The sequence below is a fragment of the Pygocentrus nattereri genome, chromosome 15 (assembly GCF_015220715.1).
Source record: "Pygocentrus nattereri isolate fPygNat1 chromosome 15, fPygNat1.pri, whole genome shotgun sequence".
In the NCBI taxonomy this organism is placed as follows: domain Eukaryota; kingdom Metazoa; phylum Chordata; class Actinopteri; order Characiformes; family Serrasalmidae; genus Pygocentrus; species Pygocentrus nattereri.
In genome coordinates, this window is record NC_051225.1 from 15,499,996 (window position 1) to 15,560,943 (window position 60,948).

Sequence of the window (60,948 nt, forward strand, 5' to 3'; positions counted from 1 at the left end):
AAGAATTGAGCGAGAAAGAATAATAAAAGGAGAAACGATAAAAGAAGTGGATAATGGAGAAGAGAGATAGAAAAGATAAAAAAGAAAGAGAAAGAAAGAGAGGATGAGAGAGATGATTAAGGAAGGATCGGAAAGAAAAAGAGTGAAAAAGGGAGAGGATAAAGGAGAACGAGAAACAAAGAGTAGATAATGGGGAGAGAGAGAGAGAGAGAGAGAGAGAGAGAGAGAGAGAGGGAGGAGGGTTCAGAGGGGCAGCTGGTGAATTCCAGCGCTGGTCTGCTGTGCAGCGGGAGAGGGGCTCGGGCTGAAGTGTTTGTGGGGCCCCTGTGGTTTTTCAACCAATAAATCCACTGCACGTCTTTAATACACACCGAGTGTGCAGGCAGAGGAGCGCTGAAGGATGTATGGCCATTACTCAGCGGCCCACATCTGAGAGAGGAGCCCTGGCCTGGCCTGTGCAGTAAAGCCTCCTGCTCCGCCCCTCCCCGCTCTGCAAGCGCACGCTGGCAGCTCTGCTGAGGTGTGAAAAGGAATGGATCTCTGGAGGCCTGATAAGCTCCATGTGGCCACAGGCCGCTGAGTTCCAGTGCCAGACGACATGCGGCCAGACAGGTAGCGTTCTCACAGTCAGGATGCTCTGATCCCAGCGATGCTGAAGACAAGGCGAGTGAAGAGCTGGGAAGACATTGTCTCATCTCTCTCCAGGTCAAGCTGACTTAGCTGGCTCCGGTGCTCTATCCCATACACAGTGTACTCTGAGGACCCGTCGGCACATCCAGACCTGACCTCCTAACTCTTATACAGTACTTTCACAGTAGTTCACTGTTGTCACATGAAAACCTCAAAAAAAAAATCTCCAAAATGGTAACTTTAAAGGAGAAGGAAAAAACATACTCTACTTTTAATGTAAGTCAATGGAACCAGACTTTTTTTCTAAGCAAATTTGGGTAATTTCTTTTGGTCCTTTCATCATGAAATTTATGCACAATATATAGCACCACAGGCATTTTCAAATGATGTCAAAAACTGAAAAATGGAGATACAAGGTTGTGTTCCGACAGCAGAGAGTTACTGGATAATACACTTCAAACACTTCATTACACTGAAAAAGGAATACATTTGACGAAACATTTACTTGTATCCTCAAAAAAATACATTAAAGCAGCATGTCAACATGACTGTAGCCAAAAGTAAGTGAACTAAAAAACAACTTGTGTTTCTGTAATATATTTTATTAACGTGTAATAGCTTCACAACAAACCTAGAGTTCAAAGGGTTAATCTGCTTGGCCTCACATACTCACAGCTAAAAACAAAAGAAGAGAGTTTGAGGTTACAGATATGTAAACATGGCTGATGGGTTGGAAACAGTGAGGAAATATCGTCATATACAGAGCACAGACATCATGACTAATGTTTACCAGAATTAGCTTGCAAAAAAAAGAATTGGCAGGAAAGAAGGCCTTGATTGTTGATCAGCATTCATTCAAGAATAATAAAGATATATATATAAAAAAAAAAAAAGAATAATAAAGATCCTGAGCTCACCTTTCAGTTCCCACATTAGTTCTATAGTAGACACTGAATCATTAAGTTATTGTACAGATTAAGAGTAAAATTATTGACTTAATAATGAGCCTGCAGGTGAACCCTTAGATGTTTGTGTCACATAAGAAAAGCAGTAACATACTGTTATTAGTATAGTATACATATATTTAAGTTATAATACATTATCTTTATGCACTGTCAACAATGGCCTTTCAGATCAAACTAAATAAATTACTTTATTTAGTAACAAGCAATGGAACTAGTTTTATTCTACTCAGAAAATATATTGATTCAAAGAATCATTCATTAAAAATATTTATGTAGGATTTTAACAGATAAGGTGTTATTTTAGGTTGATCTGATGAGCCATTTTTAGTAGTGCATGTATGATTTGTACTTAAAAAGCTATTTAATTGACCCCCATTGAGCTTGTGCAACAACGCTGTGCAAACCTCACCCTCATGAACTGACCCTTCTGCTGCTGCTGCATGAACTAAAACTATCTAATTAACTGTTGCTCCACCTGTTTTTCCCGATTTTGTACTATAATACTTACATACTAATGCTGTTTGCTGTCTAGTGTCGTCCAGTCGTCCGCTTTTGGGTCTTGGTTCCTCTCAGTGTTTCTTCCTCTTGCTCTAAGGGGAGTCTTTCCTTATCACTGTCATCACTTTTGATGCTCATGGGGGTTCAGATATGGATTTTTCTGTAAAGCTGCTTTGTGACTACGCTCTTTGAAAAAAGTGCTTAATAATAAACTTTGACCCTAACTGGGCAGTAAGCTTATATTTACTAAGAAAAACATTCATGTCAACATGTCAGTGTGGTTAATCAATGCTTCAGTAATCAATACAAAATTAGGTATGATTTTGATGGAACGTATGAAAACCATGTTATGACTGGGGTCATTCAGGAGAAATCTAGAACCAAACTAACCCACAAGATATCAACTACTTAAAAAAAAAAACATATTTTATTATTATTAAATTTTATATATATATATATATATATATATATATATATATATATAATTATAATTATAATTATTAATGTAATATATATATTACATTATTATTTTATATATATATAATGTATTGCATCCATTCTAATGATATATGGATGGATATACACACACACACACACACACACACACACACACACACACACACACACACACACACACACACACACACACTTATAGCCATGATAAATAGTTTTAAATAATGTGTTTAGGAGTTTAAGACAATTGCACAGTACTCTTTATATTTAAATGTGTTTCTCTTGGAAGAATGAATTCTAATTCTATTGGTATTCTATTTTTTACGAACATTTTTTAATGAAAAGTTTTTAATGAAAAAAACATTTTTTTCATTGTCTGCCAATCCTGAAGTGCAGGCTCAAACCTGTTAACACAGAATGTGAGTGTATTGTAAATATAATAACCACTATATAATGAATTATGCAATTATGTAACTACATTGAAATAGTAGAGCAAAATGAGAGCATCAGATTCTGGACTTCTAAGAGTTACGAGGTTGATACCCTGTTAGAGCACTGATTCCCGGCTTTTCATTCTTCAGTATCGTCTGGCCTTGTTTGCGTTTTATGGTCTGCTGCTGTTATGCATTGTCTATCTATCCTTATGGCTCTAAACCTGTCATTAAATCTCTTCTTGCCTAGTCCACTGAGCTCGGTCCGTTACTTTGTGCCCCTCAATTTCAAGAGAGATTAGCGCCATCTTCTGTTTCAGCTTAATACCATCCTTCCCGTGTCGACCTCTGGCCATAATCCTGCCCGTCAAAGTCCACTCCTGGATATGTCTAGTGTGAGCTGCTGGTCAGTGATTAATCTGTACGATAACAAACTATTATATTTTAATGGGCCTGGGACTACACTGACTCAGCCCAGCCTCTTTGATATGCTCAGCTGAGCTGAGGGATGCAAGAGGGGATTGAAACCAGGCCCCTCTCATATGGTTTATTAGGGGTTTCTGTTCTGTTTATATTCAGGTTGCTATGAGAGAAGCGGCGCTCACATGGGTTTATATATGTGGGTTGATGAACTCCAGCGATGATGGTTTCTATTCGAGCTGATCCGTGTTTGGCTCGTGCACTTGTTTCCTTGTCCAGACACAAGGCAGGTGTTTCCCAGGGCATGCTGGCCGCCCTATCTACTTTGTAAAGGAAGGCATTAAGGCAGCTATGCTAACCTGCTGTCAAAGCTTCATAGAGCTGGCTGGATTCAGACTAGCTGGAGGCTAGTTGTAATTTCTTTGTAGCTTGTGCTGAGATTGCTCCTTCTTCCTTTCTTTTGCCTGTAGAACCTTTCGGATATTCATCCAGGCCTTTCCCAACACCCACTCTTAAAAATTAAGGTGCCAAATAAGTACTTTGGAGAGGTGATACAGAACAGGGCTGCTGGGTTTTCGTCCTGGAGGGCTGGTGTCCAGCACAGTTTCCTGCTCAAAGAAACCTGGATCAACTACTCTGTTAATGGCAAGGTTTGACCAGTGATACTACCAAATTGTGCAGGACTCTGGCCCTCCAAGTAGGGTTTTCAGGTGTCCAGTTTTGGACAGGGCAGTCTATTTTGGGCACCCTTGAACAAAAAAACACCTCTATTATAATGTGAATTCCTGCTAGCATCTCTATGGGATTCTAGTAGTTTGTTAGCACTAAGTTAATACCAATTCTCATTAAAGATTTTTGTCTATTTTAGATTAAACACAGACATTTAGCTTCTAAAAGATATAGGCATGTTTTACCTCAAGCCTGAGACAAACATATTGACATATATTTTACCTTGTAGCAGTTTCACAGTGATTCTTTCAGTGGAGAAATCTGAGAGCCATATCTAGGATCGTCTAGAAGTCTAGAAGTTTTGATTTTCCCATTAGAAATCAAAACGGGATTGGGTGATTCCTCTTTCACTTCCTATTTCCTAGTTATGCTGATAGTCAATCCGATACGTTAGGGCTTCTCTTCAGCTTCTGAAGTCCTTACCAACGGTGGAGCTTGCTTAGCTTTATCTATCTAGATACCATAGAGGAAAACAATTTCTAACTAGAAGAATTGAACCCTTTTGTTTCCATCCCATACTTCACACTAAAACACAAAAATAGTGCTGTAATACTTGCAGACAGCATGTTTTTATTGACAGCCTGTGTCTAGGCACATAAAGTTAGGCTGTGTTATAGTGGGGTTTACCCAAATAATTATGTATATTACGTAAGTGTGGTTGGTTAGTGTAGTGGGTAACACCTCTGCCTTCTACGCTGTAGACTGGGGTTCAATCCCCACCTGGGTAAAACACCCTACACTACACCAATAAGAGTCCGTGGGCAAGACACCTAACACCACTTGTGTAAAATGATCAAACTGTAAGTTGCTCTGGATAAGAGTGTCTGCCAAATGCCATAAATGTAAACAAACAAAATAAAACCGATTATTTGACTATTTCAAAACACAATAAAATGTGCTGGGAAAGACAAGATAAAAGACATACTGGATGCCCCCCTTCCAAACAAGAGCTGTCTGGCTTTGAATTTGGCCACCTTATCTCACACACACACACACACACACCTTCTAAGCCTTCTCTTCTGGGTCGTGGAGGGTGCTGGAGCCCATCCTAGCAGTCATCGGGTGGAAGGCAGGATACACCCCGGACTGGTCCCCAGTCCATGAAAGGACAGATAGACACATTCACTCACAACTAGAGGCAATTTACCATGTCCAGTTAGCCTGACTGTATGTCTTTAGACTATGGGCGGAAACCGGAAAACCCACGCAGACACAGGGAGAACATGCAAACTCCACACAGAAAGGACCCGGGTCAGCCGGCCGGGGAATCGAACCCAGGCCCTTGTTGCTGTGAGGCGACAGTGCTATCTGCCACCTTATGGGGGCCAGCACATCTCAAAAGCTGTATCTCTTGCTACAGCCACATCTAAAAGCACAGTTGTTGTTTTAAAATGCTTGATGATATTACGCAATATTACAATGAAATACATGTCAATCAACGACAGTTCACCAATTTATACACAACAATTTATCTATAATGTCATAGAACAGGGCCATTTCTCTTTGCGCATGACAGCTATGTCTGGTTAAATAGACATGGGTTGCTGTGTAATGACCTGTGGTGGCAAATACTTCAAGGGGGTGGTGAAAGAGGCTGCAGTGGCACTAACACTCCACAAAGGGGATCTTAGACATAAAGGCCCAGTTCCATTTCACCACCGAACACTGAGCCCTTAGCCCTCTGTTTTGCGCGTTCATGTCTAGGGGTAGGGTGTCCCAATATTTGTTGAGATAGAGGGGTAGTCGAAGTGTTGGGGCTACATGACACTCCAAACAGAGGTTTACAGAGACCCTCCAAACTGAGTGATATGAGAAAAGAATAAAAACTTGCAGGATGGAGCTCAAGAGACCAAAGAAACCCACAAACGTTTTCTCTGTTAAAAATTACAATAATCACTGTTTTATCTTAGTTTATCTTATGTTGTTTTAGTGTCGTTTGGTCATTTTTCTTCATAACAAACATTAAAAAATTGCTAATAGCATGCTAATGTATCGGTACCTAGCCAACTTTGCCGTTCCAATTTAAATAGTCCAGCAGTTCTGACGCCTGAAGGAGCTGAACTTTACCCTCCTCTGCTGTCACTGCAGATGGGCAGGGTCGCCTACAGAACAGCGCTAGTAGCTGTTAATGAAGTGATGCTTTTTTAATTTGAGGGGCCTATTTCAGAGGGAAGATTCCAACCAGTACCCCTTATAAATCAGGTCTAGTTGGTTAGGGTGACGCTCAAAAACTAGGGGTAGGGGTAAAACAAAGAAATGGGACTGGGCCAAAGAAGTTTGAGGATCTGCTGCCCTAAAGAATCTTTCAAAGGATGGTCCTTAAAAGACAGACCTTTGTGAATATGAAGGACCTTTCAAATTTAAATAATACCACATAATCTAAAGGTACACCAATTTCTAGAGCTCTATTTTTAAGCTGTTAGGGTGTCAATAACTTCTCTACTTGATAATCTTCAACAATAATCTTCTCTACTAGTTTGATGACATATAATATTGTCACTGAGTCTCTCTCCCAGCTCAAGTGTTGGGAATGAAGCAAACTTTTTTGGACACAGTGTCGACTGGCCTCATAACTCTCTCTGTCTGGGATGCTGCTCCTGGCCCGGGCTCAGAGAGGGCCCGTTTGTGTGGTGCTCCATATGTCCTCCCCTGTCTTCTGCAGATTTGTGAGCCATCATCGAGTCTTAGGAGCAAGACTTGGAGTGACTTTGCCAGCTTTGTGTTTCTTTCTCGCTCTCGCATTCACTTTCTTTCTTTCTTTCTTTCTCTCTCTCTCTCTCTCTCTCTCTCTTTTTTTATTTGTTTTTGGTCCCCTCCACTGTGCATGGAGACAAACAATATTCCTCTCTTATGTGGTTGGGATCCTTTCTCGATCCAAACGCTAACCATTTGTTTGTGTCTGTTAGCGCCATCTCTCCCACTCTGGATTACGACAGATTTAAGCGTTTTCTGGGACCTCACACGCAAACCAAAAACGCAGCAGCCATGGATGCAATTATCTTTCTCAGCAGCCTTCCAGTATGGATGGGAAGGGCTCTTCTTCGTGCTGGCACGAAGAGAATGAGAGAAAAATGGAGGGAAGGGAACGGAGAGGCGTTTGGAAAACTGATGCACATATAAAGGAGCCCATATGGCTGGTGGTGTGGTAACCTTACTGAGTGTGATGCTGACTAAAAGCCATGTAAATTCCTAATATCCCATCTATAATGCGCCTCCCTATGCTAGTGCTCCGCCTTCGCCGCAGCCTTTTAAAGTCTAATAGCTAATTTCAGTGCTTATGCAACTACTTGTCTGGGTGATATCTGGCGTCATCAATCATACTGACTTTTAACTTTTTTTTTAAATTGCAGAAACTCTTGTACCCAGATGTGTCAATACATCAGGCTCGAAATCAGCAGGCCTGTAATGCACATCCACTCCGAAATGGTGTTTTTCACTCTTAATTTAACGTGTGCATTTTGCACATAAATAACAGAGAATGTCAATGAAGGCAGCGAATCCCACGCACAGTTCCTTATATCTCAGGCCATCTATCTCGGGGTCTCGCCAAAACCCAACCACACTGAAGAACAACAAACACATAAATCACTCAGGCACAGAAAAGATGTTCGATGGCTCAAATCCCTCGTGGTGGGATTATAAAGAGCTACTTGTGAGCTTGAGATGTTTTAGAGAAGTGGTCTCCAGCCTGCGAAGCTGAAACAGCGAGGATCCACTGGTGTGGCTGTCTTGTACCTAATGTCAGGAATCTGGAGACTAAAGCTCAGAAACTGCCTGTTCAACACTAAATTCAACAGCAACTGAGAAGCATCACCCAAACCACCCACTCTTCTTGGCCAAAACTGTTGAACACCATGTGGGTTGTGTAATTTGACCAGAAAAATTATCTGTATCTAATGCAGTGCACCTAGCATACACAAAGTGTGCATTAGTGTGAGGAGTTATTTCGGTGGTGGTGGTGGTGGGTGGTCAATGGAACCCCTTAAATGTCCAGCAGTTGTGTCTGTTCCTGACTTCTACAAGTTGGAAATACATTGGTTTGAACAGCATTTCATGCAGTTTCGGAATAATGAGCCTTTGCACGTAAACCAGAAAACATGAAGGGTTAAATGAGTTACTTGAACAGGTACAAATATTATATGATGCCAGTACACAAAAGTTTTGTAAATAATTTTGTGCACGATTGAGCCCTTTTCCTGTGTTAAACATGGTTTAGATATAGCCACAGTAGCGTACAACAATTAAGTGCAAGTTATTCATTGTGAAGCATAAGAAAGTAGAAAACTTTCTACTTATATATTAGGGTCATTCTACAGAAACGTCCACTTTTCTCTTTTATCTGTCCATAGGTGTCAATGATGTTACTGATTGTCATTGGTGTTACACATAATAAACGCAACACCAGAGTCTTTTTTTATGAAAAATGCCTTTTACAAAATCACTGCTACAGAGCATCAGACCACATGCAGTCAGTCATGGAACATCCACTAAAATATGTATTTAATCCATGTGTTCCATTTTTTCACAGTGATCTCAGAATAAAGTCGGTCATACCAGTGACTTCAGCTAAAAGCTTCATATGAAATCATGAGCTAAATGAGAACATTTCTGATAACTGAAATACACAGTGGACTCACTATATGCTTTTCTTCATAGATCCTCAGAAAACAGGTAAAAGGAAGTCAAGTGATGTCATCTGTGACTTATTTCAAAATAAGAGACTTTTTATTACGCAGTAACACTAGTGACACGTCTCCTGGGGACCACAACTTTCATTAGATATTTCATATTTATTTGGCGTTTGTTTTCTTTGGCATTTTGGCTGACGCTCTTATCCAGAGTGACTTGAAGTGATCATTTTACATAGGTGGTGTTAGGGATCTTGCCCAAGGACTCTTATTGGTATAGTGTAGGGTGCTTGTCCTGGTGGGGGATTGAACCCCAGTCTACAGTGTAGATGGCAGTGTTAATCACTACACTACACCAACCACAACTCTTTATGTCATTTAATTGATATATTCCATAGTCAAGTATAGATTATTAAAGTTAAAACTGCATAAAAAGAGTTTTTCCTTCAAAATATGGCCTCAGCCTTTACACATGGCTGTGGGGACTAGCTCTTCTGTGGTGCTTGGATTTCTATATGATTGATTTAAAAAACAATATTACTAAATTGAGGCTGAAGAAGGTGTAATTATTCAAATAATTTATCATTTTAAAATAAATAAATTATAACCTTAACATGTTTTTCAAATTTAATATATCTGTAAATGCTCAGAAAACAAAAATGGACATTTCTGTAGAATGACCCATTTAATGGAAATTGACCATAGCATTACTGACGCAAAAGCATCAAAACATTCAATATTCAGTGTGTCCACCATTTGCCTTTATCACAGAGACTTTTCAAGGAAATCTGCAGGGACATTATGCCATACCTCCAAAGCTCAGTCCTGGAAGCTGGCTATATTTTTTGCCTCTCACGATCCAAATAACCATAATTACATATTCAGGCTTATCCGTCCACAAAACCTCACTCCACATCTCAGATGTCCAGTTTTGGTGTCCTAGTGCAAATTTTGGTCTGGACTCTCTTCTTTCTGGTCAGTCTATTGTTCTGAGAACACCAGCACTTTCTATGTTTGATTTGCAACTGGATTTTCTTCTTTTTTGTCTCCTTTTCTCAGTGAGCTTCTTCTTGATCAGCTTCACATCCTTTCAGACCCACAGTCGTCTTCTCACAGTGGAAGGATGGACAGAAACACCTGTAGATTTTTTTCAGGTCTGAAGCAGCTTGATTTTTTCCTGATGAAAACTTTAAGCACTGTTTGTCTGATGGTGGTCCACCAAGTCTTGCATGGCTGTTGAGAGTCCCACTTTCTCCATATCTTCTAATAATGTTTTCAGCATTTCTTGATGCAAACGGATTATTTTATATCTCATTTCCACAGACATATCTCCTAAAAACTCATACTTCGGCCCAGTCCCCATTTGACCCCACACCCCTAACACTGAGCCCTTAGCCCTCTGTTTTGCACGTTCATGTCTAGGAGGAGGGTGTCCCAATTTTTGTTGAGATAGAGGGTGTGAGGAAGACTCCCCAGGCTGATTGGAATCTATAATCCCATTTAATCCAAAAACACAAAAACCAGAGTCAGAGTCAAAAACAGTACAAAGGTCAAAACACTAGAAAAATCCAAAACCAGCAGATGCACCAAAGGGAGATCCAGAAGCAGAGTCAAAGAGTACAGAGAAGGGTCAAGGCAATCCCAAAACATAAACAATAAGGAGCCAAGGCTTGATATGCAGATAGACTGACTTCACACTGAGTCAGCATACTGAATGTCCTTAAATAATCAGGTGAAATGAGCTGCAGGTGAGGTCTCAGGGTGCAACGAGGGAGAATGTGAGTATTCATGTGAGTCTGACCTCTGGTGGCACGGACAGGTATTACACCTGACAGAGGGAGAGAGTGAAGTGTTAGAGCTACATGACCCTCCAAACGGAGGTTTTTCAGAGACTCCAAACAGACTGATGTTAAGAAAAAAAGAAAATCCAGCAAGACGGCTGCATGAGCGACCAAAGAAACCCACAAATGTGAGAATTTACTCCGTTAAAGATCACAATAACCATTTTATTATCTTAGTATAATGTTATTTCAGTGTATTATGGTCATTTTATTCACAACAACCATAAAAAATCACTAATCGAACACTAATGTCTTAGTAGCTAGCTAGCTAACTTTCCCATTCCACCTTAAATAGTCTTAAATAGCACAAGTGAAGCGCCAGAATGTAACTGCTGCTCCATTTAAGGTGGAACGGGAAAATTTGAGCAAGAAGCTAGAGAATATCTAACTTCAGCTTCATAACGCTGAAGAATTGGGGGGGGGGGGGGGGTGATAATAAATAATTGCCCACTCTTTGAAGGCATATGCTGTTCTAATTGTAACTAAAGCCCAGCAGTGAGGAGCTGAACTTTACCCGCCTCTGCTGTCACTGAAGTCGGACAGGGTCGCTCACAGAGCAGCGCTGGTAGCTGGTAATGATTTTTATTTGCGGTTTCTCCCATTTCGTGGGGCAAGATTTCAACCTCCACCTCTTGTAACTCAGTTCCAAGGGGTTAGGGTGACACTCGAAAACAAAGGATTGGGGTAAAAAGAAGAAATGTGATTGGGCCTTAATGGTCATTTAGGTTTAAAATGAAATAAATAGAGGATGGTCTCCGACTTTTGCACAGTGCTGCACAAAAGCATCACCTCTGTAAAGCATCATAATCCTCACACAGCCAGACAGACGTGACAAAGCTGGGTGTAAGACGGCCCTGGGGTGGGCGAGCAAGGCTTTGTGGTGCAGTCTACTTGACAGATGAACCAGGGGTTCGAAAGACAAAACAGACGCCCACATGAAAGCCTTCTCTCGTCCCGTAGCGCCTTTTAAAAAGCTGTACATGTACCATTTGTGCCAGAGCGTGGCTTTGCGTGTGTGGGACCGCTGACGTCACTCTGCCTTGTCATTTCTCTGAAAGTGTTTAGCGGCTGAGAAAATGAAGTGATCCCCTCTCTGTCAATGCAAATAAATTCCATACTCCTCAGGCAAAGGCGCTCTCTGACTACTCCACTTTTGCGGTGAGACGGAGGCAGTTTAAATGGTGGGGCAACTTAGCTTGTGGGCAACCAACATAGAGAACTGTGAAAGAGAGTATACCATTATATCGGGCAAGTCATCATCCTGATATCTGATATTACACCCAGAGAATTACGCTAAATATAGACCTTGGTGTAAAACTGCTACTAATAATATACATTTAGCATGGTTTGTGAAGAGGGATGACTACAGGGGGATCAGAACATGGATATTTGTCTATATGCTGGTTTATAGAGACGTAGTCATATTTGATTACCATTGAAAATCATCTACTTAGCAAAACTGGAATGAACCATATATTACAGTAGCTCTATACTGAGTCAAGTGCACACTGATTAGTTTCATGGGGCGTGGTCAATTCTAAAGCCTCTTCAGAAGATGAAAACATTTTGCAGTAGCACTGACATAATCAGCCCTTTCATGGCCTCTAGTGGAGAAAGGTGGTAGCACATTTTGTTTTACACAGACCAGTTAGGGAAGAAGAGTTGTTGTCATAAATTGTGGGTTTCTATCAGTGTTTTTTTTTTTTTAACTCTGGTAAAGGAAGTACTGATGTACAGTGTAAACATATTGACTTAACTCAAGTCTGCACAACTTAAAATTGCTAGTTAAATGATTGTGTTGCTTTTCTTGAATTTGTTCAACTTGAAGCCATAAAAGTTGAGTAAAAAGTTCAGATATGGACAACTGTGGGAGGACTGGGGACAAATTGCAATTTCCTGATGTTGGGGTGAATTCTTAGACTATTGCACTACCTGTTATAACATGACTACAAACTTAGCTTACTACATTTCTACAGAGTTAAAACAGCTGTGGACGAAGTACACAAACTATGTATTTGAGTTAAAGTAGAAACACCCAAGGTAAAATATTACTCCAGTAAAAGTAGAAGTTCCTCCCTTTAGACCTTCACTTGAGTAAAAGTACTAAAGTATTTGCCTTCAAATGTACTTAAGTATCGAAAGTAAAAGTACTAAAAGAGTAATTATGGCTCTAATGTCCTGTTATTATTTTTATAATAAGACTCGCTTCATGAACTCATTTTAGGTGAAAATCCTCCAGTGTCTCTCTTGGTAAACCAGTCTTTTAATAGAATGTCATTAATTAGTGACGCTGACGTCTATTAAAATTATCATAAGTATTGATGATTGGTGTTCTTGCTTTGCGCTTCTTTCATTTCGTTACATTTTTATACATACAGAAACCAAAAGGAGCGACAGATTTCTCAAAATGTAGTGGAGGAAAAAGTCAGATATTTGACTTTAAAATGTAGTGGAGTGAAAGTAAAAAGTCACCCAGAATGGAAAAATCTTCAGTAAAGTACAGATACACAAAAAAAGTACTTTAAAAAATGACATTTACTTCGTTACTGTCTGCCACTGAATTTCAACTACGTTTATTTAAAATTTAAAACAACAATTTATTACAGTGTGTTACACATTTAAGGACATAGAAATCTGAGTCATTTTTGGAGCTCGTGAGTAGTGCAATGAACTAAGCATTTACCCCCACCTGGATGTTGTGAATTGGAACCCCAGTGAGGCCACAGCCATCCATAAACGGGAGCCCAAATGGGGAACATGCCCAGTGGGATTGCAGGATGGAATCCTCCCAGCTAGTGGGAAAACTGACTAAAAAAACGTATGTTCTGTACTGTTTCCTATACTAAGATGCAAAACTACAGAAAGAAGAGCTGAGAGAACTTTTGACCCCATTTACACCTGGTCACTTCATGTGACTAGTGTCTGGATTGTATACTAATAAGATTTTAGCCACACACATTTTCACTTGGCAGTCAGACTGGAATCTGATTGCTGTGTATATGTAAATCTGCTTGTTACGTGGCGACCAATTACCAGTTGTTTATCGAGGCAGCCTCTTCCGGTGCTATGCTGAAGCTGGTTTTGTGTCTGTCCATATTGCTTTTAAGCAGTTTTGTCCTATCCCCAGCCATGTCTGTCCTCCCTGACTGTCTTTTCCACAGACACGGATCACACACCCAGTGATGCACTGCATTAGGAGTTTCAGTTGTAGTAGGAGGGCCTTTGGTTCCTGAATGTGTCTTGGAGAGATGGATGTGTTTACACTGCTATAACATGTGGCTCAAATGTTGTTCGGATCTCCTCCTGAAGTGGTTTGAGTGATCAGATCTGTTTTGAATTGAGTGATATCTCTATTTAAATGCATCTTAGGTGTTTACAATTTATGTGGCCTCGGTTAGTCAGAATAGGTAATAACGTCTCCAGCACCACCATACTGAGCACCGGCAGACCTCAGGGGCAAAAATGATGAGTCAGCGTACACGTGCAGCGGCTAATGGACTGGTGTGGAACCAACAACCTGTCTCTGATTGTGGACAGAACTAATGGTTGTTGACTTCCGAAGAGTGTGAGGTGACCTCCCCCCATTGAACATCACTGCCTTTGCTGTGGAAATTGCTAGGAGCACCAAGTTCCTCGGTGTCCACATCACAGAGAACCTTACCTGGTCCTTCAATACCAACTTGACAGCAAAGAGAGCCCAGCAGCGCCTCTATTTCCTGCCCCCTCCCATCCTCACCATGTTCTACAGGGGGACTGTGGAGAGCATTCTGAGTTAGGGTTGCAAGACCTTACAGCGTATAATGAGGACAGCTGAGAAGATCATTGGGGTCTCTCTCCCCTCCATCATGGACATCTACACCACACATTGTATCCGTAAAGCCACCAGCTGTGTGAACGACTCCATCCATCCCTCACATGGACTTTTCATACTGCTGCCATCTGGCAGAAGGTACCAGAGCATCTGTGCCACCACTGCCAGACTCTGCAACAGCTTTGTTCCCCAAGCAGTCAGGTTTTTAAACTCAAAAGGACTGAACTAAACCCCCTTTGACTGATTTAAGAACTTTAAGTAGGGTGAACTCAAGTTGAGTTCACTCAAGAAAAGCAGTGTAATCAGATAAATCAGTTACCTTATCATTTTAGGTTCAGCTGCCTTTCATTTTCATCAGTGTATGTTTAATAATGTAGTGAAGATGATGTGTGAAACAGTGAACAGTGAAATTTGACATGAAATTTGTTTTGAACCGTGTAGCTGATCACTACAAACAAACAAACTCAAACAAACATACCATACTGTGTAAAAGTCAGACTGCGCTTTGTCTGGAAATGACATTTCCAGACAAAATGACCATTAAGTACAAGCTATTCATGACATAAGGAATGCTTGAGGAAGGAGAAATAAGTGAAAATACAGGACATTACTAAACTTGAGTTCAAAAATGTATGAAAGAAATCACTGGTGGACAGTAACTAAGTACATGTAATTAGTTTCTGTACTTAAGTAGTTTTTTTGTGGATCTGTACTGAAGTTTTTCCATTCTGGGTGACTTTTTACTTTCACTCCACTACATTTCAAAATTAAATATCTGACTTTTTCCTCCACTACATTTTGAGAAATCTGTTGTTCCTTTTGGTTTCTGTGTGTATAAAAACTTAACACGTCAAAACAAAAGAAGAGCAAAGCAAGAACACCAATCAGGGCACAGTGGTCACTTTGTTTTGCGCTTGTTTTGACCTGTTGGTCATACCGACCCACTGCAGCACACGGTTCAACATCAGTGCAGCAGCATAAATTTTGGGAGAGTCTATTCAACATCAATGATGAACTAACCTAACTTTGTGTAAATAGAGTAGAATATAGAAATATGTCCACATATGCAGTTGTGACTGATGCGTCTTTTGTCTGAATTTATACAAATATCATTTCATTTTATAGTAAATTATTTTTTTGCTGGTTTATGTTTATGAACAGAGACCTACAGATCAACATAGTAAAGGAAACTCATTTGTGATCCTGAGTTTAAAGCTTTAAAACTTTAACTTGTCACTACGTTGTAAGTAAATCTTAAACTGAAACTTTGCTTGTTTGTAAAAGTGATTTCAGAGCCATTCAGATCTACCTGATGGAAACTGTTTACCTTCAGTGTTTTGTGCTTATGATCATTTTAATAAACATCAGCAACACTAATTAATGACATTCTATTAAAAGACTGGTTTTCCAAGAGAGACACTGGAGGATTTTCACCTAAAATGAGTTCATGAAGTGAGTCTTGTTTAAAAAATGATAACAGGACATTAGAGCCATAATTGTTTTAGTACTTTTACTTTTGATACTTAAGTACATTTGAAAGTAAATACTTTAGTACTTTTACTCAAGTGGAGGTCTAAAGGGAGGAACTTCTACTTTTACTGGAGTAATATTGTACATGGTTTGTGTAACGTTACTTCATCCACTACTGAAAATACCTGCACAGTACCTTACGCTACCTTTCTAACAGTGTAAGCCAGTTTTAGAGGATGTCTATAAAATGTGTGCCTTTCCACGTTTTAAAGAAACTACGTTCGACTGTTTCACCATCATTTCGACAGAAACATCATTAAAAAACGCTGTCATCTTTCTAGAAACGTCTTCGCGTGTTTAACGTTAAATACTGTATAATTTACCAAGTCGATTAAAAAAAACAGACCGGCGCATATCGTTTAAGCATTGCCAGACGGACACAGAAAAAAATGAAATATTACAACACAGTTTGTGTATCGAAGACTGGATTTTATATAAGGACTGTCTCTCCTGAAATGAACTCAGGCGAAGCCAGGCCAGCCCGGCGGGACCATTCAGCCCATATAAATCCTCAACTCGCAATCCGCGATTGTTTAGTCGCCGGTGAGGCCGACGGGGCTGGAGCGTGTCGAGCTGATACACGGACAGTACTTGAGAAAGACAAAGTCGAAGTAAATAGAGAGGTCTGACATCTCTTTTACCACTGAGAGTAAAGGTAAGACGGTACTCTTAGTGGGACAACGATGCCTTGTCTGGCTGTGGCGGCGAGTTGAGCTCACGCTGTGCTACTAGCTTAGCTTAGCTTATTTTAGCTTAGCTTTGTTTAGCCTAGCCTGAGTGGTGCTGGGGTTCCGCTGTAGCTCAGCTCGCCATGAACCGGGCTGGATAACCCGCTGCGGGGACTGCTGAATTCTCCAGCTCTTCCGTCTATTTTGATGCTGGCTAACGTTACTCATCATACAGTTTTACCGATAAACTAGACTGTCCGCAAATAGTAAATCCTTTAAATCGATCATTTGGGCTCGATAAGAGGACAAAAGTAGCGAGGAGGCTGGTTAGCCGTGCAACGTTAGCTCGGTTAGCTTAGCTTATCTAGTCGTCGAACAGAAAAGGGTTGAGCGTGAACCAGAACGATTTTCCTAAATTTAAAAGAACCTGAAGTTGCGTTTAATGTCCGCTTAAAATGTAGTTTGAAATATGTATGGTGAAGTTGCTCTTTGGATCTAGATGCCATCTGCGAGCGTTGGCGACTATGCTGTTCAGTCCTCCAGTCCCGAGCTGGGCTCTGCCCAGACAGCAGGAGCTCCATCCGAGGCCTTGAAGCAAGTCCTGAGCATCATCGAGAAGAAGGTTCGCAACATGGAGAAGAGAAAGGTAGGGTGGTTTTTAGAGATTTTTCTGGTCTTGCAAACATATGCTCATTTGATCACTGGGTTAAGTTTATTGATGGATGGGTGTGTGTGTGTGAGGGAGAGAGAGAGAGGGCAACTAGACTGTCCCCTTTCATTTAAGGGCTTAATTTCTAAAGAGCCTTAGTCTGTGTGCTTGCTGTCCCTTTCATGAGAGCCTCTGTTGGATAGATGGGGATACTAGCTTGTCTTAAATTTCACCACAAACATAATGAAGCTTAATGTCAACATTTTCTGTGGTTCATTAATTGTAATGTTTAATATTTAATCAGCTCTTGAATGTCCTTTACCTGACCATTAATGTAATCATTCATTATTTTCAGTCCAAGCTGGAAGACTACAAAGCAAGGAAGAGCAATGGCGAGCGGCTAAATCAGGATCAGCTGGTTTGTATTAAACTGTTTTAGACAGACCTTTAGTGCTGGCTGTTATTCTGCCGTAGATCAATTCCACATTGAAGAGAAGGGCCGCACAGTGTATTTTTGAGTGTCTAATTGTTGCAGTGTCATTGTAAAGGTGGTGGTCATCATTCTAAGTACAGACCTGAACAGCACATCAGCATCTGCAGTTAGAACAGTGGTTCTGAAAAAATGAGAACTCTCTCAAATCCAAATCATTGAGGTGCTGAAAGATCAGAGGGGTCAGAGGCTAAAAGTTGTTCTTGTTTTGACTTTGTACCGTAGCACTGTGGATTTTACATAAAAAAAAAATCATGGATATAATGTGAATTTCCCTCCTATGGGACTAATAAAAGATCATCTTATCTTGAAGTAATGAGTAATAGCTTTATCTTACATACATATTGAGTGAGTTGTATAGAAATTTCTGCTGCGTATCTCCCCCAACCCCATGTGGGACAACCGTCAACATGGACAAACGAATGTGGCTCTACTTTATTTGGATAGACCTCCTATAGATTATCTGCAGGTGTTGAAAATGTTTAAGAAAATATCTGGTGAAACTCTCTGACTTTTAATGACTAGGATTAGGGCTTGGGTTAGGGTTTAGCTCAGGATTAGGTGTAATGTTAAGCTTAAGATGCATTAGAAGCATCTAAGATGTTTGTGTTGAAGTTGCGAAAAAGTAGCATTCTGGAATCGCCCTGTAAAGCTGGAAGTAGTCATTTAAAATTCAGAAGTGTTGGGTAAGATTTTTGTGACATTGTACGTCTCTACACGTTAACAGGCTGAAAAATGTGGTCTGGATCAATGTTTAGATCTCAAATGCAAAATTGATGTTATACTGATGAAGCTATGATGACAATAGTAAATAATTCAGTTACATCCTCAGACACATCCTTCACCAAACATTGCCTGTCTTGTCTTTGAATTCTCCTTTGAGTCATCATCAGGTTTGTCTAAAGCACTGCCAGCATTATGAAATGTCTAATTGCATGCAACATGTAGAAGGTTGTTTCCACCAGAGTGGTCTTAAACTGTAGCTTTAAGGTTAGGATTAGGGCCATGTTTAGAGTTGGGGAAATAAAAGGTAAATGTAATTGAAAATAAATTAAATGCAAGGAATGCGTCTTCTAGCGTGGTCTGTCCAAATTAGGGATGTCTGACTGCCAGTGTTGACTGAGTGGCCAGTGTTTTGGATACTGAAATCACCATTTGTGTGTTTTCACCTTACTGTGATGTAAGAAAATATACACACCTACTTTCTAGGAAAATGCACATTTTATGTTTTAACAAGACTTTAAATATGGATATTTTGCTTATGTTTGAGTACATAGTGTATCGTGCATTGATGCCAAGAATGAGCACGTTGTTGAGGACATGCGTAGCTAGTGTAGCTGACCTTGGTTAGTTAGGTCCAAAAACTGAGATTTTTTTTTTTTTTGGGCAAAGACTTGTGTTGCATTATTGTCCACTGGAAGAGAAAAGCCATTCTAGTACTGAAAAAGAATAGTATCGATTAGAATCCATACAAGTGTATCAATCGTATTGACTGTCTCATTAATTGTTTAGTGACAGTTTCATTTAATTTAGAACCATTTTGCCAACTTTTTTTCCCCCTCACATTGGAATCAGACCTCTGCATTTAACCCATCTGTACAGTGAAACACCCATATGCATGCGCACTAGTGAACACACACTAGGGGGCAGTGAGCACACTTGCCTCGAGCAGTGGGCAGTCCTATCCATGATGCCCGGGGAGCAATTGGGAGTTGGGTCCCTTGCCCAAGGGCACTTAAGTCTTGGACTGTCAGCCGAGGGGATCGAACTGGCGACCTTCTGGTCACATCCAACACGTTAAAGTACAGAACCAAAAATGACTGTCCAATTTCTTGAGTTTGTTCTTTTTATTTTAGCTGTGCCATGAAGAAATATCAGGCTATATTTAGCAACTTGATGTCTATCTAAAACATGCTGTTTCATATGAATTATATGTATTCATCTGATCTGTTTTGTGTCTTTAGGACGCCTTGTCCAAAGCTCAGGAGGTGTCAAATAACTTGGAGTTTGCTCGGGAGCTGCTGAAGAACTTTACGTCTTTGAATATTGAGGTATGTTTTGGCTAAAGCTCTAGGGTTTTGTTTTTTTTTTTTTTTGTCATCACAGCTTTGTTTTGAGTGGAAGAGCATTTAGATACCTGACTTCCCTTGTTGGGTTCTCCCATAGATCCAGAAGGCAGTGAAAAAGACAGCGCGGCGGGAGCAACTTAAGCGGGAGGAGGTGGAGAGACAGCGACTGAAGGCAGTGCTTGAGGTGCAGTATGTGTTGGACCAACTGGGTGAGGAGAGCGTCAGGCAGGAGCTGAGGCAGGCTGTCGGAAGTGGCAGCGGGGACGAAGGACCTCTGCTCTCTGAGGCTGAACTCACTGGCCTTGATGAGTTCTACAAGTTGGTTGGCCCTGAGCGAGACCCCAACATTAGGTGTGGCAGTAAGGAGTTTGCTGATGTGTGCTGTCTTTATTGCAAACACTTTTAAAAGACAATGAACTTCATGTAAATGTTATTTTCATTTCAGGTTGACTGATCAGTTTGAGGAGGCATCTGTACATTTGTGGGAGCTCTTGGAAGGAAGGGACAAAGCTGTGGCTGGAACCACATGTAAGTGAAAAATGTTTTTCCTGCAGTGCTTTAAGTATTGCATGCTAATGCTGATCATTTCTGTGAGTTTGCTCTTGAAATGGGGTCAAAGAAAGAATTGCACTATAGGAGACCATCCATCATCAGGCCTGCCTCTGAGCAGTGATGCTCTGCTTCAGCACTGCTACATCTGAGGCCGCAGAGGGCCAGCTGTGTCTCTAGTTGCTTCGCTGGCTTGAGTCAGCAACTGGGCATTCTGCCCAGGGCCTGCTCAAAGCCCCTCAGCTAGGGGCATCATTGATGGATGGAACCTCAGAGCATGAGTCACTCCTGAACCCTCCCTGCTGTAGGCCATGCGTGATCTTTACTTTCTACAGGGACAAATAAGCCTGCATGGAAAAAGAACAAAATATTTACCTTGCCGGACAGTTCAAGAAATAGTGTGGTGTCTTGCTGGATAATGATGTTTTTAGCCATTATATAAATCCCATAGCATATTAATGACTGGTCAAGAACATTTTTGGGACCTTTTTTCTTGGTTTGGTTCAGTACCACACATCTGGCTTTCAGAAATTGCAACACTAATTACATTACTTTGCTCTCTGCATTATTGAAAAGTTTAATTTCATAATACTGGACAGAATGGAAAACGGGTTATCATTGCTTTTTTTTTTTTTTTTTTTTTGTAAACAAGCCAGCTCTCCTGAGGGACCACAGGAAGAGTAGTTTGTACAGCGAGATTTTCCCCTTCTGATGCATCTTGACAGTGGAATTAAATTTTAAAATGCTGCAAGCGTTTGAAAGGCTACTCTTGCCAACAGCCAAGGCAGTATGTAGTTTATGTAGAAATGGCTAAATGGTTGAGCTGTTTTTGGCTAAGGCTTGCTGGGTATTGTACTGAGAAATTGCTTATTGACAATACAAAGTTGTGAATTCTGTCAAACCAATGAGGCTGAGGTACGCAACATTACACACATCATGAAATGCTAGATTTAAAAGGGAGTTCCTCTTATTTTTAAAATCTCCATAGTTTAATTGTGGTCATTCAGAGTGATTTGATTTGAAATGGGGCATTGCTGAGAAATTAGAGGTGGTGAATGGAACCAAGGGTTGTAATGTGCAAGTAAAATTTAAGCAATCTTTATGGAGCATTCCCAATCAGTAGTGAACCTACATATTTTCAGTCTTTATATGGAATATTGGTAATGGGTGCACAACACCTGTCCTGAAGGTGTCCAGCACAGTTTGGAGGTTTCCCTGCTCTAACACACCTACTTAACCTGGCAATTCATTCTTTTTTTTATTTTTTTTATATATATATATAATTACACATACATACACACACTCACACTTTTTAAACTTAATTTATTGTACAGAGACGGATAAGGGATGCCTGGCAGGCTGCTGAGAATTGGAAAGTGCTCTGACTAACCCTGCTGAGTTGTTTTAAAGGCTTGTCCTTGCTCAATTAGGATTGTGAAAGTGAAGGAAGCACAGCAATTGGAAATGGTGCCATTATTTAGCACTAATCACAGTCCCTTTTTTCTCAAATTGGTACTTACGGTTTTATAGATAAAGCCCTTAAGGAAACCCTGGACAAGATACTGCTAAGTGGATACTTTGACCGGGCACAGACGCATCAGAATGGAGTGTGTGAGGAGGAGGAGGATGAGGAGGAGCAGCAGCAGCAGCAGCAGCAGCAACAGCCTGCTCCTGCAGAGTCCTCTGAGAGTGAGGAGCAGCCAGCAGAGCCAGGTGTCAATGATCATCCTTCGCATACCTACAGAGCCGTTATTGGTAGATCAGGTGGTAAATCTTGTTTGACCTTTGTGTCTTGTTACAGAGGGGTCTGTCACTCAAGAATTCACGGAGACCATTGAGGTGGAAGCAACAGAGGTAAGCATTTTTTGGTACATTTAAAAATAAAAATATTCTGCGCAGTAATGATTTGCCTTTGTGCTTAACAGCCCTTGGTTTCGTTGCAGTTCATAAACCGACAGTTCATTCCAGAAGCTGCATACACCAGTACTGACAAAGAACAAGGAGGAGAGTGGGGTGTGAGCTCTGAGGTGAGGCCTTTCTTTGCTGAAAGTTTATAATGGGGCCCTTAGTCACTGGACCTTGTTATTGTATAAGCATTTACCCAACACTGTCCATTGCAGGTTGTAAGCTCCCTCCAGCAACAGCAGCAGCAGCGACCACCTTCAGCGATGAGCCCAGCTCTGGTCAGCTCAGAGGCTCATGCGCTGAACCCTGTGCTCCCTCCTCCTGCAGCTGATCCTTTAGTCAGGAAGCAGGCAGTGCAAGACCTAATGGCACAGATGCAGGGCACCTACAACTTCATGCAGGTCTGCGGCTAAAGCTGTTTGCTCAATGTTGTACCAGGGTTATTGCACCACGTTTGTTTTAACATGCATGGATGTTTGCCTGGGTTGCAGGACTCCATGCTAGAGTTTGATGGACAGTCCTTGGATCCTGCTATTGTATCAGCTCAGCCTATGAAGTCTGCACAGATGGTCTGTGCTCCAGGTAAGGTGGACATTTTGCTTATTTCCCTTTAATATGGTTGACAAGACACTGTTAACAGGGTTTTTCCTGGCTCAGAAAGAGATGGAGGTGGTTCCGTCCTGATCATACGCATAGTATATTTTAGGTGATCTAATAATTATATAACAAATATTTATTTGATTTGTTTGTAATTTGGTGTAAAGCTGCTACTCAGGGTTGTAATTGTTTCTCTAGGCAAGTTAAATATTCTCTTCCCTCCAGTCTCACGGACCTGTTTACTTTTATTTAATAATTCAGCCACTTCGTTATTTTCAGCTGAAAATACATGCGTACACCTTTGTAAAACTATTTTACACACACACACACAAAGTGGAACATGCTCACTGGTTTGTAATGAGTAAATGGCACAAAACTTTGAACAGCCATTAATTTCTTGTATGTGTACTGCATACCTGTAACATATCTAGAAGTTGCTCTCGGTAGCATTAGTGTAGCGTCAGTGGGCAGTTCTACGAACGAAACACCGCTGCTTTAAGATCAGCTGAGTACCAGTCATTGCTCACTGTGCAGGGGTTGCCTACCTCAGTAGGATCTTGGTGTCCTCATAGGTAGTTACAGCCATGCATTTACCTCTTCCCTTGTTTAGTAGCGCCTTTCGTGGTATACTGCTGATTCCGAAACCTTGAGGCAACCACCATATAATTCTCTGTGCGGGGAAAACCCCTGATTGTTACTAGACATAAGTCTCATTATGCTCACCTGTGGTTTGTCTTGCAGCTCATACAGAATCCAGACTCCCTCAACACAACACAGTTCCTGTACATCCAGAACCTACACAAGTAAGTAGTATCTGATTAGGATAGTGGGGACCCCTCAGGGCCTTCTAGGTCTTCAGAGCAGGCCTGATTTCTGTTAAATAATTATATCCTTATTCAAGCTCTTGTATTTAAAGCAAGTGGTGTTATGTGGTTATTTCATTGTAGTGCTTAACAAGAGAGAACAGACTTTGCTCTAAAGAATGAAATGGCCAAGTTCACTCTCCCATTGGTTAGGACTTGAGGAGCTGACCTGAAGGACTAACTTGTCAGATTAACCACTAAGATAATTGGGGACTAACTGTGGATTCAGCCAATCACATTGATTTCCAACGGGTGCGGCGAAGGTCAATTTATGCCTTCTGAAGGTCATGCACGTTTTGTCTACTGAGAAGCAGGAGTCTGTTTACACTTTGCATTTACGAGTTTCCTGACTGGATTGTATCTGGATATTCTCTCTCCTTCCATTTATGCCTTTCACTAAAGTGTCCCCTGTCTGATTTTTACGTTCCCCACCTGAACGTAAAATAATGTTTTGGCGGCACAGCGGGTAACTGCAGCGGCCCCTTCGGGAACAGCAAAACAGTCCTTTTACCTTATTTATGTATTTTATTTATTTATTGTTTAGTATCTGTCGTGTAACCCAACAAAAACTAAATATCATGACTGCTTCCAACAGTGCTAGCATCTACTATCACCAGTGCCTGCTACAACTGAGACGTCAGCCACAATCTGTGCTTCCAAACAAACTCTGGGAAGAGCTGCGTGAGCTAGGGCTGCTACGATCCACAGTTCTGCGTGAGCCTGCAGTTCAAAAGCAATGCACGTGAAGGTAGTATCGAGGCAAGCGACCCAGGGTGCATGCTGAACTAATGGCTAATCTCAGACGACCAGCCTTTCCATCGCTTCTTCTCTCAAACATTTGTTCCTTGGAGAATAATCTGGACTACCTCCAGATTCAGCGGGCTACCCAGCACGAGTTGTGTTTTTACAGGGGTGTGAACGACGAGCTCCACTCCAGATTTGGCCGCTCAGCTCGACGGCCTGTTGTGCTTCCGTGCAGATAGAGACGCTGAGCTATGCAGCAAGACTCGAGGTGGGGGACTGTTTTTACATCAACACTGAATAGTGTAAAAACATGGTGCTAGTCTCTAGTCGCTGCTCACCTCTGGATCTTGCGATGGTCAGAGCGAGGCCATTTTATTTGCCAAGAGAGCTGACTGCAGTGTATATAGCTCCCAGTGCTAGTTCTAATGCAGCATTGAATGAGCTGTACAGCGCCATCAGCAAAACACGTTCCCAGACGGGCTGTCCAACCATGCTAATCTGGTGTTTCAACCATGCTAATCTGAAGTCGGTACTCCCCAAATTTCACCAGTATGTGGACGGGGGGGGCTAACGTTGTGGATCTTGTTTACTTATATTCTTTGTGTGTACGGGGGCGAGCCCCGCCCCCGCTACAGCTACTCGGACCGCATTTCTGTGATGCTCATTTCAGCATGCAGGCCGCTCATCGGACGTGCCGAACCAGACCAGAAGCAAGTGACAACCTGCCCGCCAGGAGCTCTTTGCTCTTCAAGACAGTTTTGAGCACACTAAGTGGGAGATGTTCAGAAAAGCGGCAACCTCTGGTGACTCCATTAATCTGGAGGAGTATACAGAATCAGTGACTGGCTACATTAACAAGTGCATTGATATTACTGTCTCCAAACTTGTCACAACTTGCCCAAGCCAGAAACCATAGCTGTACAGCTGCACATTCTTCTGAGAACCTTTTGACAAGGCTTTCAAGTCAAGGGACAAAGCAAGCCTCAGGATAGCTAGAGCCAAGCTTTCCTGGGCCATCAAAAAGGCTAAGCGTGCCTACTCAACGAAAATCCAATAACTTTCACAACACTGCTGACACATGGTGCATGTGGCAGGGCATCCAGTCCATCACCAACTACGTCACCTCCACCTGCTTGTGATGGTGATGCCTCCCTTCCAGACGCTCAGTTTGAAGCACAGAACAGCACGACCGTGAACAGGTACCATCTGTCCACAGCAGATGTGTGGAGAACTCTACACATTCAACCTAAGAAAAGCACCAGGATCCAACAGCATACTGGCTGGCTGATGTTCTCACAGACACTTTAAACATCTCTGAGCACTGCAGTCGTTCCAACATGCTTCAAGTCTGCCATCATCCCTGTGCCGAAGTCTCCAGTGTCCTGCCACAGACTACTGTTCCCGTTGTGCTCACTCCCATCATGAAGTGCTTAGAGAGGCTGGTCATGAGGCACACTAAAGACTAGCTATCTCCTTCACTGCACCCACTGTGATTTTGCATATCGCACCATCCGTTCAACAGACGACACTACACTCCACCTGGCTCTCACCCACCTGGCTCTCACCCACCTGTACAATAAAGGCACCCGTGTCAGAATGCTGTTCATAGACTTCAGTTCAGCATTTAACACCATCCCTCAGCAGCTGATTGGAAAACAGCCTGCTGGGCCTGAACGCCTCCCTCTGTAACTGGGTCCTGGATTTTCTGACTAAGATCTGTTAGGATGGGCAATAACATCTCCAGCACCACCATACTGAACACCAGTGCCCCTCAGGGCTGTGTGCTTAGTCCACTGCTGTTAACTCTGCTGTCTCATGACTGTACTGCAAAGTACAGCTTGTAACCACATTTTGCTGATGACACGACTGCGGTGGCTCAGCAAGAATGACGAGTCAGCGTCCAGAGAGGAGGTGCAGTGGCTATCGGACTGGTGCGGAACCAACAACCGGTCTCTGAATGTGGACAAAACTAAGATGGTTGTTGACTTACGAAGAGAGTGAGGTGACCACCCCCCCGTATTCTTACCAGCAGGTGTAGTCTTACCTGCTGCTTGGCACTAGACACATGTTTTTGTGCTCACAATTCTTGTATGCAGCATAATGAAAAATGCATTCAGGTTTACACTGAAACATGGTCATGATCCATCTCTGACCACCTCAGAAGTAACCAGGATGCATTATCAGCGGATCATGTTTACACCTGGCTTTTGTGTTCAAGTGAAATGAGTGTGATCCCACATGTCGATGCCAGGCCTTAGCATGCCCTGTGAATGGCAGACTGGCCAATACCATTCCAGTCAGATGTTGGAACTGGGAAAACAGCAGCAGCAACTCTAGGCCAGCTTCAGATAAAACATGGAATATTGGGCTAGGTTCACATTACCAAGTTGAAGTGGCACAAATCTGATATTTTGTGCCCTAATGGGGCATCCTGCAACGCTGTTCTCTGTGGTCCAGGACCGGATACGTGTACAATGGTGTATCTTTGGCTATGTTCACATTACCAGGTTGAAGTGGCACAAATCTTAATTTTATTTATTTTGCCCTAATGTGACTCATCTGATCTTTTCCAATCCGACCTGAGCCACTTCCGTATGTGCTCCTAGATCGGACACGTATCCGATTCGTGGCCATTCGACCTTAATGTGACATTCGGATGTCCCCCCAACACCCCCATCCCCTCGCTGTGCTTGCACCTTCTTTGTGTTGTACCATTGGCTGCAGCGCTGAACAGACACTAAAGCCTACAATGGAAAAGCAGCTCATCTTCCTTTTTTCACCTTCATCTCACTCTAATAATGAAGCTTAGAGATGATCAGAGTAAATTTTGTTCTGCTTGTTAGTTTGTTTGCTGATGCACGTTCATTCACGTGACATTACTGAAGGATGTGCATGTGCGGGTCATTTCAGGACGCCGGTTCATTCGGTTATGACTGAGTCACTTGCCAAACAAGTGTGAACCATTGTCAGAGATCTGATTTGATAGTCTTACTGGCTTCAGATGTCTGTTTTAATCTAGAACAGCGTAACACTTAATGTGAACTGTTATTAGTTTAGCATTGACAAAATACTAGAAGCCTATAGGGATGCTAGCAGAAATAAGGATTTTTAGATGTTAGAAATAAAAAAAAAAAAAAATGTTCCTCTCTCATCTTATGCCATATAGGTTCCCATGGTTTCTCCTCCTGCTGAAGCATATGCCTCCACACCACCTCTCTACCAGCCCACCCACAGCTCAGACCCCCGGCCAACTAGCGATGCCATCGACCCTCTTCAGGTAAAAAAAAAAAAAAAAATCCACTATTCAGTTTTTGCATGGATAATTGTTCATGGATCCTGGATCTGTGGGTGGAGGGGGGGAACCATGTGTGTTGATCCGTTGCCCATTCCCTAGGTGTCCATGCCCCTGTCGTCTGAGCAGCCCCCTGCCCCTTCCTCCCAGCCTCAGGTCTTTCAATCTGTCTCCAAACCCCTCCACAGCGGCATCAACGTTAACGCAGCACCATTCCAGTCCATGCAAGCGGTAGGCCTCAACCCTTCAGCCTAGGCTTCTCACTCATCCTTCTGCACAGCTACTATTCATGCCTGCTCTGTTTGTCATGCCATGTCATATTATACTGTTAGTGGGGTGGGTTTAAAGTTTTTTTTTTTTTTTTCCTGTGCTTTGCTTTTTATTTTGATTTGGAGTGGTTCATTTTGTGCAAGAAGCATCAACTTGACTTGTGCTTCTGCTTTTTTTTTTTTTTTTTTTTTTTTTTTTTTTTCCCCTTCCAAACATATAATTGTACACTGATCAGGCATAACAAGGAGGTGGTCATGATGTTTCTATGCTCATTGTCCACTTTATCAGCTCCACTTACTATATAGGATGTTTTGTTGTTCTACAGTTACAGAATGTAGTCCATCTGTTTATCTGATACTTTATTAGCGCCCCCCCCCCCCCCCCCCCTTTACCCTCTTCCTCAGTATTACTTGCAGTGCTGAGAATGATCCACCACCCAAATAGTACTTGCTCTGTGAGGGTCCATGGGGGTCCTGACCACAGAACAACAGTAAAAGGGGGTAACAAAGTATCAGAGAAACAGATGGACTACAGTCTGTAACTGTAGAACTACAAAGTGCACCTATATAGTAAGTGGAGCTGATAAAATGGACAATGAGCTTAGAAACAAGGAGGTGGTCATGTTATGCCTGATGGGTGTCTGATCATTGACTGCTGCCACCAGTTAGAACAGTACAGCTCACAGCACAGTGTTGTTGGGGCATCATCGCGCGGAGTGGGGGGCGGGTTCGGGCTGTCTTATTCTAACTCTTTCTACAGTGGAAATTTGCCCAAAGATGGCTAGTGTTGTGAAAGTCAGGCCTGATATCAAAAGGGTATTTTGTATCCCACTCCTAGGTGTTTAATCTGAATGCCCCAGTTCCTCCGTCAAATGATATGGACTCTCAAAAAATGTCCAGCCACTACCAGAGTAGCTACAGCCCAGGCTTCAGCAGCCAGTCCACCCATTCGGTAGAGCAGCAGGAGCTTCAACAGGAACCACTCCAGTCAGGTATGCCCAGGTTGCTTCTGTCTTTAAAAAAAAAAAAAACACTACTCCTTTCATCAAACTAAAAAAGTGAGCTGGTTAGCTAAAGTAGCATTTGCGGTTTCTTGTTAGTGGTTGGAGCATTCCACTCTCAAGACCAAGGCATTCCTTCTTCTGGTGCCCACCAGTCCATACCTCAGCAGCCCTCGGGCCAAGGCACAGGCTTTGGCCGCCAGACTCAGTCCTTCTACAGTAGCCGAGCTGTGCCACGTGCTGGCCCCAGGAACGCCAGGGGGACTATGAACGGTTACCGAGGCCCATCAAATGGCTTCAGAGGTCTGAGCTGTCTTTTCTCTTAATGTGTGAGTAATGGGTTAGAGAGAAATAAAGTAACTCACTGTATTGCAAAGTCTGAGCAGTATTTCTTTTGCTTTGTAGGTGGATATGATGGTTATCGCCCTCCCTTCCCCAACACTCCCAATACTGGATATGCGCAAACCCAGTTCAGCACTCCACGAGACTACTCCAGCAGCACCTATCAGAGGGTGAGCACTCATTACGCTAAATAATTTGATCTGTTTGTCAATGACTCCTTTTTATAATTTTTCATTGCACAATATATTTAAAAATCCTACTGTGCTGTCTTTCAGTAAGAAACAGCTGGAGACACTCATGTTTACTCAATTGTTAATTGTAAAAATAATCACAGGGTTTTTTGTGAGTCTTGGTCATAAAGTAGATTTGGTAAAATTAAGGTTGGAAAATCTTTTTTTTTTTTTTTTTTTTTTTTTTTTTTTTTTTTTTTTTTTTATTAAACCATTAGATTTATTAAATTGATGTCCATGTGAGGCAAATCTAAATGTCTCATATTGACTAAGGTATAATGAGCTTTATCCACGTCAGGTTTATGTGCGGCCTAATAATCCGTTCATAATTTGAATGATGGTTCAATCGGAATGGAATACGTCCATGTAAACACCTCAGTGAGAATAGACTAGTCTGAGGCTATTCAGAATACAGTTTCTATGCGATTGATCAAGGTGGGTAATCCTGTAAATAATCCGTTAAACAGAAGAATCAATGTAAAAGCCTGTGTCTGATTACATTCCCTATCGGAAAGTTTAAGTCCATGACACGACATGTGCAGTATAGTGAGTTTATACCGTTCAACATGTCAGAGCAGAAATTGGTCTGCAGAGGAGACCAAGTTTATGCTCTGATCTTTAAAAGATGACGGTGGGACGGACATCCAGCTTGTCTCAACACAATGTCTTCCTCTCGACCTTCTTTAAGAAGGCCTGACATTTTAAAGCAATTATAAACATAAGCACTGCTCACTGCTGCTCATCTCACTCTGACTGGACCTTACTTGATGTTTGTTGTCATGGTAACATCTGCACTAAGTGGGTCTCCACACATGCAGGTCACTTTGGATGCAATAACTTGTAGTGGGCATGTAAACTTTTTAATAGATGGAGAGACAGAATTCACCCACTGCTAATTCTTGTTTGAATTTTCCAGTTCCACCTTAAATAGTCCAGCTGTTCTGACACCTGAAGTGCCAGAATATAACTGCTGCACCATTTAAGGTGGAACGGGAAAGTTGCTAGCTAGCTACCTAGCACGCTGCTAGTGATAGTTTATTCACTTACTTTTTTTCTTTTTATTGCTTATGAAGAAAGCTACCCTAAAACATTGAAACGACATTAAACTAATACTACAATGGTTATTGTAATTTTTTTAATGGAGAAAATGCTTGCATTTGGAAGTGAGCCTAAAACGGAGCGCTAAGGGCTCAGTGGTAGGGTCAAGGGGTGAAATGGGATTTGGCCTTAGTATCAGCTGTTGCTTCATATTAAATAAGTGAAAACCACTGAAGACATGAGGATCATAGTCATGCAACATGTTTTTTGCTGTATGGAGGTTCTACAGTATGGAGGTTCTACAGATCTGATTTTCAGTCTGTATATGCTAGCAGTTTATAAAGTCACTGATTTCATGTTCAAGAATGTTTGGTTTGTTTTTAATTTCTCAATTTATCCCTGCCCTCCCCCCCCCCCCAACCCAACAGGAAGGATATCAGCCGAGCTTCAAGAGAGGAGCTGCCCAGGGACCTCGAGGTAGCTCTCGAGGTAATGCACAAGTGATGCGATCCTAAGCTTTGAGAAGACAAATGTCTTTGGCCACCTTGAACGTTCATTTGTTGAGAATGTTACCCCCTGCCCATATTTTTACTCTTTCTTTCGACATCAGTGGTTTTTCTGTTTGGTTTTTTTTTTCCTTCTTGGCTTATTGATCAAACTAAGCCTACTTTTGGTAGATTTAATATACTTAAACATTTTAAGGAGACACATGCAGAGCTGGAACTGTCAGTATTGTGATTTTTCAGCAAGGTTGTGTTAAAAGCAAATAGATATTCCTGTAAACTTGAAAGATTTTCATTAATTTATTTTTTGTATAAAATAAAATGCAAAAAAATACCTGCCACTGTTGGTCCAAATCCATGGGAGTGTTTGGAATATGCGTTCATGATTTTTGGCCTGTTACACCCCCAACCCCCAAAACCCCCCCCCTCTTTTTGGTTCTTTGATCATTCCCCCCTTCTCCATTTCATTTATAAGGATCTCCCTGCTTCCCTGGCCTTTGTATGCTTATGTCGCTCCTTGAGAGAATGTTTCAATAAAGATGTGTTGCATTACCTGCTTGTCTGCTGCTACTTTTTGCTTTTCATGCTCCAAGAATCTCCACACCTGCCTTGGTAGCTCACTTGGTTTTCTAAAGTGGTGGGTGATCGGTTGTCTGGCTTTGCTACAAAAGACTGGAAGGCAGTTGATTGGCTGGCTTAGCTGTCAGTATTCCCACAGCTTTGCTTTCTTGTCTTTTTGCACTATGTATTGTCCTGCTTTCCAGCAAGGTTAATAAGTGGGTTGAGATTTTCTGTAGTTGTCTGGTAACCCAGTGACTAAAAGATCTCGTTTGCTCTCTGTGTGAGGGGGAATGAGATTTATGGCATTATTCTAATTTCATCACTATAGCCACTTGTCTTTGCTTTCTTAGGCCAGATCAACCAATCTTGCTTGATCAGAAAAATGGTCAATGGTCTTAAAATTGACACAGGACTGGTCTACTTGTAGCCTAGTAAAGCTAAATCCAAGAAACCAGCAACTAGACCATTTCCCTTCCAGAATATCATCAATTTGATATGGATGTCAGTAAATGCAAACTGTTGCACTGCTTACTTGCTTATGATTTATTTCACCTATTTAAGGGTGAACACGGTCCATATCGCTGTTTGTCGGGAGAAAATCATGTCTGAAATGGTAACTTTACAGAAAGAACAAACCTACCTTACTTTTAAAGTTGGTGGAACCAGACTTTTTCCAAGTCATTTTGGATAATTTTAGTCCATCACAATTTTACACACAATGTAAATGGCAAAATATTTTCAAATGTCAAAAACCTGAAATGTTTTCTTCCAACAACAGTGACTTGGTACATGTTCATGTTAGGCTATTTTAGTTATGCATTCCTTTAGATGAAAACTTGAACTTCAAGTCCTGTTTGCTAAGATGAGCTGTTTAGTTGTTTACACAGGTGAGTGGCATTTCATTTAAGACCCTCAAATTGTGTGCACGTAATTTGTGATGGCTGGCTTGCATAACAGATGTGACAACCTCTTTGACCGATGTTGGAAGTAACCTCCTTGTCTGTTTGGGTTCCAGGACGAGGGGGACCGTACAGGCCCAACAGAGGCATGGGCACCATGGCTGTGCAACAGAGCAGCTAACCCCAACCCAAACGATCCCCTCCAACATTCATCATATCACTCTTCTCCTCTCCACCTGTGGCTCCCTGGACTCAACCTGAGCTTGCTCTTGATCTATGTAGCAAGTAAGGACAAAGATGTCAGAGATAGACAACGATTACGAAGCCATACCACTTCTAGCGCTGTATGTTTTAAAGCTTCCCCTCAATCACATGCTGTCGCATAGCCTTAAATCTCTTACGCAGGAACATTTGTGCCTTTTGCTTAATATGGGCCCCTCTTGTTTTGAACCGGACCAGAATAGACAAGGATGCATAAAATATAGCCAAAGGAAGTGTTCAGACAAATGTGAAGAATTAACCATGTACTGTATTGTAAGTTTTTTGTTTTTCCATTTAGTGTATGGGGAAAATCTGCATCGTACTGAATGTGATCGAATGAGTGCTTAATAGAAATTAAATTTCTTTGAGTAGCTGTGTTAATTGTGGTCATTTGCATGATTAATTATAACTCAGCTACACATGAACAAGTTTAGGACAGTAAACTTTTGAAACCCTCCAATACCGTTGGAGTGGTATGTCCACTTTTGTGCTAAAAACAAAAGCAGTGTGTGAATACACTGATCAGGCATAACATAATCACCACCTCCTTGTTTCTACACTCATTGTCCATTTTATCAGCTACACTTACTATATAGGTGCACTTCTGTAGTCCCATCTTTTTTCTGATACTTTATCTCCTTTTACCCTGTTGGTCAGTGGTCAGGACCCCCATAGACCCTCACAAAGCAGGTACTATTTGGGTGGTGGATCATTCTCAGCACTGCAGTGACGCTGACGTGGTGGTGTTATTGTGTGTTGCGCTGGTGCAAGTGGATCAGATACAGCAGTGCAGCTGGAGTTAACACTGTACACTCTATAAGACACTCCTACCTTGTCTGTCTACCTTGTAGATGTAAAGTCAGAGACGATAGCTCATCTGCTGCTGCACAGTTTGTGTTGGTCATCCTCTAGTCCTTCATCAGTGGTCACAGGACGCTATTGGCTAGATTTTTTTGGTTGGTGGACTATTCTCAGTCCAGCAGTGATACTGAGGTGTTTAAAAATTCCTGCAGCACTGCTGTGTCTAATCCACTCAGACCAGCACAACACACACCACCACCACATCAGTGTCACTGCAGTGCTGAGAATGATCCACTACCCAAATAGTACCTGCTCTGTGGGGGTCCATGGGGGTCCTGACAAATGAAGAACAGGGTAAAAGGGGGCTAACAAAGTATCAGAGAAACAGATGGACTACAGTCTGTAACTGTAGAACTACAAAGTGCACCTATATAGTAAGTGGAGCTGATAAAATGGACAGTGAGTGCAGAAACGAGGAGAGGTCAGAATGTTATGAAGCATTGTTAATTTCATTTTTGTGCCATGTATAGAGTTAGAATTTCTGCGTATGCACTGGAACAAAAGATCACGAATGGAATGCCTCAACCACTTTAATATCTTCAGAATAGCACGCCAAGTTCTACGAAACCAGTAGATAAAGTAATAGATAGCAATAGATAAATTACTCATTTTGTGCGAACACATGAATACTATGATACGCTGCCTTGCAGTGGGCGCACACCATAAACAGCTTGAATACAATGATTATGTTGCTCCTCCACAGCGGCTAAAATGAAATAACTGGACTTTAAAACAAAAATGGACTTGATTTCTTTGTAAACAGAACTCTGCAAAGTACAGGTGTGTTGTCTGCATGTGTTTGTATACTTCAGACTAGTCTGAGAATTGTTTACAGGACAGTTTCCAGATACAAATTAAGCTTGTGTTTTTAAATTAAATTATTCCACCTGTGGAAATATTAGACTATGCTACACTGAAAATCCTTAATATGTGTACAGAATACCAGCCCACTAGTTCCAATTATTACTTTCGCATTAACCAGCAAAACCTGCATTATTATGTCTCTATGATGGCCTGATTTATTACAATTACTAAACAACTCTGATTGCAATAAAACAAACACAAAGTTCTTACCATTTGATTTCTATGGGCTGTTTTTCTGAAGACGGATTAGATTTATAGGGCGTTGGAAATGCCTGGTCACACTGTCCTCTAGTCTAATTGCAGACTTAATATATATCTGGAGAATTAGCCCTTTTAAAACTGCTAAAAGCTGGCAAAAATCTTTTAAAATGTGTACATTTTTTAAATATCAAAAAGGTTCTCCTGAAATTGCATTCTTTATTGAAATAGCTGGACCTTACACCTAATGTTGTCTCTGCAAGCTAGCCTTGTTTTCAGTGTACTTCAAAGCTGCACTGGTCTACTACGGAGCCCTGCTGGTGACATCCTGCGTAAATAAAAATAATGCATGGCCAAGCCTTATTAACACGTGAGAATGAGATGATTAAGTTGTGGCCATGACTTAGTAAAGCGTGGAAACGAGATTCTAATGCATGCCCATGACTTAGTAAGCTGCAATCTCATTTCCACGCGTTAATAAGGCGTGGCCACGCATTAGGATCTCGTTCCCACATGTTAATAAGGCCTGGCCATGCATTATTTTTATTTATACAGGATGTCACCAGCGGGGCTCCGTAGTCTACAAATTTCAGTCCTAATATGAAGACCAAAGAGAATAAAAATCCCACCATGTAAAATATTATATTTACTTCCAAAAACACAATGTTTGTTGTTTTTGTTTTTACAGAGGCGTTTCAAATTTAAAAATAAGATAAAATAAAAATTAATGTGCAAAACAAACCACACATATACCATTCCGCAACGATAGGACAAATAATGTCAACCATATGAGAAAGACATTAAGAAAAGAAATTCCGAATTGTATTTCAACTTCTTCTGAGAACTTAGCATCGGTCATGTTACACTTCTGAGAGAAGCAGCCTCTAAAACCGAGAAATCTATAGATCACAGGTGGCTGTTTTCCACTGACTCCCAACGTTGGAGAGGAGGTATGAACGGTTCGTGTCTCTAAGTGTGGTGGCAGGCATGTTAATCTATACAGTCAAGGCCCACACTACCTGTCAGTGGTCTAGGGCATATGTGGGGCACCATGGACCGAGTTGGGATCATGAAGCAGTGGCTGACCGTCCTGAGACTGGTTTGGGTGGCCTTGACTTAGATCTTGCTGGGCAATGTCATTCTGAGCTGCAGGAGCTTCTTGGTCTGGAGGGGATGGCTGGTGTTCAGGGGGCAGGGCCTGCTCATGCTGAGGTACCTCTTGAACAGCATTGCCTTCAACTGTAACAAAGTGTTCAGAGATTTTGCAATGAATAATCACCGATCAGGCACAACATTCTGACCACCTCCTTGTTTCTACGCTCATTGTCCATTTTATCAGCTCCACTTACTATATAGGTGCACTTTGTAGTTCTCAGTTACAGTGTAACTGCATACTTTGTTAGACCCCTTTTACCCTGTTCTTCAGTGGTCAGGACCCCCATGGACCCTTGCAGAGCAGGTACTATTTGGGTGGTGGGTCATTCACAGCACTGCAGTTACACTGGTGTGTCAGTGTGTGTTGTGCTGGTACAAGTGGCTCAGACACAGCAGTGCTGCTGGAGATTTCATTGTCCATTCTATTAGACACTCCAACATTGTCAGTCCACCTTGGAGATATAAAAAGTCAGAGACGATAGCTCATCTGCTGCAGCACAGTTTGTGTTGGTCATCCTTTAGTACTTCATCAGTGGTCACAGGATGCTGTTGGCTGGATATTTTTGGTTGGTGGACTATTCTCAGTCCAGCAGTGACACTGAGGTGTTAAACCACAGCAGCACTGCTGTGTCTGATCCACTCAGACCAGCGCAACACACATTAACACATCACTACCTTGTCAGTGTTACTGCAGTGCGAAGAATGACCCACCACCCAAATAGTACCTGCGCTGTTAGGGTCCATGGGGGTCCCGACCACTGAACAACAGGGTAAAAGGGGGCTAACAAAGTATCAGAAAAACAGATGGACTACAGTCTGTAACTGTAGAACTATAAAGTGAAATACAGAAATACAAACTTTTACAGTAAGTGGTGCTGATAAAATGGACAATGCGCATAGAAACAAGCATAATGTTATGGCTGATTGATGTACTGGTGTTCAATAATGTCTTAGATACAAGCCAGATGTTGATTCAGGACGATATGTAGAAGATCCTGCGTAAAAACTAAAGTTTACTCACCATGAACTTCATGTGGTTGCTCTGTCTTTTTTAAACGTTCCATGTGCTCTACAGCCTGATCACAAGTAGAAAGAAAGGCTTTATGGTTCACATCCATAATTAAATGAGCTTGAAATGAATTGTTTTCTATATCAGTGTCCGATATATGTCATCGAATAAAATAATGGCGTGATTTCCTACCTGTTGGAGTTGGATTTTCTGGGCGTTGAGCTGCTCCTGTTGTCTCTCCAGCTCCTCACGCTGCTTCTGCAGATCAACTGCTTTCAGGTTTAGGTCCTCCTCCTGCTTGGCTAGGTGCTCCTCAAACTCCCGCATCTCCTCCTCTGTGTAGGCCTGGTTCTGCTCCAGAGTCTGACCACACACACACAGAATGCTCAAAGCGTCCAATCACTATTCAATCATGAAATCAGACTTTGCAATCATTATCACTGATGATGATGATTGCAGCCATACGTACCTCCCAGCTATCTGGTTCGAGAAATTCTTTTTTCTTTGTAGCAATCAAGAACTCGTCTAAGGACACCAGTCTGTCCTTATTGGCATCAACCTGTTTAAGAAAGAAATAGGACTTCAGAAACTGTGCTGTCCTGGTTACGGGGCCAAGCACTTGAGGATGTTAACCTAACCTAACAAAGGCTCACAGAGGCACACATACAAAATCTTCCACTCATCTCATACCGGTTTTAAGGAGCCCTCATCCACTTGGCCTTGTAATTTACCCACGGCAGAATCCCCAGCATCATCTTAAGGGCCATTTCATTACTTAATTAGCTCAAAAGAGGGGTGTTAGATGAGCCCTCAGAGGAAGACAAGTCTTGACTTTAGCAGAAGAATTTGCCCAGAAATCATTGCGACCTGATGCATTTCCTTTTCCAAACCCAAATATAATGACAGCCCAGCTGTTTAGAAGCCACAGCAGTAAACTACAATGTTTAATATTTTTAAATCCATAAATAAAGATTCCATAAGAAAAGATTCGATTTGCTGGGCTTGCTGGCTAGTTAGAATGCTAAAGGCTACATAGCTAGTAGCAGCAAAAAGAAAGGCACTATGGCACAGTTGTACACCGTGCATGCATGCAATGATCAAAAAAATATATATTGTTGCAAAACTTGCATGGCAAGCCAATTAGACTTAGGCTTAGACTACATTTACATTTAATGTAAATGTAAAGCTTCGACTAGCTAGTAGTAATTACTACCCTCCACTCCACTTCTGCCACTCGTGTAACGAGTGTTGACTCAAAGCAGAGGAGAGCATGTTTTAAAATAAAATAAAATAAAATAAAAAACAGGCCCTTAACTACACACATCTGTGCATCAAGCAAATGATGACTGACAGGACTGGTAGCTTGGCGGCAGCATTAGACCCAAACAATATTCAATTTAACCCTTGTGTGGTGTTGGGCTGAACCTGCGGGGAGGAAATGTGTGGAGGTGCTGTGTCCTTTACTCTGTTCTCCTCCTACATAACCTAACCTAACCACACTAACATTCTTTAGTGTGTGTGAGGGTGGACAACACAGACAGACTGCTGACTGGCTACAGCTGCTAAAGGAGAACCCTATGCTGGCCAGTCATGATATTTTAGACATCTGGTATTTTTATATAAATTGTTGTGGCTGTGTAGATTTAAATAAACAATAACGTGCTGGGTCAACCAGACCACCAAGTAGCAAACACATCATCAACACCACACAAGGGTTAAAACTGAAGTAGCACAAAATCAAAATGGAGCAATTGGGGGATCGGTTGGCAGGGGATGTACAACATTACAATCATTTATAAGACCCATATTCAAAATATATCACCCCACCCCTTCCTTCCTTTCTCCTCTTCGTTTTCTGTGCAGGGTTAGGACACCACCCCCTAGTGTACATGTTATATAGAAGTATTTTGGCAGAAACCATCTGTGCATACTTTAAGAAAGACTCAATGTCTTACCTCATTCATGACGTGTTCCCTCATCCGCAGCCTCTCTTCCTCCATCTCCACCATGTCGTCCTCCTCATTCGTAGGATCATAGATCTTCTCCAACTATGAACACAAGTGCAAAGTCTGAATGCCTTTATTTAAGCAATAGAACACGAGAGGGAGTATTCTACTGCTTTGATATGAGTTAAATAAATAGAGAAATTAATAAACTGGGCCGTGAATGTGTTTCATATGTTTTAGCGTTCAGTTCCTTCCACCAAATTACAGTTCCTTAACAAGAAGCTTGTTGCTACATCAGAGTAACGAGCTCTGCCCACTTTCTGCACAGCTGGCACTTCATTCTCCAGTTCCTTACACTAAATTCGCAAACTATGATCACTACTGAGCAGCTTTTTAGCTGGCAGCTGTGACAGAAGAACAGCTAAACAACCTGGAATCAGCCAGAAATGAACCCAACACCATTGGCCAAACATGTCATCTGATCTTCAAAGTCTGACCAATCAGACTGAGCCATAAAACTGCCACAATATCAAGTTCAGCTCAGTTTTGTCAGTTTTTAACCAGATCAGTATTAATGTTGTTTTGTTCCAGCCATTCTGTAAAGCATCTTACAGCCCATTAAGTTTGCTGAATGGTATTGGTTTCATTTCTGGCTGATTGTTGTTTAGCTGTTCTTCTGTCACAGCTGTCAACTGAAAAGCTGCTCAGTGGTGATGACAGTTTGGGAATCTTCAGACTCTGATCAAATTGGCTGTTGGTCAAATGTGATCTTAAATGTGTCCATTTTTGTTTGTGGCAAAGTAAGAAGTAGCAATCTCAGTGGAGTGACGCAGTGTTTGTGAAAAACCCATGATGTTATTGTGAATTAACAGCACAGTTAGAACGCTGCTCAACCAATCAGCTTGCGTGGCCGGAACTAACTGTTGTATAATATGAAAATAATATGTAATTATCTACCTCTTTAGTGAACAGGGCCTCCAACTCTTGCTCATCGAAGAATCCATCTCCATTCGTATCTGCATTAAACAATGCACAAAAACACATAGATTTAATTATCAGAGTTAGTTAAGGACTCATGGTTGCCTATAATATACTGGTTCAGTGAATATCTTACCATGAAGGTTGAAGAAAGTTTTTGGGTCAAAATCTTCTGGGTCAAGACCATCTGCTTCCTCCCAAACCTCTTTCAGTTGATCCTGACTGCCCTGCAAACGAAGCACATCCAAACTTCAGAGATGCATTCTCTAGTAGCGGAAGCCTTGTCTAATATCTAAATAATACACCTGCAGTTTAAGGGATTAAACTTACTGGGTGGTTGACTTTGGGGTGATCAGCATGCTTCTTCTTCATCTCTTCATAGTGTTCCTCTTCCTTCTTCCTGCCTTCCTCATCCAGCGTCTTCAGGTGTTCTCGACGCTCATGTTCTTTCATCATTTCATACCTCTTGAACTCTTCATGTCGCTCCTTGTCGAAATTCTCCAAATCCTTTGTAGCCTGAACAAGACATAAATAGCCACAAAATAGATGTTACTGTTGTTGGAGATGCTCATATTTTGTTCCCCACACTTTTAATAAGTTTGAAGTCATGGATGATTCTGAACTATCGACTCTGCAGCATACAACCCCATTTCCAAAAAAGCTGGGACACTGTGCAAAATGGAAAAAAAAAAACAAAACAATGCAATGATGTTCAAATCATTTAAACCCTACATTTAAATGAAAATAGTACAAAGGCAACAAATCAAATGTTGAAATTTTTATTGTTTCTTGAATAATATATGCCCATTCTGAATTTGATGCCAAAAACACGTTCCAAAAAAGTTGGGACGGGGGCCTGTTTACCGCTGTGTTTCATCACCTCTTCTTTTAGCAGCACTCTGTAAGCGTTTGGGAACTGAGGAGTAGTTTTGAAAGTGAAATGTTTTCCATTCTTGTTTCATACAGGATTTCAACTGCTCAACAGTTCAGGGTCTACTTTGTGATTTCATTTCCTAAAATGCCAAATGTTCTCAGTGGTGACAGGTCTGGACTGCAGGCAGGTCAGTTTAGCACCTGGACGCTTAATACGGAGCAACGCTGCTATAATACATGCAGAATGTGGTTTTACATTGTGTCGTTGAAGCAATCAAGGCTTTCCCTGAAAAAGGCGTTGTCTGGATGGCAGCACATGTTGCCAAAACCTGTATATATTATTCAGCATTAATGGTGCCTTCACAGATGTGCACGTCACCCATGCCATGTGCCCCCCTAAACCATCATGAATAATGGCTTTTGACCCGTGCACTGATAACAAGCTCAATGGTCTTTAGCCCGGAGGACACAGTGTCCATAATTTCCAAAAAGAATTTCAAATGTTGATTCATTGGACCACAGGACACTTTTCCACTTCGGCTCAGCCTATTTTAAATGAGCTCAGGCCCAGAGAAGGTAACAGTGTTTCTGGATCCTGTTTATATTTGCTTTCTTCTTTGTGTTTTAGAGTTGAACTGTATTCACAGACAGTGGTTTTCAGAAGTGTTTGAGCCCCTGTAGTGATTTCCACTATAGAATCATGTCTGTTTTTAATGCAGTGCTGCCTGAGGGCCCAAAGATCACAGCCAGCAAATACTGGTTTTTGGCTTCGTCCCTTACATACAGAGATTTCTCCAGATTCTCTGAATCTTTTAATGATATTATGCACCGTGGATGATGAAAAGCAGAAGTTCTTTGCTATTTTATGTTGTTTTTTTTTCACTATTTGATGGTGCAGTCTTTCACAGAGTGGTGAATCTTCACTTCTAAAAGACTCTGCCTCTTCGAGATGCTCTTTTTATACCCAATCATGTTACTAACCTGTTTCCAATTAACCACCAGGTGTTTTTTCAGCATTACACATCTTTACCAGCCTTTTGCAGCCCCCCGCACAGTGTCCAGTACAGTAAACATACATTATTTTATGCAAATGTGCATGTGGACATGGGGTTTTACCTTACTTTTATGTGAATACGCTACTCCATTTTGATATCAAAAACTTAAATAACTGCTTAAATAACACCACATGCCACACATAGATGACTTTTCCATCACTGTTCACCTACAAAAGTGAATGTACACTCCCAAAGGAACTTCTATAATAATAAAGGCATTAGACTACTGTCAAATATTATCATTTTCTTGTCAAAAATGGTAAAATAACCTGACAAGAGACAGTAAAGGAGTGAGGACTTTGCTTGTTACATAAATAAAGGTCCTTCTGAAAAACATTATCAGGTAAGGATTCTGAATGAGAGCACAATTGAAAGCATACCGATTTGATGAGTCTGTCCAGATCCTCCACCTCAAACGTGTGAGGGTTCATGTGGTTTAGATACTCAAACTGCTTCAGTAAGGCCTGGTGGTCCACAGCCATATCTGAGGAGTAAGCACAGTACAACTGTATGAAATATATCTGCCTCTGTTTTTCATCTACATGTTTTGCAGATCTTGAGCTTAACAGTTAAGAATTTAACATTTTCAACTACTTGGAACTACCAGTGGTCCCAAAATGCACTTCGTCATGTTCTTCATAACTTTCATAAGCTACATTCAGAAGCTGGGCATCGTGTGAGGCTGTAACTCTTCTTTCCAGTCAAATAGATGGTGATGTCATTTTAAACCCTTATAATAAAAGAAGCTGAACACAGTTTGTTTTCTACTGAAAGTCCACCCATTATAGCCCCCAAATCTGGGCTATAAACTAAATACAGATGGCATCTCTTCAGTGATCTGCTCTGTAAATATTACTTTTATAAAATAATGCAAAGAGCGTCTGAGATTTTTGGCTTTCTGCAGTAAATTGTAAGCATATAGTAATATGTGTAGATCATAAAACACATGTTCTGTTAATCTGAGGGGAGCTTTTACACACTAAATAAATAAATAAAATAAATTAATTAATTAAAAAATGTACATTTATTCCATACAATTACTGAATAATTTACCTTACGATCTGTAAAGTCAGATCGAAAAAACGAAATATACCCTGCTGAATAAGGATATGTTCACATTTCCAGGCTGAAGTGGCACAAATCCAGTTTTTACCCTAATGTGTCTCAGATCTGATGTTTTCAGCGCTGTGTGGACGCAAATCTGATCTTTTCAAATCCACCCTGAGGCACTTTCATATGTGGTCCTAGATCAGACACGTATCTGATTCGTGGCCATGCGACATTAGTGTGAACATTACTGTGTGAGCGTTACTATGGCAACAGCGCAGAACAGAAGTTAAAGCCTGTAAACGGTGGAAAAGCAGCTCATCTCACCTTTTTCTCCTTCGTCTGGCTCTAATAATGAAGCTGAGAGCTGATCAGACTTAATGATCTTCTCAGCGAAGCTTGTTCTGCTCGTTAGTTTGTGCTGATGATGCAGTGATTCAGTCACGTGACATTACTGAGTAGGATGAGCTCATGAGGGTCATTTCAGGACACCGGTTCGTTCATATTAATGATGGATTTGAGTTGCTTACCTAAATGAGTGTGAACCATCGTGTCAGAGAGATCGGATTTGAGCAAAAATCGGATTTGAACAGCAAGGCTTTTAACGTGAACGTAGCTTAAGAGGTTAACTGCCTTCATTCCTGGCCATTCACAGTTTGTATAGAGCTCACAGTGAACTCACACAACAGGGAAATTTAAATCACTACTACTTTTAAGAAAGGAGGTAAACGGAGCTGAACACGAACCAAAAACAAATATTACTATTACAACACTGATGACAGTGGCTGCAAGCCTGTGTGTCAATGAATAAGCCACAATGACAAAGCTCTATATGGGTAAAAGGGAAGTTAAAGACGGAAGAAAGAGAGAAAGAGAGCGGATATGAAATCTGTGAACTCTATAAGCTTCTTTAATCACTTTTTCTGCAGCATTTTACTCACCGTTGCCTCCTTCGATGTCTTGTTTAGCTTTGATCAGTGTCCTCAGCCGGCTCACCTCCTGCCTTTTCAATTCATCCAGCTTAGTTCTCACATGGTGGCTGACGAAATCCAGTTCTTTAGCCAGCTTGCCTTGCTGGAATGACAGAAGTCATTAGTAAACTGACTGATTAACAATGTAATCTACCAATGCACACAGAAAAAAAATTCATGCAAGTACATAGAACATTTATCATATTACCTTTATATCCTCCATGTCTGTGTTGTGTAGCTTTTCTCTAAAATGCTGGTCTTTTTCAAGAAAGTCAATAACTTCCCTGAGATAGCGATCATAATGCAGTCCAGTGTCCTTAAAAAAAAGGAAAAGGCTATTTAACCTCTTATTCCCCAGGGTATATTTTGGTTTGTCCATCTAACTTTACGTAACCAAATCGTAAGGCAAATTATTCAGTAACTGCATGAAATAAATCTTTTTATTTAAGCAAAAGCTCCCCCAGATTAACAGAACATGTGTTTTATAATCTACACATATTACTATAGGCTTACAATTTATTGCTGAAACCAAAAAATCTCAGACACTGTGTTATTTTATAAAAGTAATGTTTACAGAGCAGATCACTGAAGAGACGCCGTCTGTTTATAGCTTATAGCCCAGATTTGTGGAAAAATGGGTCGACTTTCAGTAGAAAAACAAACGGAGTTCAGCTTCTTTTATTATAAGGGTTTAAAATTACATCGCCATCTATATGACTGGAAAGAAGAGTTACAGCTGTCACAGTTCGTATAGAGCACACAGTGAATTCAAACAACAGGGAAATTTAAAGCACCACTAATGTGAAAACTGGATGTAAACAGAGCTGAACACGAACCAAAAACAAATATTGCTATTACAACACTGACGACAGTGGCAGGCATGTGTGTTAATGACTAAACCACAGTGACAAAGAATTCACAAAATATGGCCCAGCACATCTACGCGAGGTACAATGTGACCAATCCATATGAATGAGAAGACAAAACAGCGCCAACACGTATCTAAGAGATATCAAGTGATTAAGAGCTGTATTTCTTATTCATGCATGGATCCCCTTAAAACACAATATTATATATTAGAAATAAGGGCAGCATTTACAAAAAAAACAAACAAAACACTTTGCTTAAAAAAAAACAAAAACATTTCTTAAATCTAGCACGTTTCTCATTTTGAGACTGTTGCAAAAATAAGATTTCAAATTACGTCATGACATTATTAAATGAAATTATTTCACTATACTAGCAGACCGTTTTGCTTGTTTTAACAAATATCTGAAAGTAAAATGAGAGAATATAGTACAGAGTGACACATAAGTAAAGCAATAAGATCACTTTTCCCACAAAGTAATAAGTAACATAATCCCATTACATTTAAAGAGTAGTTACTTGTAATGGATTACTTTTTCTTTTTTTTTTTTTGAGTAATGACGGCAACACTGGAGCGATCTAAACTAACATTATATCTAGTACTATGTTCAGTCTGCTGAGCCTATTCAACCCTCCATTCTGACTGAAAAAAAAAACAAAGTTGGATTTTGTTTTCCTTTGTTTTTTTTCTGCTGGACTTGAATTTTGATTTTTCCCTTCAACAGCCAGAAAATCACACCAAAGAACCTCCTCTCTGTAACAGTAGATGATGGGTTAAAGGTTGAGATTTAGGGAGATCTATCAACAGAAATGGAAAACATTATACAAGACTGTGAATAATCACCTGTAACTAGGAGTTCCTCTGTTTTCTTTGGCTTAGATGATCTCTTCATATGTACACAAGGAGTGGGTCCTACTCCAATGGAGGCCACTATGTTTCTACACTAGCTCATAATGGACAAACCAAACACTGGCTCTAGAGGGCACCTTTCGCTTTTTTGCATTGATGCAGCAGCTTGAGTTTGGTGGCGCTGTAGCATCGGTTGGAAGACATATAAAAAGTCTAAATCAGCGGCTGCTGCTAGTGCTGAGTAACCTTTTTGTATAGTGAGAAGTTTGAGAACCCAAATTTTGACAACTGGAAGATCAAACTTATTATTTAGCACAAGAAAAAGCCAGGAAGAAGCAAAACCTAAGGTAAACGTAGGTTCTACTACATGCTTGGAAAGGGTGATGGAGGAGGATTCAATTAGTTGCAATCCGCAACCACATTGCTAGACGCCACTAAATCTTGTACACTGCTCCTATAATTGCTTTGTTCGTAGAAGTGGTGTCATCACATAATATTAAAATAAAAAGGAGATATGCTGTACATATTGATATTAAACTTATAAATAAAATTTATTTAAGTTCGTTTTGACCATGCGAGCTGATTGGTTGAGAGGAGTTCTAGCCGTGCTGATATTTCGCCATAACGTCACAGGTTTTTCACAAAACACTGTATCACTCCGCTGAGATGCCGTTGCTAAGTAACAACTTTGACAGCTGTAGGAGACGCTCAAGCCACTTGAACGTTTTTACTTCTTACTTTGCCACAAACAAAAAACGGACACTTTTAAGATCACATTTGCCCAACAGCCGATTTGGTCAGACTCTGAAGATGAGGTTACACTAAATTCCCAAACTGTCGTCACCACTGAGCAGCTTTTCAGTCGGCAGCTGTGATAGAAGCTAGACAGCTAAACAACCTGGAATCAGCCAGAAATTAACCCAATACCATTCGGCAAACTAAACGGGCTGTGAGATGTTATACAGACTTGCTGGAACAAAACAACATTAATACTGATCTGGTAAAAACTGACAAAACTGAGCTGAACCTGATATTGCGGCAGTTTAGCTGTTCTTCTGTCACAGCTGCCGACTAAAAAGCTGCTCAGTGGCGATGACGGTTTGGGAATTTAGTGTAAGGAGCTGGAGAACGAACTGCCGGCTATGCAGCGAGTGGGTGGAGCTTGTTACTCTGATGTAGCTACAAGCTGCTCATTAAGGAACTATAATTTGGAGGAAGGAACTGAACATTAAAACATATTAAACGCTGCATTCACAGCCCAGTTTATTAATTTATTAACTGTTGTATTAAAGTAATAGAACACTCGAAGAGTGTGTTATCTGCAATAACATCACGGCTGTCTACAATGACCAAATCACAGCTGTGATGTTATTTCCAGATAAAACACTCCCTCTGTGTTCTACTGCTTATTTTATATATGAAGTAGCTGTTGTAGGAACGTTATTTCAACGTTTTTCAGTTTTTGACATAATTTGAAAATGCCTGTTGTACTTTACATTGTGAGTAAATTTCATGATGAACGGCCCAAAATGACTTGGAAAAGCTTCTGGTTCCGTTGACTCCCATTAAAACTAAAGTATGTTTTTTCCTTCTCCTGTAAAGTTACCATTTTGGAGATACGAAGTTTTGTCCAACAAAAGTGATATACAGGTTACTTAACATTAACATGTACAGCAAATCTAATTTTTCTTGGACGTCACCTTGTGCAAAGTCCTCCCTTGTTTATATCGAATGCAATCATTATTATGTATGAAATGTTGCTTTTCTTTCCGTTGTGATACTTCTCTGTATAGTTTAAATACGTTTATACGATTTATAACGGGTAGAATTTTTTTCTGAAGCTTCAGATTCAGACAACACCTCTTTGGTCAGCGCTCGTTTTTGTATTGGTCTACTTCGTCCACTAACTTTACACCTATATATTTTTACTTTTATTTTTGTGTTATCCATTTTTTCCCCACTCTCTGTTATTTTTACACCTCAGTAAACCGACATGAACATATTATTATTATTAAGTATTTTAGTGAGAACAGATGAGATTAATAACACTGAGCATGGGAAAACATTTGAAAGGGTACTCACCACACTCTGGGGTGCCTCCTGCACCGTCTCCTCTGGTATCTTCACTTTAGTCTTGTCCACACTTATTGGCACTGCCTCTGAGCTGGACAGCAGGCTGGCGAGCACAAGGCAGCTGGTGAGGAATCCGTTTGTCCAGGACATCTGGAAACGACAGAGATTGGCCAAAACAATCAGTTTTTGGCAGGGTGCTAATGTCAACTTGCTCCCTGCTCCCTACATTACAGCTTTAGTACACTATATTTCACATAAGGAGCCTTTTTGGTCTTTGGCAGGCAACCATATCATCACGGCTCGCCTAGGTAAGATGTCATTTTCTGATAATTAGTTAATTATTGATTAGGGTAGGACACTCACCAAAGACAGCCACCTAACCCAACAGGCTACGTGTCATTGTGATGACAAACAGCCAACTTAAACACTGTTCTTGGCAGGTTTAGGCGCTCGGCCAATTGGCTGCTGACACGCCGCCGGACCAGAAACAGGTTCTTGCTAAAGCTCGGCTGATGATGTGGTAACGTTGGTGAAGAAGTCCACTGGATAACGGTGATGTCCAATAACGTTATCAAGGCTAGACTAGACTATCGTTTTACAGAGAACGACGGCGGCTGTGATACTGACCAGCTGTCCATGCTGCACTTACGAAGAAGCAAACAGCAACGTTAATAACAGAAACAAACAATTTACTCTTACTTTGTCTGGCTGCTTCTTTACCGACACGCTATCTTGAACTCGTCCTTCTTCCGCGCAGTTGGTCTTTCATTACCGCCGGAGTTCCTCGCTGCCCTGGGTCTGGTTGAAGAACTACACTAGCCGTGCGATTCCACCAGCCAGTTCACTGAGCCGCTGAGACACGGTTTCTCATAGCGCCATCTATCGGTTGGTATTATGTGGAAGCAACCAGAGCGCAGAGCTACGCTTAACCGCAGCAGTTATGCCTTGTATTCATGCATAAAAACACAGGCGATGATCGCCGCTCTTCGCGTGGTGTGTGTGATATAAAGCATATGAGGGAAAGATCAGTACTGTACACAACTGGATGCTGTTTTACAAACAACCACTAGGGGCCGACACTGATGAGCTGAGGCCGTGCAGGCACGCGTCACGCAGCTCCGCTGAACACTACATAATCACCACCCGCAAACCGGCGGTGTTCATGACATGTAGATCGCATACACGACGTTCCACTCGTTCAGGTGGAGGAAAAAAAGTCCTCTGAAAAGTCCCCTTTTTGCAATGTGAGACTTCCTGTCTTATGATAAAAACCCTTTACGTTTACGTTTTCAAGACACATTAAATGTTAGACACGATAAAGCTAATTTCTGGGTAAAAATGGCGATTAAAAAAAAAGATTTTTAATGGAAAATGTGTCTCTCTCTCTCTCTCTCTCTCTCTCTCTCTCTCTCTCTCTCTCTCCATACACACACACACACACACACACACACACACACACACACACACACACATATATATATATATATATATATATATATATATACATATATAATATATATAATATATTATAATATATATAATATATAATTCTACAGGAGAAGAAAAAACCTACTTTAAAATAAGTTTTTAAAACACTTTAAGTCAATAGAACCAGAATTAAGTAGTAATAATAATAAGTAATAATAAGTAGTAAGAAGTCATTTTGGGCCATTTCTTCTGGTCCATTCTTCACACAGTGTAAGGGTTAACAGGTATTTTCTAAATTTTATTTACATCTTTTAAATTCATGTATGAAAATATATCAAATAAAGATTAAGCAAACGTACAAATAACTACTGCGTTAAACTGATTCAAGTAACAGAAAAGACCTTTCTTCTGTTTCCTGAGTAAACGTCAGTTCCGCTGTAGGCACCTCTTCCCCGCAGCCTCGTGAATCCGCTCTTTCTCTCTCCCTCGCCATCATGGGTCGCATGCACGCTCCCGGGTACGTCTTCATTTCATACAGAAATACCGATCCGAGTGTTATAAACGGTGTGACTGCGGGTTGCTCGACACTCGAGCGCAGTCCTGTCGGTGGAATAACCGACTGAAATGCCCGATATCGACGAGTAAAGGAGTTTTAGAGGAAACGCCGCTCGCTGTTGCTGTAGCTTAGCGGGCGTCATGGCCGCGAAGTAGCGAGCGGCAGAGGGAGCGGCAGCCCGGTGCTTGTTAATGCAGACAAATGACTGGAATGTAATATTGTTCATGAGGCAGAATGGGTTAGTCGTGTATATGATCCTGTGCGGCTTGTGAGCGATTTCAGCGCTGTTTTTAGCTCATTAGTGGAGTGAAACCTCTCTATAATCGATCGATTACCGTAATGTCAGGAAAATAAATCCCCCTCACAAGTGTAAACACGCTGTTCAAACGTTCCCCCTCGATATGTTCAGATTTGTGTCCTGCGGGTTGAGTACGTCGCGTTCATCTCTTGTTGAGCAATAAATGCGTGTTTTCAGTGCTAGACACGAGAACTAAATATTGGAAACGTGTTCATATCGTAGGTCATACTCGACTGTGTTGGTCTGTGAGGTTGTATCTCCGCTGTAGGAAGAAAACCTCGTATCTCCGTTTTCCACACAGTCTGAAAGTGCCTATTGACATTTTATTGTAAATTTCTTGATGAATGGACAAAAGAATAACCCAAAATGACTTGAGCGAGAAAAAACGTCTGGTTCCATTGACCTACATTAAAATGCATTCAAAATGTTTTTTTTTTCCCTTTAGCTACCACTGAAGTGCATATTACTGCTATCGGAAGAAAACCTTGTATCTCAATTTTTGCTGTTTTTTTTTTTCCAAATTTATGGCAATTTAAAATGCCTGTTGCTCTTTACCTTGTGCTGTGTAAATTTCATGATGCATGGACCAAAAGAAGCAACCCAAAATGACTTGGGCGAGAAAAACGTCTGGTTCCATTGACCTACATTAAAAATGAATCACTTTTTTTCTTCTTTACCGGTAAAGTGATCTTTTTGGAGTTGCGAGGTTTTCTTTCAACAGCAGCATCGCTGCTGCTAAAAATTGTGCTACCACAGACTTGCATTAAATGTAATGTATGTTTTTTCCTTCTCCTGTGAAGTTACCATTTTTGGATATACAAGGTTTTTTTTTTTTCTGATAGCAGCGATAGGCTACTGAACAGGCCTGGATGGCATATTTCCAGTGGGTACAGATTGTCTTGTTTTCTAACTTGGTCTTAAATTGTGTGTTTCAGTAAGGGCTTGTCCCAGTCAGCACTTCCATACAGGCGCAGTGTCCCCACAGTGAGTACCTGCTTTCCAGACTATCCACGTCATTTACAATTAACTTTTTTTTCCTCATTACTTCTAATTCATGTTTCCCTCTGTTGCTTAGTGGCTGAAGCTGACATCGGATGATGTTAAAGAGCAGATCTTTAAACTGGCCAAGAAGGGTCTGACCCCCTCACAGATTGGTATGCTATGGAATTGATGCTTGTTTACTATGTTTAGAAACCGTCTTTGGTCAAGCTGGTGTTGGGAGTAAGCGTTTTTCTAGACGGAATGACTGTAGTTATCCACCTCAACATGCTAGCTGTGCAACAGCCACAAAAAAAATAACAATGCTTTTCTTGCAGATTCCTGTATAAATACCTACATTTAAATCAGCTTTTTTCTGTTTTCTTCAGGAAATATTTTAGTTGATATGCACATGTGGTCTGTTTTAGGTGTGATCCTGAGGGATTCTCATGGTGTGGCCCAAGTGCGCTTCGTCACTGGCAACAAGATCCTTAGGATTCTGAAGTCCAAGGGCTTGGCCCCTGATTTGCCTGAGGATCTGTACCACCTCATCAAGAAGGCCGTTGCTGTGAGGAAGCACTTGGAGAGGAACAGAAAGGTAAATGCGACTACAATTGAGTTTATGGAGTTTTGAACTTGTGGGCATGTAATGTGCTGTTTCAATGGTATATAATAGCATGTGTTTGGGTACCATGATATCTGAACGTGTCTGTGTTAGATTGCAGAGGGCATTGTTCTGCATGTTCCTAGATCATTCTAGAGCCTTTAGGCTGATGCTGTGTACCTGGTATATTAATCCAGAGGAATACATGTGGTCAGTTGCTATGTGGTACTTGACTGATGTGTCTCTGCAGGACAAGGATTCCAAGTTCCGTCTGATTCTCATTGAGAGCAGGATCCACAGGCTTGCTCGCTACTACAAGACCAAGAGAGTGCTTGCCCCCAACTGGAAGTAGTAAGTATATAAGTATACTTTTGCTTTATTTGGACTTGAGCTACAGCTTTTCAGCTGTAGAGTTGCACTTTTCATTGTCCTGTTCTTCACCTGTAAGAACTGTGATATTTCTGATGTGCTAAATCAGTGCTGGAGGTAAATTAGCAGTCTGGATTATTTGTGCCAGTGCTGCCAGTCCCCTTCATACAGTTCTCATGAGTTTATTAATGTTCAATTTCGTTTCCTTTTCTGCATCTAATGCAAACCATTGTTTTTCTCCGCAGCGAATCCTCCACAGCATCTGCACTGGTGGCATAAATGTAAAGTTTTTGGACAAAAATAAAGAATATTTGGATGGACAATTGGTGTCTTTTCTTGTTTGTGGAATTAGTGAGTAACTTTAGAATCTGTGGTTTGTGTGAATACTGGTGATGCACAATTGTCTGTAAGGAGCGATGCAGTGTTACATTAACCTAAATTATATTAACCACAACTTTATCAAACAGACTAAAGATTATACTATGATGTAGCAGTCAAAAGTTGTTCATTAAAGGGCTTCAGTGGTTGAGGAATTGGAAGCTGCCAACCTTTCTTGTATAGTAATTGGCTTTTGTTACTTTTTACTTTTCCTTTAGAAAAGTGGAGGCTGTATGTACTTTAAAATACAAGCCCCCCACATCATGCACTTTCCTGTATATACACTTCTCAAATGCACTCCATGATGAGGCTTGGCTCTTAAGGTTATTTCAAAAAGTATATTTACACTGCAAAATAAAAAGTGGAATACAGTCTGGGAGAGAAAATAGTTTTGATGCAATGGGACATCTGTCAAATTATCAAACCTAATCGGTGCCAAATGGGAGTGAATGGTTTTATGCCAATGGCCTGTAGAGGAAGATTTTTTTATTTTATTTTAAATATATAAGCAGCTTTGTTTTTTGTTTTTGTAGTTTTTTTTTTTAAAAGAAACACCAGTTTTTCCAGACCTCTCTGTAAGCCACGGCCTTTAAAGGGGCCCTTTTGATGTCACTTCTGCCGTTCTAGAGGAAAAATGTTTGAATTATTCTCTACAGTTGTAATGGCAGCCTGATTTCCAAAACAAACAGAAGGAACACAAGTGTGGCTTGAGGGAAATTTTACAGAGCAGCCTTTTTTGCTTTCAGCCTTAATCCAGAAGTGGAGCCTGTCAAACAGAAGAAGAGTTGAGGGAGGTTCCAGTTTGATCATCCTTGTTTTGGGCTTAAATGATCAGGTTAACTGAGGAATCCTGCTTTGTGAAATTCTCCCCAGGTTCCTCGCACTGCCAAGTTTCTTGCCGCTTAATGATGGAGAGGTACATGCAGGGAATTGTAAGGCACAATGGTCCTTAAGATTTCCCACTGTTTGTGTTACATGTAAAACATTAGAAGACTTGATAAGTTCAGTGATTATTTTGGACATCAAATTAAAAATGATAATCCTGGTTCTTTTCACCTTCACTAAAATAATACAAGATTTATCTACAATGAAGCATTTCACATGGAACCGCTTTGAATGACCGCTTACATCTCAAGGAATAAATTATTCAAGCATTTTAAAAAGTCCATCTGTTTCTCTAAAACTTTGTTTAGCCCCCTTTTACTCTGTTCTTCAGTGGTCAGGACCCCGATGGACCCTCACAGAACACGTACTATTTGGGTGGTGGATCATTTTCAGCACTGCAATGACACTGACGTGGTGGTGGTGTGTTAGTGTGTGGAGTTTTTAAACACTGTCCACTCAGTGTCCACTCTTATTAGACACTCCCACCTTGTAGATGTAAAGTCAGAGACGATAGCTCATCTGCTGCTGCGCAGTTTGTGTTGGTCATCCTCTAGTCCTTCATCAGTGGTCAAAGGATGCTGCCCACAGGATGCTGTTGGATGGATTTTTTTGGTTGATGGACTATTCTCAGTCCAGCAGTGATACTGAGGTGTTTAAAAACTCCAGCAGCACTGCTGTGTCTGATCCACTCAGACCAGCACAACACACCACCACCATGTCAGTGATACTGCAGTGCAGAGAATGACCCACCACCCAAATAGTACCTGCTCTGTGAGGGTCCATGGGGGTCCTAAAGGGGCTAACAAAGTATCAGAGAAACAGATGGACTACAGTCTAACTGTAGAACTACAAAATGCACCTACAGTGTATCACAAAAGTGAGTACACCCCTCACATTTCTGCAGATATTTAAGTATACCTTTTCATGGGACGACAATGACAAAATGACACTTTGACACAATGAAACGTAGTCTGTGTGCAGCTTATATAACTGTAAATTCATTCTTCCCTCAAAATAACTCGATATACTGGCATTAATGTCTAAACTACCGGCAACAAAAGTGAGAGTAAGAGACAGTTCCTGAAGTGTCAATATTTTGTGTGGTGACCATTATTTTCCACAACTGCCTTAACTCTCCTGGGAATGGAGTTTTCCAGAGCTTCACAGGTTGCCACTGGAATGCTTTTCCACTCTTCCATGACAACATCACGGAGCTGGTGGATATTCGAGATTTTGCGCTCCTCCACCTTCCGCTTGAGGATGCCCCAAAGATGTTCTATTGGGTTTAGGTCTGGAGACATGCTTGACCAGTCCATCACCTTTACCCTCAGCCTCTTCAATAAAGCAGTGGTCACCTTAGAGGTGTGTTTGGGGTCATTATCATGCTGAAACACTGCCCTGCGACCCAGTTTCCGGAGGGAGGGGATCATGCTCTGCTTCAGTATTTCACAGTACATATTGGAGTTCATGTGTCCCTCAATGAAATGTAACTCCCCAACACCTGCTGCACTCATGCAGCCCCAGACCATGACATTCCCACCACCATGCTTGACTGTAGGCATGACACACTTTGTACACCTCACCTGATTGCTGCCACACATGCTTGAGACCATCTGAACCAAACAAATTAATCTTGGTCTCATCAGACCATAGGACATGGTTCCAGTAATCCATGTCCTTTGTTGACATGTCTTCAGCAAACTGTTTGCGGGCTTTCTTGTGTACAGACCTCAGAAGAGGCTTCCTTCTGGGGTGACAGCCATACAGACCAATTTGATGTAGTGTGCGCCGTATGGTCTGAGCACTGACAGGCTGACCCCCAACACCACCTCTTCAATCTCTGCAGCAATGCTGACAGCACTCCTGCGCCTATCTTTCAAAGACAGCATTTGGATGTGACGATGAGCACGTGCACTCTGCTTCTTTGGACGACCAACACGAGGTCCGTTCTGAGTGGACCTTGCTCTTTTAAAACGCTGGATGATTTTGGCCACTGTGCTGCAGCTCGGTTTCAGGGTGTTGGCAATTTTCTTGTAGCCTTGGCCATCTTCATGTAGCGCAACAATTCATGTTTTAGACGTCCTCAGAGAGTTCTTTGCCATGAGGTGCCATGTTGGAACTTTCAGTGACCAGTATGAGAGAGTGTGAGAGCTGTACTACAAACTACACCTGCTCCCTATGCACACCTGAGACCTAGTAACACTAATGAGTCACATGACATTTTGGAAGGAAAATGACAAGCACTGCTCAATTTGGACATTTAGGGGTGTAGTCTCTTAGGGGTGAACTCACTTTTGTTGCTGGTGGTTTAGACATTAATGGCTGTATATTGAGTTATTTTGAGGGAAGAATAAATTTACACTGTTATATAAGCTGCACACAGACTCCTTTTCATTGTGTCAGTGTCATTTTGCCAGTATTGTCCCATGAAAAGATAAAATTAAATATCTGCAGAAATGTGAGGGGTGTACTCACTTTTGTGATACACTATATATAGTAAGTGGAGCTGATAAAATGGATTGTGAGCATAGAAATTAGGTGGTCAGAATGTTATGCCTGATCGGTGTAATGTTCCCCCATTAATGAGGAAATAATCCAGAAGGTTCAAACAAGTGGATGGACAGTCACTTTCTAAAACAAGTTGCAAATTGCGTTGTGCCACCTCGCACACACTGAGACAATGTTTCAGGAACCAAAACGTTTCATGGGTTCGAGTTGGACACTCACAGGAGCTGATTGCGATGACTCCAAAATAACCATTACTCTCCATCTCTCTGGCAGTGGATTATTTAAAAGGCTTGAGAGAAGAAAAATTTTGCTACCGTCAAACTATAAACACAAATGCCTGGAGCTTAATAAACATCAGTGAGACGTGTTTTGTGATCAATATTTTATTAAGAAAGCAGGTCAACTACAAGAAGCATAAGGCTAATATACAAGAAATATAAAACTGACCCAGATGTTGGCAATAATTACGACAGTATCATGGTGATATTAGATGCTAGTAACAAAAAGTATTATTGTAATTATTGTTATAATAATAATCAACATATTGTAAGTATACAACGTAAGTGAAATAAACCATAAGGAGAATTTCTGCACACTTAAGACCTTGAATTTCAGTTTGAAGCGTCACTGATGTCTCATTGTGTGTTTGACCAGGATAAGATTGTCTTGTTTTGGTAAGATGGTCTTGTCTGGCTGTTGTTGTCTGTTCCAAGAAAGCAGTCTCTTGAAAGTAGGCAAGCCAGATGAAACTGGAAGAATTTCAAAAATGTCTTTTTTGGCTGTTGTGAGGTACGCCGTGTTCTTTAAAGTAATTAAATAATTGTTCCTTGCTGTATCCCAACTGGATTTAGAGCTAAATTAAAACATTCCAAACAAACGGATGGATTGTAATATGTTTCTTTAAGCAATGTGATTCACAGTCCTGTGTAAAAATATTATTCATTATTATTTAAAACCATTTAACATAACAATAAGTCTATTTGCTTGTACAACCACCATGTATTATTAGAAAAGATGCAAATACATACACCGATCAGGCATGACATGATGACCACCTCCTTGTTTCTGCGCTCATTGTCCATTTTATCAGACCCTCTTACTATACAGGTGCACTTTGTAGTTCTACAGTTACAGACTGTAGTCCATCTGTTTCTCTGATACTTTGTTAGCCCCCTTTTACCCTGTTGTTCAGTGGTCAGGACCCCCATGGACCCTCACAGAGCAGGTACAATTTGGGTGATTTTCAGCAATGCAGTAACGCTGACATGGTGGTGATGTGTTAGTGTGTGTTGTGCTGGTCTGAGTGGTCTGTAACTGTAGAACCACAAAGTGCACCTATATAGTATGTGGAGCTGATAAAATGGAGAATGAGCGTAGAAACAAGGAGGTGGTCAGAATGTTATGCCTGATCAGTGAATTCATTATGATGTCTTGTTTGCTGTTCAGAATAACAAAGTTTGGTTCCAGTACTGTAATGGAGTAGTATTACTGCAAGTAATACTGGACTTCCACGAAGAGAATGTTCAGAAATGGCGTCGTGAGCAATTAAATGCTTACCTCCAGATTAATAGCTTCTTAATTCTGATTTTCTCAGGCGTCTTAACTTTTGTCCAGTATTGTTTGTTGCAGATGCCAGACCTCTGAGTTTTCAGACTAGACCAGGGGACACCATACAACATCACCAAGACTTGGAACCAGATTTTATGGTAAGTCAAAACATAGTCAAATTTAAATCTTTCAAATGTAGATTCTTTTCTTCAGAATATGTTTCTTACACCTAGTAATAATGAGGCTTGTGATGTGTTCCTTGAGAAGGACGCTGTGAAATGAGATAAGGACCTGTTTATGCCCGTCTCCAATCTACCCCACCAGACATGGCGACAAATGGTACAGGAGTTGGAACTGGGTTTTTCCATCATTGTATAACTGGGTGAAAGGTGACCGTTTGGGAACCTTCAAGGCTTAGGCCTGACTGAGAGCGACTCTTGTGATGTCAATAAGATACGCAAGAGATACACTTTCTTTGTTGACTGAGTCTCACAGACGACACTGTGTTCAGTTTTAGTTCTGAGCTCAGTCTAATAATTTTGACAAATCTACAATTGTATATGTAGACAGTCTAATTTACATATCATTTGCATTAAGGTATAACTGCTTTGACCAAGGAGCGGCGGGTGGGTAGCGCTGTCGCCTCACACCAAGTAGAGCCTGGGGTCGATTTCCCAGCCGGGTGACCTGGGTCCTTTCTGTGTGGAGTTTGCATGTTCTCCCCGTGTCTGTGTGGGTTTCCTCTGGGTTCTCTGGTTTCCCCCCACAGTCCAAAGACATACAGTCAGGCCAATTGGACATGCTAAATTGCCACTAGGTGTGAGTGTCTGTGACTGTCTGTGTCTGTCTGTCTGCCCTGCGATGGACTGGCGACCTGTCCAGGGTGTATCCTGCCTTTCGCCCGAAGACTGCTGGGATAGGCTCCAGCACCCCCCTGCGACCCTGACGGAGAAGCGGCTAAGAAAATGGATGGATGGATGGATGGATGGATATATATAGAACAAAAAAACCTGACCACAGCGTCATTGATGAAAATTAGTCAACAAAGATTCTTATCTTTTTTGCAATATAATGATGTCAGCAAGACTCACAATCATTCAGGTCCAAAGCCTCAAAGATTCTCAAATGGTCACTTTTCAAAGAGTAATAGAATAATGGAATTACCTACTTCCGAGTCCTGTGCCATACGTCGCCATGTCTGGTAGGATACAATGGAGCTGAAATACATTCTATATTAAAATGAATCCAGTTTGATTACAGGAGATAATCTCCCTTCAGGGTTTTTTTGGCAACAAAAACCACACGTGGATTTGGGGTCAAGCAAGGGTCATCTTATAACTCTTATAACCATAACTATTTAGTTCACCCTACTCATTTTTGAAGAGGTTTTATTCAGGCGACGAGGACAGCTACTGTGCTCTTTTTGCAGTGGTTTAGAGGTATGAGGTATGCTTGTATATCTGTGATATTGCAGGACTATTTTTCTTCCAAATACCTTCAGCAATTGGTCATAAGCACTACACACATGCTGTGGCAAACTGGCATTAACTCCACCTCCCTATGGAAAACTAATCCTGTCTGAACAGTGCTTAAGACTGGTTAGTGCTTAGCTCATCCAGCAGGACGATCACCCAAAGCTCACCAACACAAAAATACATTGACTAACCACAGAATAAAGTGACCATCCCAGTCCTCTGACTTAGACTCCACTGAGAACCTGCGGGGTGAACTGAGGGGGAGAGGACATAAAGGATAGTGTGTTCTCCCACCTCATTGAGCTTTGTACAAAATTACTCAATGCTGTTATCATGGGAAATGGACCGTACAGAACATACTAAATGCTGCAGGTACACCAGTAATCGTGGTATCTGCTTATGAGGGAAAAACATTTACATTTAAAACATTTATTTGTTTTGTCTCTGAATAAGTGTGTCTGACTGAAAGGTCAGATTTTACTGTTTTCATTACATTATCAGGCAGATAAACATTTTAAAGCTTTTTTGCTCTTTTTTTTTAACCAACGATGCTACAAATTCTTGAGAGCGGTGTTGCTTTACAACCTGTGGTTAGCATTAACTAAATATGACATGAGACTGACTATATATATATATATATATATATATATATATATATATATATATATATATATAGTAATGCTTGTCAATGGGGATGCAGTGATATGAGGATTGTTGGTGGATGTTGATATTTTTTGCATGTATAAGTGCTGATGCTGTTAATGATACATATACATATAATGTAGAAATTAGGACTACACCTGTATGTATGTATATATATATATATATATATATATATATATATATATATATATAGATATATATAGATATATATAGATATATATAGATAGATAGATATAGATATACTGTATATACTTGGATGGGTTCAGAAACAAAATTAATATGTGCAGTAGGCTGGAGGTTAGGAAACCAGCCTTCTAGCCAGAAGGTCGCCGCTTAGATCTCCAGAGCTGACAGTACATGACCAACTGCTCCTCGGGCACCATGGATAGGGCTGCCCACCACTCCGCACAAGTGTGCTCACTGCCCCCTAGTGTGTGTGTGTGTTCACTAGTGGTGTATGTGGTGTTTCACTGCATGGATGGGTTAAATGCAGAGGTGAATTTTCCCCGTTGTGGGACAAGCATTGTTGGTTCTGTGATCACGTCCCAATATCTTAGCAATTTCAAGAGTGCTGCATCCCTCTGAGAGACTTTTGGTAATTTTTGACTTTTCAGAGTCAGTTCAATCTCTTTTTTGGCCCATTTACCTTAGGCCACACCCTCCCTCATTGCACAGTTACAAATCACCTTGCTATGCTTAAATCCATTAAGCAATCAAGTTTATCCAGCTTGGAGAAAATATGCCTAAAAATCATATTATGGTCAAAATACTCACTTGCCTAATAATTGTGCACACAGTGTAGACTTTGCTTTGTGCACTTGTGCGCAGTCATGTTGGAGCAGGAAGATGCCGTGCCCAAACTGTTCCCACAAAGTTGGGAGCATGAAGTTGTCCAAAATCTCTTGGTGCTGAAGCATTAAGTGGCTGAGCCCAACTCCTGAAAACCAACCCCACACCATAATCCCCCCTCCACCGAACTTTACACTTGGCATGATGCGGTCAGACAATTACCGTTCTCCTGGCAACTGCCAAACCCAGACTTGCCCATTGGATTGCCAGACGGAGAAGTGTGATTGGTCACTCTAAAGAGCACGTCTCCACTGCTCTGGACTCCAGTGGTGGCACTTTACACCACTGCATTCCAAGCTTTGCATTGCGCTTGGTAATGTAAGGCTTGGGTACAGCTGCTCGGCCATGGAAAGCCATTCCATGAAGCTCTCTACACGGTTCTTGAGCTGATCTGAAGGCCACATGAAGTTTGGAGGTCTGTAGCAATTGACTCTGCAGAGAGTTGGCGACCTCTGCGTACTATGTGCCTCAGCATCCACTGACTCTGCTCTGTCATTTTACGTGGCTGACCACTTTGTGGCTGAGTTGCTGTCGTTCCCAATCGCTTCCACTTTTTTATAATCCCACTGACAGTTGACTGTGGAATATTTAGTAGTGAGGATACTTCACGACTGGACTTGTTGCACAGGTGGCGTCCAATCATGGTACCACGCTGGAATTCACTGAGCTCCTGAGAGCGACCCATTCTTTCACAAATGTTTGTAGAACCAGTCTGCATGCCTAGGTGCTTGGTTTTATACACCTGTGGCAATGGAAGTGATTGGAACACCTGAATTCAATGATTTGGATGGGTGAC

At 41.2% G+C, this 60,948-nt stretch overlaps 3 protein-coding genes and 1 non-coding gene across 6 annotated transcripts; 3 read left to right on the forward strand and 1 right to left on the reverse strand.

The window, feature by feature from the left end:
* The first annotated feature begins 16,432 nt into the window (after window positions 1-16,432).
* Window positions 16,433-33,247, forward strand: caprin1a (cell cycle associated protein 1a). 2 transcript variants are annotated; one of them, XM_017700675.2, is made up of 19 exons: window positions 16,433-16,591; window positions 17,104-17,250; window positions 17,609-17,671; window positions 19,708-19,794; window positions 19,910-20,163; window positions 20,258-20,340; window positions 21,892-22,074; window positions 22,163-22,215; window positions 22,305-22,388; window positions 22,482-22,667; window positions 22,758-22,848; window positions 23,605-23,666; window positions 27,637-27,747; window positions 27,865-27,993; window positions 28,870-29,023; window positions 29,132-29,335; window positions 29,438-29,544; window positions 31,071-31,131; window positions 32,722-33,247. In XM_017700675.2, exons 2-19 carry the CDS (start codon window positions 17,104-17,106, stop codon window positions 32,784-32,786), a joined length of 2,124 nt encoding a protein of 707 aa, XP_017556164.1. In that variant the 5' UTR covers window positions 16,433-16,591; the 3' UTR covers window positions 32,787-33,247. The 2 variants fall into 2 exon arrangements, with proteins under 2 accessions (XP_017556164.1, XP_037401441.1); XM_037545544.1 differs by lacking the exon at window positions 27,865-27,993.
* A 2,342-nt stretch (window positions 33,248-35,589) lies between these two features.
* nucb2a (nucleobindin 2a) lies at window positions 35,590-48,471 on the reverse strand. Of its 2 annotated transcripts, none has more exons than XM_017700672.2 (13): window positions 48,313-48,471; window positions 47,623-47,763; window positions 44,032-44,139; window positions 43,794-43,926; window positions 42,186-42,289; window positions 40,208-40,393; window positions 40,014-40,104; window positions 39,857-39,915; window positions 38,909-39,001; window positions 37,423-37,512; window positions 37,146-37,316; window positions 36,966-37,020; window positions 35,590-36,028 (listed from the first exon to the last, which is right to left on the reverse strand). In XM_017700672.2, exons 2-13 carry the CDS (start codon window positions 47,761-47,763, stop codon window positions 35,820-35,822), a joined length of 1,440 nt encoding a protein of 479 aa, XP_017556161.1. In that variant the 5' UTR covers window positions 48,313-48,471; the 3' UTR covers window positions 35,590-35,819. The 2 variants fall into 2 exon arrangements, with proteins under 2 accessions (XP_017556161.1, XP_017556162.1); XM_017700673.2 differs by lacking the exon at window positions 48,313-48,471 and adding an exon at window positions 47,977-48,102.
* Window positions 48,472-49,441: 970 nt separating this feature from the next.
* rps13 (ribosomal protein S13) lies at window positions 49,442-52,169 on the forward strand. The gene is made up of 6 exons (XM_017700671.2): window positions 49,442-49,558; window positions 50,831-50,879; window positions 50,971-51,049; window positions 51,302-51,471; window positions 51,728-51,828; window positions 52,092-52,169. Exons 1-6 carry the CDS (start codon window positions 49,536-49,538, stop codon window positions 52,123-52,125), a joined length of 456 nt encoding a protein of 151 aa, XP_017556160.1. The 5' UTR covers window positions 49,442-49,535; the 3' UTR covers window positions 52,126-52,169.
* On the forward strand, window positions 51,891-52,019 carry LOC119265315. The gene has a single exon (XR_005131584.1). It is a non-coding gene; the product is annotated as a small nucleolar RNA SNORA19 (small nucleolar RNA).
* Window positions 52,170-60,948: the final 8,779 nt, after the last annotated feature.

What these genes read in the sequence shown, in the direction of transcription:
- caprin1a (XM_017700675.2), top strand. Translation starts at nt 17,104, where the DNA reads ATGCCATCTGCGAGCGTTGGCGACTATGCTGTTCAGTCCTCCAGTCCC. An exon ending in GGAGCAGCCAGCAGAGCCAG is followed by an intron (nt 22,075 to 22,162) that starts GTGTCAATGATC and finishes GTCTTGTTACAG; the next exon opens with AGGGGTCTGTCACTCAAGAA. An exon ending in ACCTCGAGGTAGCTCTCGAG is followed by an intron (nt 31,132 to 32,721) that starts GTAATGCACAAG and finishes TTTGGGTTCCAG; the next exon opens with GACGAGGGGGACCGTACAGG.
- nucb2a (XM_017700672.2), bottom strand. Translation starts at nt 47,763, where the DNA reads ATGTCCTGGACAAACGGATTCCTCACCAGCTGCCTTGTGCTCGCCAGC. An exon ending in AGAAAATCCAACTCCAACAG is followed by an intron (nt 37,021 to 37,145) that starts GTAGGAAATCAC and finishes ACTTGTGATCAG; the next exon opens with GCTGTAGAGCACATGGAACG. An exon ending in GCAACCACATGAAGTTCATG is followed by an intron (nt 36,029 to 36,965) that starts GTGAGTAAACTT and finishes ACTTTGTTACAG; the next exon opens with TTGAAGGCAATGCTGTTCAA.
- rps13 (XM_017700671.2), top strand. Translation starts at nt 49,536, where the DNA reads ATGGGTCGCATGCACGCTCCCGG. An exon ending in ACAGGCGCAGTGTCCCCACA is followed by an intron (nt 50,880 to 50,970) that starts GTGAGTACCTGC and finishes TCTGTTGCTTAG; the next exon opens with TGGCTGAAGCTGACATCGGA. An exon ending in TCTGACCCCCTCACAGATTG is followed by an intron (nt 51,050 to 51,301) that starts GTATGCTATGGA and finishes GGTCTGTTTTAG; the next exon opens with GTGTGATCCTGAGGGATTCT.